A 72,089-nucleotide genomic window follows, 5' to 3' on the forward strand; every position below is an offset into this window, starting at 1 on the left:
ACTTTATATACAGAGATATGACAAAATTGTGCTCTATATGTGTAATAAGAATTGGAATGCATTCCGAAGTTGTATATTAAAAAAATAAAATCAATTAAATAAATAAATAAAGCCTTGAAAACAAGGCTAATGATATCTCCCTTCAACCTAGAGACAGCTGTGTGGCCATATTAAAAACTCAGGACAAACCAGGAAGCCAGTCTTCCAGGGGCATCAGGCCTGCTGGTGACTTGGTGTTACTTTACAGACTCTGAAACTGTGAGAAACTGTGTAAGGTGCTCTGTAAGGCACCTGACTTTGGTATTGTTGCAGCAGCCTGAGCTGAGACACTGTGTTCTCTTCACCTGCCTCTGAGGCTGCATTTCTCTCATTTAGTCCGATCCATGTACTCATAACTTAACAAACTCAAAATAAAAGATAACAAGGGCTTGGAATATAGCTCAGTAGGAGAGCATCCTGGGTTCAATCTCCAGTGCCAAAACAAAACAAAACAAAACAAATACTACACCTAGAAGACTACTTTTTCTAGATTCACCATGTGTCAGAAGGATTGAAGGATAAAAGGAAGACCCAGCCTCTGCCACACAGCAGCAATGCACTGGGTTAAGGCGTGAGCTCCACTACTGCTTTACTGTGACCTGTTCCAGTGTCTTTGGGCAATTGATTTTAAAACCCTGTGGCTTAGTATTATTGTTTGTTAAGTTATGAACATATAATCTATCATAAATAATCCATGTCCTAGTGTGTATCATTGCAAAATCATAATAAACATGTAGCTGATATACTAATAAAATTGTTAATAATTATTTGTAATAAATGTGATTGTAATAATGAATTTATTTATCTTTATAGGATTGATATCAAACAGAGTATGCTGTACAGTAGGTGATCAGTAAATATATATTTGTAGGTTATATTGGTTATTATTGAATGAGTAAACAACCTTCAAATTCTTGCCATACAATAGTTCAGCTCTTTTCCCATTTTCCTACCTAGTAAAAAGTTTTAAAAGAAAGCTAATCAATTTCAAGGAAAGAAAATTCTTGGAAAGATGAAATGTGGAACAAAGTGTTTTTATTCAGATAAGGATTTTTGGTGCTGAAGGAAGTGGAGTAGATAGCAGGAGTGCATTATGAAGAGATAAAGGTGTTTAGTTGGCAGCAATTGTCTGCCGAATCCAATTCACGTAGTTGCAGACCTTGGTGTAGACACCGGGTTTGCCTTTCAGAGCACAGCCATATCCCCAGGACACAACACCCTGGAGTTCACCATTGCAGACCACGGGGCCACCAGAGTCACCCTAGAGTAGAAGGAGAAGCAGAATTCTGGTTATATACACATGGGAGAATGGGCTCCCGGATAATCTTCCATAATATAGGGGCTATTTTCAGGGGCTGCTGATCTCCCAGGAAGCACCTTCTCTTCCCCTGAAGACTCCACCCTCACTCTTCTTTCTATATCCCTATTCTTCTTCCTCCTTCTTTACTGCCTGCTCCTTGTCTTTCTTTGTGGATCCATTGCACCAAGAACATGTGGGGACTGCAAGTATAAACAAGTTTGATGCACAGAGTGTTCCCTTTTCTAGCATCACAGAGTTTCAGATAGATTGAATCAAGCCAGAAGAAGCCATAGGGCACTGGGAACACTGGCATCCCAGCAGCCTGCTCCTCTCACAGGGTCCACGGCAGATACACCTCCTCAGAAGAGTGCCGGAAAAGCAGCGAACACCTACTTTTGTGTATCTTTTTACCCTGAACACCAACCTTCATTATCACAAACAGAAAATGTGTAACTTATCTCAAAGCTTTCTTCATATATCATGATCGATTTTGAGTGGACAATTTTACAATCCTCTGAGTTTCAGAGAAGGAGAAACATGGTGGAGAAGAAAGACTGATCTGGATGAAGCAGGAGTAGGAGAAACTCACCTGGCAGGAGTCCTTTCCCCCCTCCAAGAAGCCCAGGCAGAACATGTTGTTAGTGATCTTTCCTGGGTAGGAATTGCGGCAAGAAGTGTCAGAGAGCACAGGGGCATCTAGACACTGCAGGAGGGAGGGATACTTGGCTGTGGAATGCAAGAGTGAAAATGGAAGAAGATTACACACTGTAAATTTCTTTGCCACTGTCTCTTCTCATACTTTTTTTTTTCCAATATTCCAAAGACTTGTAATTTGAGTGACTTTTTTCTGGAAGGTTTGCCCAACAATGCTAATCAATAAGTCTTTCTCTGAAACTAGGATCAGAGGCCACAGACCTCAAGTGCAGAGCCTGTTTGCTCAAGCAGGTATATACTTCAGGCAGCACAGAACCTATAGCCTCTGTTCCCATTATCTCCTCTATCTCTGGCTCTCTGAACATCACTAATCACACTTCAGATAAATGTCTTGACATTTTATAATTGTTTTTTTTCTTGTCCATGTTCTCAGAAAAAGGAATCTTCCTTATTTTACCTAATACATTGTAAGGCTGCATGCATCCTATCCTCTTCAACCTTGCCTTGAGTCAAAATCCATACTATCTACTCCCAACATGTCTTTAACTCTTCTGTCCTCAATCCTGGTGTTTGTGTTCTGACACTTACTTCCACTGCTCAAAGTGTTGCCCCAGCCAGACACGAGGCACTGAGTCCCAGCAGATGGACAGGATCTCGGCAGGGAGACAGCAGACACTCGAGAGTTGATGGTGGCCGGGGAGCTCAGTTTGATCAGCATGATGTCGTTATCGTAGGTGTTCTTATTATAGCTGGGGTGCTGGATGATCTTGGCTGCCTGAATGAACTGCTCATCCCCCTCGACGACGTCAATGTTGTGTTCTCCCAGACGCACCTGTATCCGGCTGGATTCAAGGATTCAAAGTGTCCAGCTTGAGCTTCTTCCTCTTATTTCAACCCCCAAATGATGACCATGAACACAAACAGCATTCTCATCAAGCATTTGACCCCACGGGTAATTATGTACCGAAGGCAGCATTATATACCACCACACATGGTGCAGGTTAGAGAGGTCCCTAGGCCAGTGTCATCCCAACTAGCGCCTCACAGTCCCCCATCACTTTAGAACCGTGAGGGACAGGCATGGGACGAATGGGTCCAAAGAAAGATGGTACTGAAAAGGGAATCCTCCTCTGTCTAGTATTATCAAGTATCATAGGAAGATGAGGCAGGAGTCACGATAAGGCAGGATATAATGACAGCAGGATGTGCTTATTTTATGCTGTACTCAAAATGTGGTGCTTTCATCACCCCCAGGTGCCATAGCTTCCTTGGGCTGTGATGTGAGGACCATGTGCTCATTCATCATGCTTCACCAGCCACTGTGTCCCCTCCACATCTTTACCATCATTTAGAAACACACCAGGAAACCCTAAGATACCACTCCATGTAAAAGCCCTTTAACACATTGTATAATTCTGAGTGAATAATCAGGCTCTCTGGGTCTGAATGCTTTGTCCATCAGGTATAACTAGTCAATCTATTTGTGCTTCCCTGGGCTAGAGGATAAACTGATATTAGAATGTAATACAGGTCACTTACGCCTTGTAGCAGTGAGCCGCAGACACCACCCACTGGGAACTGATGAGGGAGCCACCACAGTTGTGGTAGCCAACATTCAGCGACACCTGGTAGGGCAGGGAGTTCTTCCTACAGGTGTAGCCCCCAACAATCTTGTCATCGTCATCGTTAGTGGGAAAAGCAACTGACAAGGAAAAGTTAAACTCTGTTAAAAATATCCATCTTGTAATTTCTACTCCACCGTAAAGATTTTGCAAACCAACCAGAAAAGAGATGACAATGTTCTCCTATCTGTCATGATTAGGAAAGTGTATTATATGGGATTCTTTAAAAATTTATTTTTCATACTCTAACATACCCTTCTTACATCACTATTAAAAAACATCTAATAGCTGAGCATGGTGGTGCATACCTGTAACCTCAGCGACTCAGGAGGCTGAGGCTTGAGGATTGTGAATTCAAAGCCAGACTCAAAAAAAGTGGGGTGCAAAGCAACTCAGTGAGACCCTGTCTCTAAGTAAAAATGCAAAATAAGGCTGAGGATGTGGCTCAGTTGTTGAGTGGCTCTGAGTTTAATGCCTCCCCAATTGCTAGGTTTCTATTTGTGATTTACTTGTGATAAATATGTTCTTACATGTTTGCCTTACACACACACACACACACACACAGAGAGAGAGAGAGAGAGAGAGAGAGTCACACCCTCCAAACACTCACAAAGGTAAGAGGTTTTTAACACAATAAATGCCTGACCACTACTATTGAGGATATGAGAATTGTTTTTACACAGAACCCTGTTTTGTACTCATGCAAATAAGAAGAAAACATTGCTATAATCTTGCTGGTGTGCATTCGTGGTATTTAATGGGGTGTTTGTGATGCATAGCTTTCTCTGTCAAGAAGCAGAAAGGAGGCTTTTAGGAGCCATTCTGAGATGAACCTGGCCTCAAAGGAAATGTCCGTTTGTTTGTATCTTTACTCACTTATTTTCTGTCTTTAGTCTATCCATAAATCACTTTCAGGACATAGTGATATTCCCCTCCACAACTTCTCCACTATCCCATTTATCTTTACAATGTCTATCAATGTATTCAGCCCTGATATGGCCCACTGATCTGTCAAGATTTTTCACAGCTTCAAAATTCTGTTGTTCCATCACAGGAGCCTTGTTTTCTCAGTATTTGAAAATAAGTTTATGATAGAATGTTCCAGGCATATATACAGGTGTTTTGGATTTATACCTGTTCTATTTGGGTAATTGAGTTTAATTAATATCAAAATAGTATTACTACTATCAAAATAGAAGTAGTCATCTCTATATTCTTTCAGTTTAATAACATAAGACTTTATACCTGAGATGACATTAGGAAAGCTATCATAAAATCAAATCAAAGGTTTTATTCTGAAATGATATACCTTTGCTGTTAGATGTTGGATATAAATAGCTCTTTAGTAAACAGGTGACCCAACCTCTGATGTTCACAGCCTTTTCAAGAAGCACGGATTAGTTTCAGATGTTAACTCCAAATTCTTAGAGGTCAAGACGAGCGCTCCTTTCATGTAGACTCTCCTTTCCCTTTCTCGCCTTCTTCACAGAATTTGCCTGAATTTCAGGACAAGTTTGGCCCGCCTATGCCTTCTGTTCTGAACCCCTCATAACTTCAATGACCCTCCTCAGACAAGTATCTCAGTATCCTAAACCCATGTGCCTGACCCTGCTGTTTAGACATTTCACCCTTCCAGAGTACAGAGCCTGCATCCGGCATTCATGGTTGCTTTCCTGAGCACAAGGCAATCACACAAAGAGGACCGACACCTGCTGATTGTTCCTTAAGAAGACTCACCAGCAGCTCCCAGGAGGGCAAGGAGAATGAAGGTCTTCATGGCTGCTCACTGAGTCTGGACTGGGAATGGGATGGAGGTTTTCCACCCACAGGTATTTATACCTACAGTTTGTCATTGACACCATGGCCACAGGAGCCAGGAAAGTGATTTCACTGGAAACTCACATATCTAAATTTAGAGTCACTTCTGTGGCACATGAAAGGTGATTTAGCACCAAACTTACACATCAAAAATTTTCCATTTTTCCCGAAGGTTATGGGAATGGAGGTCACAAACTCACCTGCTGGAGCCTGTTCCCCATAACAGGTAAACATGTTAGAATAAGGTCACAGGGGAGAGCTCCAGGTTTCTGCATTCCCACAGAAAAATCTTAGGTCCTTGGTTGTCTCAAGTGTGAACGTTTGTACTAAGGAATATCTGGAACCCTGCACCCATGGTGTTTCATTAACATTGGCTCTTGCACACTTAGATAGTTGTCTTTTTGTTTTTTCCTGCTGAAGATTGAATGAGGTACTTGGGAATATTAGGCAAGCATTTAACATGGGGCTATGTCCCCAGCCCTTACTTAGTCTTATATTAGTTCTGATCTTGTATATTCATGGTAATTATTCATTTTGAGGATTGAATGTTTGCGTGGACTCTCTCTCATCCAGTGAGGAGGTCCACGGAACAGGGTAGAGGAGAGTGTGGCTGTGGAGTCACTAATCAAGACCTCCAAGCTGGAAGCAGGTCTGATTTTACTGTGTAGTTACCATGTATATATACTCAGGCAGTAGCTAAGCAGATTATAGGCCCCCACCAATACAATTTCTGGCCAACTGTCCTTGTAGCGACCAATCGAGTTGGCTCATGCTCAGGGTGCTGTGTCTATGGGGTAAGTGGCCTATTGCTCACACACCTAGCACGAGTGGAGTGGTTTGCCATTCAGGCGCCCTTAATGTATGCCATGTATGCAATACTCCATGCACCTGGCCCCACAAATGTTATCCTGAGAATAGGAAAATTTTGATAGATTAAAAACGGTAGAAAAAAGGAAAAATCTGAAACTTGCTGTATGTCCAAGATACAGTGCTACCCCCAAATGTGAAGATTGGGTTCAATCAGGGACCAAAAAACATTAAAAGGAAAATTCTAGAAATGAGAGTTCATAAATTTTTTTAAAAAATTATTATATTATATTGCTGTATCTGTTTTATTTTATTAATAGATATTAGTGTTAAACGTATACTATGCCTCACTCATACATTAAGCTCTATTTTAGATATAGGTATAGAAAAAATTATATATAGGATTTGGTACTAAATTAAGCTTTATCTTAGATATATAGGTATAGAAAAATATTACCTATAGGATTTTGTACTATCTGCAGGTTAGGCATCCCCTGAAGACTCGAAATGTTTTCCTCATGGATTAGGGGGGAACTTTCTACAGGTATCTATTGTCAACCCCACTTATTCCCTCTGGTGGGGAAGGTGACAAAGGTATGTAGACTTAACCAACACCACACAGCAAGCACCTTACAGGATCAGCATTCCAACCCTACAATGTGCTTTCAGACGCCCTCTTACCAAGGTAATGGGGAGCTCTTGGTAGACAAGGATGGATGTGAAGTGCATGGAGAGTTTCCGATGTCTCAGGCATTGGGGACAAAGTGTCCATGCATCGACTCTTTCAGTCCTCATGATATCAAAAGCTCTGTCCCTGTCCCCAGGACAGGGCATTGAGAAAAAAAGAAAAAGAACTTTTATTGCTTTGCTGGCCAAAGAGAAAGCCAATAGGCTCATGGCACTGAGGCTGCATTCTAACTGCCAGGGGGATGGAGGGCTTTAACAAGGGGAATGCAGGGCTGGCTTCCCAATCCTACCTGTAGACGGGATTAATATTCAGCTTTTCCCATTTCCAGGTCTGGAGTTTCTTTGTTCAGGTGGGCAAAAACAAAGGAAGGACAGATAACTCCACTTAACACAGGACAAACGTTCATCTCTTTTCCCCTGAAGTGAAGGAGAAAAGGAAAGAAAAGGAAAGAAAAAAAAAAAAAACAGTTTTAAAATAAGCTGCCAGTGGTTGAGCAACAAGATTTAGATTCAAACATAAAGTGGGCCCCTGTTACATGAAAGGGACCCCTGTGACACTCACAGATAACGCTATAAAGAGGTAACCATCTGAGGTTGGGGGTAACTGTTGTGCTATAATTTTCACCATTTAGGAGACTGTGGGGAGAGGCTTAGAGAAATCAAATGTTTTTGCAGAGTCTGATAGTTATTATGTCAATCCAGGCTTCAAGTGCCAGGAAACTCATTTCAGTATTCATGTTCTCAACTATGATGCCATAGACCTAATAAGGGCTAAAGCAAATTCTGGAAAATCCATGGATAGGTTCTTGGAGCTGGAATTATAAGAAACTTAATGACATGGCACAAGTATCTAGAGTGAGTGAATTTTAAGAACGAACTTCTCACTAGACACAACTGTCAGATTCCACATCTCTACAATAAATCTGAAATCTCCAGCCAAGATATTATTTCTACTCAAGCAAATTATCACTCTGGATGCTGTTTTTTTTTTATTGTTTGGGTGAGATTTATTTTCATTCGAAATTGTGTAGCTTTGAAGACAACTTAGTCAAAGAAAGAGATTCTCAATTGGGATATTCTTGACACTTGGGGTCAGACTCTATACATATTCAATCTATAGTAACCTTCATATAAAGCTTTGATAACTAATTAAGATTTCACCTGTGAATTTTATTATAAATGTATATGTGTATATAAAATCACCATGGATGATTGGTATAATATTAGAGGTCATATAATAGCAGCAGGTTATTTTTTGTGAAGGAATTTGTGCCTCAATGTGAAAAGACTAAAACACAGTTGCCTTGTTCTATAAAAGTTTGAACTTGTGAAAAAAAAAATGGAGAAACAAAGAAATCTTTGAAACTCTAAATCCCTACTGGGATCTGGAAATACCATAGTCTATGTAGGATTGAAAAAGATGGTGTGTGACTGGGATATTTGGAACAAATGAGTATCTCTAATACTGAAGGCTTTGGAATTTGTATCCTTTTAAGAGTTTGACTTTCTAAATTGAGTTTTAAAAGTAAGACTAAAATAATACTAAAATAAATATTTTTATTTTAAAATCCATTTAAAATACTAGTTACTTTGTGTGCACATCTGAAAGTCCAGTGACTTGGGAGACTGATGCAGGAGGATTGAAAATTTAAGGTCTGCCTGAGCTACTTAGGGATACCCTGTCTCAAAATAAAAATTAAAAATGGCTGGAGATGTAGCTCAATGATGGAACAACTTGGGTTCAATTCCCAGATTGCAATGAAAATTTAAATAAAAAAAGAAAGAAATTTAAAAATGGGTTGGAAATGTAGAGCAGTGTTAGAAAACTTCTGGGTTCTATTCAAAGTACTACAAAGAAAAAAAGTACTAGTGATTTGCCATAAAGTGTGCTCATATTTTCCATTTAAATAATGAGTTATGTAAGATTTCCAGGGGAAGAAAGGCTTGAGCTTGTCTTATTAAAGCAAATTTTCTTAGATAAACTGTTCTTGAGCACATATTGAGGTTACTGCTTGATTATGGGAGAACTAACAACTAGATTATGGAGTGTACCCAGTTGAAATAAAGTAAGTTTTTCCCAGCTGATATACTCTAAAAGAAAAAATAATAAATGTATTTTCATAGGTAGCTAAGCTTCTAAGTAGAGATAGCACTTCATTTTAAAAAGTTATAAATGTTGTAACCATGAGGTTAACAGTTACGGTTTATCTTCCTCAAGTTTCCATCATCTGTACTATAATTAGACATAGCAAGTATAAAGCTTGACCCTATGCAGTTACCCCCTACCTCAGATGGCTACCTCTTTACATGTCCTTATATCTGCCATAGAGATGCCATGCTACCCTGGATCTCATTCAATCATGCATTAGAAATATATTTATAGCTACACGTATGAACGATCTCCTCTGACTCTTTAGAGTGACTATTTTAAACAGAAGTACATTTTGATAGGGCCTTGATAAATCTTTTTTGGTTTTACATTAGAGGGAGGTCCATGCTTTCCAAGCACCTGACCCTTTATCTAGTTTCTTTTTCTTTACAACTAACACATAGATCAGCATTATATTCTATTTGTTCTTTGTCTATTTACCAATCAGAATATATTTGATTGGGCAGGGTTTGCAATATTTGTTCCACTACTACATCCTTGGTGCATAAAACAGACTCAGGAATACCACAGACCTTCAATAAAGTACTTGACAAGTACTACTTATTGGATAAATTAGAAGAATGTTTACATTTTCTCCACTGAAGGTAATGTCATATATATTTAGTCAATCCTGTATCAATGGCTGTTTGGGTTGTTTCTGGGCTAGATGTAAAGCATTCATGAACATAGATGACTACTCTAATAGAAATTGTTTTTGCATCTTGACATCTGCTCCTTCTCTTGGCAACAGGTCTATCATCATTTAGTTAACTAAATTTAAAAAGCTGGTGCCTCAAGTCTGTGGGGGGACCTCATATTCAAGAAGCCACATATCAGAGATATGTTTAAAATATGGCATCTGTACTAAATAGGTACAGATTTATCTTTCTTATCATTATTCCTTATGCAATAAGGCATTGGAATTCAATCATGCATTAGAAATATATTTATAGCTACACGTATGGGCCATCATTAAGTTTAAATGAAAACAACTGTTCACATAGTGTTTCCATTACTTATTAGGTATGGAATTAGCGACCATAATTACTGTAGGTAGAATTTAAAGTTTATAGAAGAACATTCACAGGTTATATGCAAATACCTCCCCAGTTTATGCAAAGGACTTGAGTATATGCAGATTTTAGTGTCCATGGGGAGTCCTTGAAGTAACTCCTCATGGCTACCAAGGGAAGAGAGAATGTCATCCTTTTTGCACAATGAGAACTCTACCCCTTACTCTGGGGCTCTGTCATATAGCTTAATTATAAAGTTATCAGCATAATTTGATTTGATTACTGGTTCAGCAGTGTTTAGTGACTGTTTTCAGTTAAGGAGACACTATGAAGTGTCCTCTGTAGACTTCCAGGAAGGAAGACTTCAAATAAAAATTTCTGGGAACAACTTTGTCCCTTTTCCTAGTTGCATAGATGCTAAAGCTGACAGCAATGAAAGCAGAAGGCAGAGATGGAAATAAAGTGATGACATCTTTTAAGTTGCTGAATCCATCCCTCCTACTCCTAGGCTTCCCTTTGTGAATTTTTATAGATGTTTTCAGGTGAATAACATTGAACCGCCTGCCTCCTAAGTGTCATGTTCATGTTTATGCAGTTTTGGTATTTATGTGTACATTTGAATAAGGTGAATTTCTAAAGCCCTAGTTACTAAGAGAAAGTGCATAAATAATTTATGTTCTAACAGAAACTCACAAACTGTGAAGAGTTAGTCATTAAACAAAAGACTGAAAAGGACAAGGAGATGTATTGCAAGGTTCTACCGAATGCTGTCAAGAACAAATGATTTGTCTGGCCTTGCTGCACCTTTCTTGGCCTGCCCAGAGGTCTCAGCATTTATGCACCTCACTTCCCTTGTCTGGGCTCTGAACCTCCCCTTTACTATAAGGTGAGTAAGAGTGTCTTGGTGGTAGTGACGGCAGGGAACAGGGGCATCTTGATCTCATTTATTTCTAAGGAGAATCCCGAGATGTGTAGTAAAGGTAGATCTGAACCTATTTATGTAAGCAGACAAAAGTTACATATAAAAACAGGTCAGGTCATACACAGTCATAAAAGTAATTCAGCTAGAAAAAAGAAGAGAAAATGTTAGTTTGATAGTTTGACTAAATATTTGAGAGACTTGAATGCAAGGTTAAGGGACTTTGACCTCATCCTTAGGGCAGTAATGAGGCCATATTAAGAACTCAGAACTCTGTCCTTAAATGTCATTCAGAGTTTAAAAACAAAAAAAAAATTAAATTATATTCTCCCCTCCTGAGATATCTATTTTGAACTGCATGTTGTGTCTCTGTGAAATTCCTACACCGACCCCATCCTCTGAGGAGTTTGCTAACACAGGATAGAAACTTTGGGCCACCATTAAGTTTTAATGAAGTCCTTTGGATGGTGCCTAATGATGAGGCCAGTGTGTTTTTAGCCAGATGGGCTCTTTTGTCTTTCATCAGAAGAATCAGATAAAGGCAACTAGAGGAAAAGACACTTTATTAGGCCTTTTTCTCCAGTAGAGGGGGGACACAGGACTGGCTGACAGAGTGTTAACCTGGCTTTCTTTGTTAAGGATGAGTTGCTGTAGCTGTGAGGAGAACTCCTACATGGGAAATGGTGAGGAACACAAATCATGGCAAGAACAAATTGAAGGGGTCTTAGGAACTTGTTGCTTGGATGACTCCTCCGTAGCTGTATCCTTTGTGTTGTTTGTCCTTGGAGAGTCATGGTAAGAGCATCCTAGCCCTAATGACACACCTGGTTTCTGTAGCTAATAAGGCTATTTGAGGGTAGATGGGTGCTACGGTTTGGATGTGAGGTGTCCCCCAAAAGCTCATGTATGAGACAATGTAAGAAGGTTTAGAGGAATAATGATTGGGTTATGAGATCCAAAAAAATCCCCTGGTGGGATTAACTGAATGGTAACTGAAGATATGTAGTGTGTGGCTGGAGAAGGTAGGTCATCAGAGGTGTGACTTTGGGCTATATATTTTGTATCTGGGGGTGGTTATATATTTTGTTTTTCTTTCTGCCTGCTGATCATCAGGTGAGCTGCTTCCCTCTGCCACACTCTTCAGCCTTGATGTTCTGCCTCACCTAGAACCTGAGGAATGAAGCCAACCTGCTATGGATTGAGACCTCTGAAACCGTGAGCCCCCAAATAAACTTTTTCTCCTCTAAAATGGTTCTTGTCAGGTCTTTTGGTCACAGCAGTGAAAAAGTTGACTAAAATAATGGGTAAGACACATACCCGGCTTTTGGTGGCAAAGCTATCTATGAGTTAAGATCCCTTTGTACAATTTTGTTTTTCAGGGTGGTACTGATTGAGGCTACTGTTAAGAAGAGAAAGAGAACAGAGATGGCCCTCTAGGACACAATGATTGGAGACATAATGACAGGAGAAAGCCGGTCCTCCCCAACACCAGGCCTGCTGGTGCTTTGGTGGCCATTACTTAACCAGCCTCCAGAAATGAAAGAGAAATAAATATGTGTTGTTTAAGGCACTCAGCTCTGGTCTTGTCACAGCAACCTGAGTTGAGACACCGGGCTTCTTCACCTGTCTCTGAGGCTGCGTTTCCCCCATTTACTTCTGCTGCATGAATTCCAAAATGCCTGTGCTCAGAACCCAGTGTGTCTTACCAGTTGTCCCATACCAGATCTGCAAAGGAATACTGGGTAGGAGTTTCCACTGCAAACCTTCTCTGTATGATCCATGGGAAGATGAAGATTAGAGGACAGAGCTAGAGAGGAGCTAACGTAGAGTGTGAGGAGGGGTGCACTATCTGGGAGAGCAAGAGTTCAGATCACACCTCTAGGGCCAAGACCTTTAGGACCTCAGGGCAATGCATCAATTTTCTGTAAACTTCTTTGCATTGGAAAGTATTTTACTGTATCTCTTTTTGCAAAGTTTAGATGAATTGAGTAGTAAAGGGAGAGAGAACATCTGTCTATCTCAGAAATAGTGATATGCACTGGGCTTTAATATAGTTTTACTATAAATCATTTCAGTGGACTTAGGGAAAATCATTTTAACCCTCCACATTATAGAATGGCGACTGTTATATGTTATAAATACATGATCTAATGTAAATGATGCATGATCAAATGTGTATCAGAGCAAAATCTTATAAGAAAAAAAGAAACTTTGACATGTTAATAAGGTACATACTTATTATCTTGCAAAGAATGTGGTGGTAAGAGTAACATTCTCCACCTTAATATTCTCAAGGGAATACAGTCTGCCATGTAGTTGGTGATCAGAGAATTTATATTCACCAGGTTTTATGAATCCCTAACTAATCTTTTAAATTCTTTTCATATGACAGTCTAATGCTCTGTCCACCTTCAAAATAGTAACAAGGTTCAAGAGAAAGTTCTTGAACACCAAGAAAACACCATCCTTTGATGTATGTGGTGCAGAACAAAATGATTTGTTTAGATTCTTCATACAACAAATGCTTGACCGCCAATACTGAGGATATAAAATATCTTTTTTACTCATAAACTTGCTCTCAGGCATGCAAACTGGTTGGAAGTTTTTCAATAATCTTGCTGGTATGTGCTGTTGTGGTATGTAGTATTGGTGTCGCACAACTAGTGTCTTCATAAGGTAACACCAAGAAACTCTGGGAAGCCACAGGAAAGTATTTTGGCTTGGAATTATCTGTTTCATACTTTTGTTCTACCAATTTCTCTCATCGCTTCTAGCCTAAAATTCTGATTAAATCATTTCACGCCATAATAAGATTTTCCTGTTCAACTTTTAAATTTATACCAATTTTCTTTTCAACCTTTTGAGTGTATTCATCATTGTGAAATATTGTCCACTGAATTCTCAAGATTTCTTGCATCTCAAAAAGTAGGTGATTATACATTATGAGCCCTATTTTCCAATATATGTTTTTCCAATATATGATTTTAGGAAGAAAATTTCCAGGCATTTAGATAGATATAAAACCTTATGTATGTCCAATTTTAGAAAAAATTAATATTAAATTTACTATCATAAAATTATGAGAATTATAATAGAAATAGTTATTTCTCTTTGTTTCTGTGATTTAATAATGTGTGATTTTGTACCAAAGAGACTTCATTAGGAAAGTTGTTACAGAAGCAAGTCAATGGATTTTGTCCTTGAGGAAAAAAAAAAATTATCTTCGCCAGTTAAGGCCACTTGGTAAAAATGAGCTTTTATGACCTTGATATGTGGTTGTCTCCAAAAGCTCATATATGAGATATAGCAAGAACACACAGAAATAAAGTGATTGGAATATGAGAGCTGTAACCTACTCAGTGGATTAATGCACTGATATGGATTAACTGGGTGGACTGTAGACAGGTAGGATGTGACTAAAAGAGATGGGTCACTGTGGGCCTGCTTTGGGTTTTTATTTTATTCCTGGTGAGCAGAGCTCTCTTTCTTCTTTCTTATTGCCACATCCTGAACTACTCTGAGCTACGTTCCTCCACCATGCCCTTCTTTTTTTTTATTTTTTATTTTTTTTATTGGTTGTTCACAACATTACAAAGCTCTTGACATATCATATTTCATACATTAGAATCAAGTGGGTTATGAACTCCCATTTTTACCCCAAATACAGATTGCAGAATCACATCGGTTACACATCACATTTTTACGTACTGCCATATTAGTGACTGTTGTATTCTGCTACCTTTCCTATCCTCTACTATCCCCCCTCCCCTCCCCGGAATCAACCCAGATGCCCTTCAATAGATGAATGGATAAAAAAAAAATGTGGCATTTATACACCATGGAGTATTACGCAGCACTAAAAAATGACAAAATCACGGAATTTGCAGGGAAATGGATGGCACTAGAGCAGATTATGCTTAGTGAGGCTAGCCAATCCCTAAAAAACAAATACCAAATGTCTTCTTTGATATAATGAGAGCAACTAAGAACAGAACAGGGAGGAAGAGCAGGAAGAAAAGATTAACATTAAACAGAGACATGAGGTGGGAGGGAAAGGGAGAAAAAAAGGGAAATTGCATGGAAATGGAGGGAGACCCTCATTGTTATACAAAATTACATATAAGAGGTTATGAGGGGAATGGGATAACAAACACCATGCTCTTCTTACATGATATTCTGATACATTTGAGATGAGAGCAATAGAGTCCATCATCTATGGACTGAGTCCACCCAAATAAACCTTTCCTCTTCTACATTATTCTTATCAGTTCTTTTGTTCACAGTAATAGAAAAGTTGACTGAAACAGAATTCATTACTGGAGAAGTGGGGTTGTTGTGCTGAACCTGACCCTGTCAACAGTCAGAAGCTATTAGAACTTTTTGGAGTTTATGGGAGGAATTTTGGAAATTTTGATGCAAAGTTTAGAATGTTGTAATTGTTGCTTAATGAGTGATTGTAGTTGGAGCTCAGAAGACCAGAATACCAATATGACTCTGTACAGTAAAGATTGGGCTCACAAGGTTTCAGAGGGGAAGTAGGGCTCTATTGGAAATTGGACCAGAGGCCATTCGTGTTATGTTCTGGCAAGTACGTTGTCTACATTTTGCCCATGTCTTGAGACTTTCTGTGAAACTGAATTTAAAGGCAATGGGCTGACTAATTAAACTGGCAGAAGAAATTTCAAGGCAGCAGCATAGATATTACTGGCAGCTTTTAGACAAATTTACTGTGATAATTAGGAGCATAAATCAGAGCAGAAAAATTTGAAAAGCTAACAGTGTGTCCACAAAACTCTGAGTAAAACAGGGACAAAGGAAGATTTGCTTATTAAAGAGATTATTGCCAGTAAAGAACTACATTGAACTTTACCCAGAAACAATAGGAAAGATGGATGGAAGACATCTCAGAAATTGGCAAGACCACACACTTCTCAGTATTAGTGGTGTGAAAGTAAAAATTTATTTGAGAAAGGGCCATGGGTGTACCCTGCTTATACAGGGTAGAGGGACTAGGAAGTTCTTTCACCATGCTCAGACACCCAGGCACTCAGAGGCTGCTGCAGCCATGGTCCCAGGAGGCTTGGCTACTGCTCAAGATGGTGGCAGACCTTGGTAGCAACCATATAGTTCCTGTTCTGCAGGAATGAAAGATGCTGGAATTAGGGAGTCATGGAGGCTTCCACTGTGATGGCAAAGGAAGGTCTGGAGGCCAGGCAAAGTGTAGCAGGGTTGGAGTCCCATTGGGCTGTCCTGGAGAGGGTGATAAATAAAGAAGTGAGAAGGAAGCCAAAACTATAGTGACACCTGTCATTAATGGATGATAGTACTGTGGAATGTCTGCTGAGGAAAGCTGAAGCACTGAGCAGAGAAAAGCCAAGAGAGATTCCATGTGGGCTGCAACCAGTCAGACCAAAGGGGAGGAGCTATGCAAGACCTTTGGAGAAAACATCATGGTGTCATTTGTCCCTGATGCTGGATGTGGAGCTACAGGACTTCTTTGCCTAGCTTGATTTTGGTCTTGCTTTGGTCCCATCTCTTCTTTCTATACCCCTATTTAGCCCTTGTGGAGTGAAAATGTTTACTTTGTACTATTATATATTGGATATATGTAACTTGCTTTGGATTTTTTCAAAGGCTTATGCCAAGAATTTATCTTGAGTCTCAGGAGACTTTGGACTTGGACTTTAGGGTGATTCTGGAACTGCATAAGACTATAGGGCCTCTTGAAAATGGACTGAATTTATTTTGCATTGTGAGGTGAATATGAGTTGTGGGGGGCCAGGGGTGAAATATTAGGTTTTGGATATGTGGTGTCCCCCAAAAGTCCATGTGTGGGATAATGCAAGAACGTTTAGAGATGAAATGATTGAATTGTGAGAGTTTTAACCCAATTAGTGAATTAATCCACTGATATAGATTAACTGGATTATAACTATAGGCAGGTAGGGGGTGCCTTGAGGAGATAGGGCACTGAGGGTGGGGCTTTGGGGTTTGTATTTTGTTCTTAGTGAGTAGAACTCTCTCTCCACTTCCTTTTGCCTTGTCCTGAGCTGCTTTCCTCCACTATGCCCTTCTGCCGTGATATTCTGCCTCACTTTGGGCACAGCACAATGGAGTTGGACATCTACAGACTGAGACCTCTGAAACCATGAGCCTCAAACTTATCCTCCTCTGCATTATTTTTGTCATGTTTGTGGTCATAGCAACAGAAAAGCTGACTGAAACAACAGTCTTTTAGTCTTTTAGTATTCAGGACATTCAGGCGTTGATGTCTAAAGCCCCATCAAGTAGCACTGATTAATTTATTTATTAACTCAAATTCTTAGAGAGTTCAGGGTTAAAGTTAGTAAAAAAAATATTGGATTGTGAGAACTGTGACCATTTCAGTGGATTAATCCATTTTATAAATTAACAATTCAAAAGGGTGATGGTAATTGTTGGAAGCTGGAAATGGTTGGAGGAAGTAGGTCACTAGGATTGTGCCTTTGGGGACTTTGTTATTTTGTCTCTGGACTTTCCTTCTCTCTCTCTCTTTCTCTGCTTCTCGCAGCCATGAGCTGAGTGGCTTTCATTGGCCATGCTCTTGCACCATGGTATTTTGTCTCACCTTGCTCTGGGGCAATGGAGTCACAATACCATGAAATGAGACTTCTGAAACTGTGAACCAAATTAAACTTTCCCTTCTTTAAGTAATTCTTGTCAGGTATTTTCATCACAGAGACAAAAGCTGACTAACAAGGAAATTAGTACCCAGAAGTAGGTTCATTACTGTGAGTAATCTGACCAGGGGTTCCAAAGCGTTTGGAACTGGCATGAGGTAGGAGTTTGAAAATTTGGAAATGCAAGCTTGAGAAACCTTAAAAGTTCTAAGTAGAGGTTAATGGGCATCTGGTAGTATCTCAGGACAGAATGCTGATGGGAATGTGAATAGTAAAGATTGAGCTTACAAGACTTCAGATGGGATTTTAAAAACCCTCTATTTGGAATTAAAATGTAGGCCATTTCTATTACATCTTGGCAAAGAATTTGTCTGCATTTTGTCTGTGTACTGAGGCATATATTTCCATTGTATTGGGTACATAAGTAATTTAGAAAGTATTTCAGCTTTACCAGAGGACGTGCAGATACTGCCCTCTTTCATAAGAAGGACCCAAGTAACTACAGATTTGGTATCCATGCAGAGTCCTGGGACAGTTCCTCACAGTTCACAAGGGATGAAAGTATGGAGTGGGTTAGGCTCAGAATTGCAGAATTAAAAGTACACTTTCTTAAAAAAAATTATGCTATGTCATGTAACTTAGTAGTAAAAAGAATTAGCATACTTCCATTTACTTACTGGTTAATGGCAAGTAGTGACTGCTTTCAATGAAGAAGCAACTATAAAATGTTTACTGAGGGCTTCTTAGGAAAAATTAGTATTAACATAAATGTTCTAAGGAAAACTTTATCCATTTCCATTGATTTATAGACCAGAGAGAGTGTGGACCAGAGAGCCATTTGTGATCCCACCGTTTTAAACTTAGGCTAAAGGTGACAGCGATGAAAGCAGAGGACAGAGGCAGAAATAAGGTGATGACACTTTTTAATGGAAGCATCCTTGAATCACTCCCACTCCTAGGTTTCCATTTGTGCATTTTTAAAGACATTATGACCTGGGCACTCTCGCAACTCCATTCCTTCTCAGAGTCAGGTATGATTTTTACACACTTTTGCACATGTGTAGATTTGAGTAGGCTCTAAGGGATAAGTTGTCATGAAAAAGATCGTAAAAAAACTTATACTTTAATAGAAATTTATAAATTGTGAAGATAGATTTTTAAATGGGAGATTAAAAATGACAGGAAGATGCATTGAAAAGGGGCTACTGGATGGCATCGAGATCTGCCACATTTTCTGTGGACTTGCCCCATGTCTCCTCTTTAACGAACATCAATTCTCCTGTCACCTGAGGCATAAGGAGAGTAAATGTGAACAGGTGTAGAGATGGGAGATAAAGGGAGACATCAAACTCACTTGTTCCTGAGAGAATACTGAAATGTTTAGTTGCTATAGATCTGAAGAGACTTGTTTAGATAAAAGTTCTGTTAACGATCAGTTTAGAACACACACAAAGATAAACATAATTCAGGGAAAACTAAGAAGGTAAAAACATAAAAGTTTAGTTATGAACAAGTACTCAAAAGCCTTGAATGCAACTGAGGATATTTCCCTTTAGCCTAAAGACAGGTGTAGGACATATTAAGAACACAGGGATTTTATTTCCCCAATACATTATCCAGAGTTACAAAAGGCTAGAGTGTGGGTCCTGAGCACAGGTTTCTTCCTGTAGTCCCCTTTCCTGAAATGCCAAGTACAGACTGCGCGGTTGTCCCCCTGAAGTCCTTATGTTGAAGCCTTAATCTCTCATGAAATTTTATCAGAAGGGGAGCCTTGGAGAGGTTTAGATGAGATCCAGAGGATGGAGCCACCAGGAGGGGATTCATTATAAGAAGGGAAAGAGACCAGAGCTCGCCCTCTTGGCCACAGCGGGGACACAATGACAGGAGGCTGATGGTACATAGCAAACCAAGAGGCCAGCGCTCCCCAGACATCAGGCCTGCTGGTGGCTTGGCTGTTCCTCACCAGACTCTGTGTGTGCTGTGTGAGCACCTGACTGGTGTTGTTACCACAGCCTGAGCTGAGACCCGGGTCTCCACCTGTCTCTAAGGCTGCATTTCCCTCATTCAGTCCTGCTCCGCCTACTCCACTCTTCCTATGCTCAGAGCCTAGTGTGTCTTTCCAACAGCCTCATAACAGAGCTGCATGGGAATCCTGTGTAGGGGCTTTCACTGCAAACCTTCTCTGGATGATCTATGGGAGATGAAGTTTAGAGGGGACAGATGGAGGGGAAACTAAGGCAGAGTGTGTGGGGTGTCCTCTCAGGGAGGCTGAAGGGCACAGATCACATCTCGAGGGCCGAGGGCCTAGACCTTTGGAACGGCAGGGTTAATGACTCTATTTTCTGCAAATGTATCTACAGCCTTTGGCCTCTAGTTCTAATTAGTACCTAAACTGCACTGGGATTTGGGGGTCTCCAGGATATTGCTACATGCCTGCTATAGCAATAATTTTCCAGAAAGATATTGAAAAACTAGAACATATTTGTAGGTGAATATGCAACAGGGGTCCATTTCAGGCTGTGGATATAACCCATGCTGCACTGCCCCATCAGCTTATTTTAAAACTGACTTTTTTTAAAATTTCTTCTTTTCCCTCTACCCTTCTCTAACCAGGGGAAAATAAAACTACCCTTCTTCCTATAAAACAGAGTTATCTTTCCCTTGACTCATCAACCACAGGAACAAAGGCATCCATACTTTGAAACTAAGAAGCCACTATTTCTTAAGTCTACCGATGAATTATGACTCTCAAAAAGGCACAGCAGGAGTGTAGACTTTTTGTCCTCTCTTAAAAGCCCGACTCCCCACTGGGTGCGGTGCTGCAGGCCTGTAATTTCAGTGGTTCAGGAGGCTGAGGCAGGAGGATCCCATGTTCAAAGTCAGCCTCAGCAAAAGTAAGGCCCTAAGCAACTCAGTGAGATCCTGTCTCTAAATAAAATACAAAATAGGGCTGGGGATGTGGCTGGTCAAGTGCCACTAAATTCAATCCCTGGTACAAGAAAAAAAAAAAGAAAGAAAGAAAAGAAAAGCCCACCGTCTCCCTGGAGATTAGAATCACATCTTCTGAGATAGGAGTCCACTGTGTATTCTTTTTCCAAAGCAATAAGGCAAAGTTATTGAAAAATGTAGCTCATATATTTGTTTTTTTTTCCTTTGTCTCAAAACCTTGCCCTCAAAACTGCATCAGCATCTGGGACTCAGACCAAGCTTTTGATACCAAATTCTGGAAAATAGTGACGTAATATCATTTTTTTTCTGGTGGACAGGCCTGTAATCCCATTCATTAGTCAGACTCAAGAGAATTACAAGATTGAGGCCAGATCAGAAATTTAGGTATAACCTGACTAAAAATTAAAAGGACTTGGGATCAGTGTGAAGTGATCTGGATTCAAAGTTTATATTCAGTCAAAAAGAAAATCTAAATCTAGAACTTTCTGAATGAAAGGAAGAGAAAACACCTGTCACAGAAGTACAACTGTATTGGGAATAAGGACAGCAGGGGCTTCAATGTAGTTTTACATGGATTATTTCAATGATTTTGGCAGCCTAGTTCTTTATTTGTTGTTTTAGATATATATGTCAGTAGAGTGTATTTGGACATATTATACATACATGGGGTGCCACCCATTGCAATTTTGAACTCATTCTTGAGGCTGAATGTGATATGGAGTTACACTGGTCATGTATTCATATATGAGCATAGAAAAGTTACATCTGATTCATTCTACTGTCTCCTATTCCCATCTCCCCTACCTTTCCTTCATTCCCTTTATCTAATCCACTTCCATTCCCTACCTTCTCTTGTTATGGGTTAGCATCCACATATTAGAGAGAATGTTCAACCTATGGCTTTTTGGAACTTGCTTACCTGACTCAGCATGATAGTCTCCAGTTCCACCCATTTACCAGCAAAAGCCATAATTTTATTCTTCTTTATAGCTGAGTAATATTCCATTGTGCATACACACACACACACAAACACACAAACTCATGTATATATGCACACACACACTCATCACATTTTCTTTATCCATTCATCTGTTGAAGCACATCTAGGTTGGTTCCATATCTTGGCTATTGTGAATTAAGGTGCTATAAACATTGATGTGGCTGTGTCACTGTAGTATGCTGATTTTAAGTACTTTGAGTATAAACTGAGGAGTGGGATAACTGGGTTAAATGGTGATTCCATTTTCTAAGGAATCTCCATACTGCTTTACAGAGTTGCACCAATTTGCAGTCCCACCAGCAGTGTATGAGTGAACCTTTCCCCCCACATTCTTGTCAACATTTATTGTTACTTTTATTCTTGATAATTGTCATACTCACTGGAGTGAGATGGAATCTCAGTGCACTTTTAATTTGCATTTCTCTAACCATTAGAGATGTCGAACATTTTTATAGGTTTGTTTATGATTCATATTTCGTCTTCTGTGCAGTGCCTGTTCAGTTCCTTTACCTATTTCTTGATTGGGTTATTTGTTTTTTTGGATTTTTTTGTTTTTATTTTTGTTTTTATTTTTGGGTATTAAGTTTTTTATGTGTGTTCTTATTATATCCTGGAGATTAATGCTCTATCTGAGGTGGAAGTGGTAAAGATTTTCTCCCATTATATAGATTCTCTGTTCACATTCTTTATTTTTTCCTCTGCTGTGAAGAAACTTTATAGTGTGATGTCATCCCATTTATTGATTTTTTATTTTAATTCTTGTGCTTTAGGAATCTTATTGAGGAAGTCTGTTCCTGAGCCGATTCGGTGGAGAGTTGGACCTACTTTTTCTTCCAGTATTCACAGAGTCTCTGGTCTAACACCAAGGTTCTTGATCCACTTTGAGTTGTGTTTTGAGTTGTGGTGAGAGATAGGGGTTTAATTTTAATCTACTACATATGGATTTCCAGTTTTCCCAGCCCTATTTTTTGAAGATGCTATCTTTTCTCCAATGTATGTTTATGGTGCCTTTGTCTAGTATGAGATGACTGTATTTATGTGGGTATATCTCTGTGTCCTTTATTCTGTTCAATTGGTCTTCAATTCTATTTTGGTGCTAATACCATGTTATTTTTGTTACTATTACTCTGTAGAATAATTTTTAGTTATACCTCCTGCATTACTTTTCTCTTGGCAACTGATTTTTATTCTTTGTAATCTAGTGTCATTATCTATTATTAGGTTATGAACACATGATCTATCATAAACAATACATGACCAATGTGTCCTAAGGCAAAATCATATATTAATAAAGTTTCTGCTATATGTGATAAATGTGGTGGTAATAATGAATTTATTTGCCTTTATATACACCAATGTTGAACATAGAGCATGCTCTAGAGTAGGCAATCAATAAGTTTATATTTAGTTATATTGATTATTGTTGAATGACTAAACAACCTTCAAATTCTCTCCATACAATAGTTCAGCTCTCTTTCCTACCTAGCAACATGTTTTAAGAGAAAGTTAATTAGCTCCAAGCAAAGAGTACTCTTGGAAAGATTCGATGCAGAACAAAGTATTTTTATTTAGAGAAGGATTTGGGCTGTTAAAGGAAGGTAAAGTTGATAGCAAGACTGCAATTGTCTGCTGAATCCAATTCACATAGTTGCAGACCTTGGTGTAGACACCAGGTTTGCCCTTCAGAGCACAGCCAGAGCCCCAGGATACAACCCCCTGGAGTTTGCCACTGCAGACCACGGGGCCACCAGAGTCACCCTGGGGTGGAAGGAGAAACAGAGCATGGGTTATGTACACATGGGAGAATGGGTTCCTGGATAATCCTCCACATTATAGGGGCTATTCTCAGGGACCACTGATCCTCCACAAAGCACCTTCTCTCCCCCTGGAAACCCCACCCTCATTCTTCTTTCTATATCCCTATTGTTCTTCCTCCTTTCTTACTGCCCCTCCTATTTCCTAGTGGACCCCTTGGGACAAGAGCATGTGAGGACTAGAGACACCAAAAAATTCCAGAGTTTTCCCTTTTCTAGCCTCACACAACAGAGGGCATGTGTCACAGGAACTGCAGGACACTGGGAACGCTGCCATCACAGGTCACACTGCACAATACCCTTCTCAGGAGAGTGCATAAGTACATCAGATACCTACTGTGGTCTATCTGTTTACCCTGAACACTAACCTTCCTTATCACAAACAGAAAATGTGTAACCTATCTCAAAGCTTTCTTCATACCTCATGATCGATTGAATGGACAGTTTTACAGTTCTTTGTGTTGCACAGAAGGAGAAATATGGTGGAGAAGAGAAACCAATCTGGATGGAGGAGGAGTAAAAACCTCACCTGGCAAGAGACCTTTCCATCCTCCAGGAAGCCCAGGCAGAACACGTTGCTAGGGATCCTGCCTGGGTGGGCATCGTGGCAAGCAGTGTCAGAGAGCACAGGGGCATCCAGAAACTGCAGAAGGGAAGGTCATCGGCCTGCTGTGCAAAGAGGAAATGGAAGAAAATTATTACCCACAGCAATCATGTAAATTTCTTTGACACGTTCTGTCTCCTGATCTTTTATTCAATTTTGCAATGAGTGAAATTTGGGTGAGATTTTTTTATCCAGAAAATTTCCCAACTAAAAAATGAAAGAGCCCTTCTTTCTCTGATATCAGCATTAGTGACCATAGATTGAAAGTGCAGAGATGATTTCTCAAGCAGTTGTATACTTCAGGCATCACAGAACCGTTTAGCCTATGTTCCTTTACTTCCTGTTTCTGTATCTCTGTACGTCACCAAGCACCCTTCAGTTCTATGACCTGTCTCTTTATAATAAGCTCACTTTTTAATTTTTGTGAATACTTCATGGTCTCAGCAAAGGAATCTTCCTCATTTCAGCTAGTATTTTCTAACACTATAATACTGAAAGCTATCCTCTAGCAACCATTCCTTCAATGAAAATACTGATTAGCCATCAATGTGCTGTTCACTTCCACTGTTCTCAAACCTGTTACTTGTGTTCCTGGTAACACTTCCAAAGCTCAGGGTGTTTTCTCAGCTGGACACAAGACACTGAGTCCCAGCAGAGAGAGGATCTTGGCAAAGACAGTGGACACTCAGGAGCTGATGGTGGCCAGTGAGTTCATTTTAATCAGCATGATGTCTGATGTCGAATTCCAAGTTTACTTCATTGTAGTTGGAGTGTAGGATGAACTTGGCTGCATCAATGAATTGCTCAACTTCCTCAATGACATGAGTGTCATGTTCTCCCCAATGCACCTTTATTCATCAGAAGCTAAGGTGGAAAGTGTTCTAAGTTTCCAACTTGAGGCTTTCTCCCTTCCCCCAGGCCCCAATTATTAGCATAAGCAGAAATTCTATTCTCTTCCAGCATGCTGTCATGCAAGTAGTTATACGGTTAGGGAAGCATTTCTGCTCCCAAACATGGTGCAGATTAGAGGATTTCCAAAGAAGAATTGGTGCTATTAGAGACTCACAGCACACCACCTTGTGAGAACAGTAAATAGGAATGTGAAGCAAATGACCCTATAAAGCAACTGGAGATGAACAGAGAGATTGATTGGTACTTAAAAGACTGTGAATGAAGGACACTTATGGATTGTAGAAGTGAGCTGCAGACACCTCCCACTGGGTGTGGTAGACAATGTTCATCAACACCTGGTAGGGCAGGGAATTCTTCTCCCAAGTGTAGCCCCCAGTGATCTTGTCATCATTATCATCAGTGGGGAAAGCCACTGACAAGGAAAAGTTGGGAATTCTCTGTTAAATAGATCCACATTAGAATCCCTACTCATCCTTGACAATTTTGCAAATTCCAGAAAAAAAGAGATTACTAAATTCTCTTACCTCATATAAGGAGGAAACAGCAATTTTAAATATTTTTGAAAAAATATTATTCCATACCTTTAACACATACCTTCCTTCTATCACTATTAAGAAGCATCCAAATTTTTGAAAAACACTTTAAATTTGATCAATGTATTTATTATGTTCTTACATATGTACCATTCGTTCACATAAATACATGGGCATATATGTACAAACTCAAATAAAACCCCAAACGTACAAAGGTTGGAGACTCTCTATACCATAAATGCCTTATGACCAATGCTAAGGATATAAAAAGAAGGTCATTTTAGCACAACACCCTGCTCTGCAGACGTGAAATATGTTGAAAGCTTTTCAATAATCCTGCTGGTATGAGCATGTGGTGGTATGTGGTGTTGGTGGTGCAGGGCTGCTGTCTTCATATGGTAACCGAAAGGAAGCCTTTTGGAACCCCTGGAGAATATTCTGGACTAGCAGAAAATGTCTTGTTTTCTGCTTTTGTTTTTACCAGTTTCTTTCATTGGTTCTAGTAAAAAGTTTTGTTTAAATCATTTTCAGTTCAAAGATTTCCCTGCTCAACCTTTATAAACTTATACCAATTATCTTCCCTACATTGTTTTGAGTGCATTTGGCATTGTGAAGTATGGCCTACTGATTATATCAAGATTTCTTACAGCTTCAACAGTTGCTGATTGTATTATATGAGCACTGTTTTTCCCATATTTTAAAATAATTTAAGGGGGAAATCAGACATTTAAGCAGATGTATTAAATTTATACCTATCCAATTTGGTTAAATGTATTATTATATTCTAATACTGTAAAAAATACTAGTATGGAAATAGAAATTGTCATTTCTCTGTATTTCCAAGATTTAATGACCTGTGAGTTTGTAACAGAGAAATATCATTAGTGAAGACATCACAAAAACAAGCCAGTGATTTTTGTCCTTGAAAAACACTATCTTTGATATTTAAGACCCTTAGTAAATATCCCTTTAGTGTTCAGGACACACAGGTGTTCAAAGTGCCTTCAAAGAGCACAAAGTAATTTAAAGTATTAACTCAAATTCTTCGGTTGAAGAAAGAACTTCTTTCATGTAGATGATCTTTTCCTTTTCTCTTATCATACAACTAATCCAGGAACAAATATTTAGAACAAATATTTCTCTATGCCTTCTATTTGGAATGACTCCTGGTCACCATGATCTTCCTTACACAAGTGAGCTGTAGTTTTCTCAAACCTTTGTAGTAGACCCTCTTGTTTTGACATTTTAAGCTTCTTGGGTATAGAGCCCATATTCACTGTTTGTCACTGTTTCCCAGGTATACCATGAAAACTTACACTGAGGGTTGACATCTGCTGACTGATCATTAGAAATATCCCCCAGCCTCTCCCAGGAAAGTAAGGAAGATGAAGGTCTTCATGATTGCTCACTGGATCTGGATTGTAGAATCAAATGAAGACTTTTTGCTAAGAGCCATAGCCAAGTAGTATGATGCATGGCATTTTTGGTTGAAAGGTGAGGCCAGCAAGCCATTGAGATGATATGATTATGTTAAGATCTGCATTCTTATGGATATTAGACCCCTGCTGTCCACCTGGGCCTGCTAAGGGACTCCTGGAGAGTTCCCATTGGTTGGGGAAGTGCGGTAGGAGTGAATCTCAAGGAGAAGTGAGGTCTAACTGGATGCATCAGCCAGAATTCACACCTACACAATTAATCTCAAATAGTGTAACACAACATTATTTCAGCAAATTATCACCCCTGCTGTTGTTTCTGTTTTTTAATTTGTTTGATTTTCATTTGAAATTTTTCTGCTGTGAAGACAGGTTAGTTAAAGGCAGAGTTTCTCAATCTTGCCATTAATGACTTTTGGGGCCAGATGATTCTTTCTTTGGGGCAAATATCTTGTTTGTTGTAACATGTTTATCTGCAACTCTCACCACTAGATGCAAATGGCACTATCTTCTTCCTGCTGTTGTAACAACCAAAAATGTGTACATGTATTGCCGATGTCTCCTGAGAGGCAGAATCATCCTCATTTGAGAAACACAGTTTCTAAGGGGTGAAAATAGGCAGAAAGCTTTTTTTATTCATAGAGAACACCTTGAGCTTTGGACAACGTAAGTGGGCACATAGTACCTAGTGAGTAATGGCAGCTAAGGCAAGGAGCTGCCATTAATTGATCCCAAGGATAAAAAATACTAAGGAGTAAGCAAAGGAATACTGTCTATATAAAGAAGGAGGGATTTTCTCATCCTGTTCAGTTAACTTTCACTGGTGACCTCTCATCCTACAAGATATTGGAAGTTGTCTGATTCTATGCCATCCCCAAAACCTCCCTTGCGCCCCATCAGAGATCTTAGAAATGTGTAGGAAAATCACATCTCAGAGCAGAACTTTTGATAATGATTTGCTCTTACGCTGCTATGTCCTGGAGTGCTCCCTCTGTGCTCTAATCTGGATTTTTAGTACTGTGATTCCCTCCAGGAGGGAAAGGGTGAGGTTGCCTGATAGTGGGTATGGGTGGAGCAGTTATCTAGGATAATTGCAATTTCCCCCACGATAAAGGAAAGTGCTTCCCATCTGGTTGGTGTGATAGGTCTTTAGCATCTAAAGCAGCCTTAGGCACAGGGGGAAAACATGAGTGACAGTTTCCAAATATGAGTTATCCCCAAACCGTTCTCACAGTGTTTTACATGGAATCCACTTAGCACAATACCTATCATGTTGTTATATTTTGATGTTTAAATGGACTTTTATTTTTTCAATTACTGTCAAACATCACAGAATGATTCACAGTGTCTCAGAAGCACAGGGTATCTTATAGATCTAAGAACCTATACAGTTTGTAAGGAAAACTTTTTAGGTTTATTTATCCACTTTAAATAAATGAAAGATGTACATTCATATATACAGAGACACCTCATGCTGAGCCTGTACTCACCCATATTTTCGAATCTTTAGGATCAACAAATGGCCACCCCCTGCCTTAGCTGCCATTACTCAGCTTTATTGGTTTTTAGACTTTACTTTTTTTCTTCTTAATAACATTGACTTTTGTCTGTTGGCAACTTTTTATCTAATACACATTAAAATGAATACATAATTTTAAAATAAACATGGTCATCTCCAAATTATGTAAAGTCATGTTGAAGACTAACAGTGATGAGTATACTACATTTTGGGAAACATGGTGATAGCAGAGGGGCTCAGAGAAGCAAGGGTGGGAAAGACCCAAGATCATGGATGGTGGTCACTGGAGTGTTGTCAGAGTCAGTTCCTCAGTGGAAGGGAATGGATGGAGCAGAGTGGGTCAGGATATTCAGTGGGTATAATTAGAATATTCTACTGAAGAGGTCTGGTGAGTAGGGGCTCAGCATGAGGTGTCTCTGTATGTATGAATGTACATCTGTCATTTATTTAAAGTAGATAAATAAACCTGAAGGAGTTTTCCTTACGTACTGTGTAGGTGCTTAGACCTATAAGATACCCTGTACTTCTGAGACACTGTGAATCATTCTGTGATGCTTGTAGTGTAGAATTGAATTCAAAGTTCCCAGACTTGATAAATAATGTATTATTTTCTCATTTTATGTAACATTTCTGTTCTCTGTGGCACCAAGAATTCTCATTTGCAAATAGCACTGATCATGCCACCATTTGGACGGGTTGCCTCCAAATAAGAGCCATGAGCCACGGGGAATGTTCGTTTCCCTTCTGCCAACAGAGTGCCTTGGTGTCTGTACTTCATTTTCTCATTTCAAACACATGGTGGCCCAGAGGCCGGTGCCTATATTTAATTAGTCTGTATTGATCCCTTTCTTTCCCATACATGTGACTTAGTGACCTTGGAAGACTATTTAATCTTATGCCTAAATTGGGAGCTGGCTGAGCTCCAGCAAATATGGTGGCATTTGTTTTTATAGGAACATGAGACACCAACCTCTGAAGGCAATATCATTCTCTTTTCATCTAAAGATGCTGTTTCTTCATTTTCCTTAGCTTCTCCAGTCACTTTCCTGGCTAATACATCTCAAGCCACTGGGGTTATGCTGGCTTTTAATCACTCTAGTGAGTAGAGAAAATTTCAATAAAACTCCTTTCATTGAAAACAGATGTCCCAAGATGCTTAAAATATGATGTAAGCAGTCAAAGTAACCAATGTGTGAAAGAAGCAAGGTACAAACTAAATACTTCCTAAATACTCTTGATGCTGACCTGAGGGTTTACTTGCCATCAACAACAGAAAGTCAGTGCTGGTGAATAGAATGCTCTTTCTTGGGAAAGGAAACCCTAGAACAGGTCTCAGAACCTACTCAAGAATGCTGTAGGTTTGGGGTGCATTTCTACTCTAGGTACATGTGACTCTCTTCATAAAATTGTTTGCAGGGAAACTTTTCTGTAAGGATCAAGTAGCAAATGCTTTAGGCATGCCAGGTGATACAGTGTCTGTCCCAACTATTCTGCCATTGCACGTGAATGCAGTTATAAAGGCTATGGAAATGAATGCATGTGGCTGTGTTTAAAGAAACTTTATTTATTAAAATAGACTGAAGACCAGATTTTTTTTTTCACAAGGTTGTTTCACAAGTTTGTTGACTGTGCTATAGAGAGTAGGGGAAAAACCAATTAAATGTCTTATATCCAGACTTAAAATTGCATGGTGATTCAGTTTTAATGATCATAGATGACTTGAAATAAAATTAGTATAAACATTAGTATAAAATAAAGATAAACATCTTCTTTTTTACTTCAAATAGTTGTTTAGAAATAAAGAATGAGAACAAGATTGAGGACGTAAGACTGGGGAGATAAGAGTGATGGAGACCAGCATAAGAGAAAGTTTGACAGAAACAGAGTATGCACATTAAAGTACAAGAAACAATAAAATATTGAGAAAGGACATTTAAATTTGGTGCCTAGATTCTGAACTTTATTCCATCACCAGTATTTTTTTTTCTTCTCTGGAAAATATCCTCATGAATAAAATGGACACCACAGAGAATAATGGGCAAATAAGTCACATTAACGCAATATTTGATCCACATTTAACAGTTTTGTTAGGGTGCTCTCATGGTTTGGATCTGGAATGTTCCCTAAAAGCTCATGTGTTGAAAGTATGGTCCTCAGTGCAGCAAGAGTCAGAAGTGTAGCTTTTAGACAATGACTGTTTCACGAGGATTCTGACCTCATCCGTGGATTTATTCACCTGGTGGATTAACCCATAGATAGCTAAATGGGCTCCTGGGAGGTGGGACCTACTTGGAGGAAGTAGGTCACTGAAAGTGAATTTGTGCCAGGAAGTGTTTATCTTCTCCCCAGCACTTCTCTCTTTCTCTCTGTACTTTCTGGCTACCATGAACTGAGCAGCTTTCCTCTGCTACGCTCTTCCCTCCATAATGTTTCTACCTGGAGTCAGCCAACCATGTGCTGAATTCTCTGAAATCATGAGCCAAAATAAAGCTTTCCTTCTCAAAGTCGTTCTTGTCAGGGACTCTGGTCATAACATGCAAAGTTGACGAACACAGATGGCAACAAAACGATGTCTGTTAAAACTCTATGTGCTCACTTTAAATCACTCTGTCTCCTGTTTGTGGCCAGATCCAACTCAGTCCCACAAGATTAGACAGCAAAGAGGACCTAACAAAAAATGAATTAAATTTTATTGCAGAAGTAGATAGATGTGCATATCAGAAATCCACACTTGTCAAAACAAGAGGTACAAATGGCATCATAAAAGAACTTGAAAACATGCCACTTCTAAACATGTTGAGTTAGGGACTTATGGATAAAAAGAATCCCATTAAATTGGAAGGAAATCAGATTAAGAAGAGAAACAGATGGAGACTGAAGTGAGACTGAAGGTCAAAATAGAGCATCATAAGTGGATAAGATAAAAATAGGGAAAGAACATATAATATACACTTCATATTCATTTCATTTTGATGATTCTAGGGATTAAACCTAAGGTGTCTTGGTGTCTTATACATTAAGCATGTGCTTCACCACTAAGGTACACCCTCAATTCCATGTTAATTTTTTTTTAAATTTTTATTATTAGTTGTTCAAAACATTACATAATTCTTGACATATCATATTTCATACAGTTGATTCATGTGGGTTATGAACTCCCATTTTTACCCTGTATACAGATTGCAGAGTCACATCGGTTACACATCCACTGTTTCCATATTACTTTTTAATGACAATTTTCTATTGAAAATATTTATGTTTCCAAAATAATGTTGAACACATAGTAGAAATTTAGGAAACATATTTTTTTCATTAATGTCTTCTAGATCCATCATTCCAACTCCTTTCAATAGATTCACCTTAATTTTATGGGATGAATTTTCTTAAATCAAAATAAATTGATACCCAAAGAGAAATATCACTTAGTTAAGAAATATTCTTCTAGTCTGATTTGAAAACTCCTAATTGGGAAGTAGAAAAAGAAAACTTACAGGCATTTTGATTTCTACTCTAGAAAGAATGTGTACACCCTGTGAGACACAAAGTAGTGAGGAAACCATTCACAAATATGGTGGCCTTTGGAGCCCTAAAGTCACTGTTCACTCTGTTACTCGACTCCTCTTGAGTGATAGAAATCAGACTAGAAATATTTAGCAAATTTAGTGTAGAACACAGACTCACTGACAGCAAATCATATCAAACTAATTTCATTTTTTTTTTCTTTCTGGTGAGCTTATCAGGATCAGGAATTAGCAGAAAATCTGGAACCTTGAAGACCTTTTTTCAGTAAAGGGCTAGGTAATATTTCCATGGTATTTTTGCAATTAAGGGATTGAAAAATGCTCATTATGTAACACTTTAAAGAAGATGCACATTTGGTTAACACATATTCTCTTATGTGCAGCTCAGAGCCCCTGTAAGGTGCAGTGAGGAAACCTGACAACTCTAGGAATTAAGAGAATAAAGGCCAGAGATAACTGAATCGAGGTACACAAAAACCTCCTTCAAAATTAAAACATGGCTGGCTTATAATCCTAGCTCTTCAATCATGGGGTCCCTTTTATACAATATCAGACTCAGCACTCACCCGTGAAGTAGATTTAATGCCATTCCTAATAAGTGGACTCCAAGGACATTAAGGCCAATGATGTAGCACGCACTGGTCACCATCTTGACACAGAGTCATCCGTTTGTCAGGCTTCTCAGACTTTGCAACGGTCCATACAACAAAGTCCTCATTTAACACCATCTCCAGTTCTCATTTTTTTTATGTTAAAATCCATATGTTATCTCAATTCCTTAGAGACAGCATGGAGTCTCTTGTTCTTACTGGTCTGTGTAGCCAAATTGTCAACCTCTGGGCTCAACATAGTGCCTCCTCCATTTCCTTTGAGGTTGACAGTTATCTTCCTGGGCTTCCTCCATTTCTCTGATCTAGAATCCCCGCTTTGTGTCCGTCAGCTTGCTTCCAACTGCCTACTCCTGAGGCCTGTGGAGAGTATGTTTCAGCTGCCATGATACACAGAGAAAGCCAGAAATGGACTCTGTCTCTAGGAGTACAAGCTGCCTGGTGAGAGTAGTGAGGTACTTCTCATTGAGGGATAGTCAAGGAGACCTGGCGCTAGAGAAGAGATTCCCAAGGGGTGTGATAACTAGTGCCGACTATCTGGAGCACTGCTATGCTAGGAAACACAGAATTTCTCCTCAGGTTTCCAGATGACAGGACAGGAACCAAGAAAGAGCATACCACTGTAACAAAACTTTCTAGCAATGGATGGCAACCTGTCTGAGTACAAGTAAGGATTTCTTCTATCTTGTGGCTATTCTAAGGGAAGATTTTGATGTTCTCTGACAGATTTTATTTTATCTTGGCCTTTATCAACCAAAGCATTTACTTCTTTTCACACAAACAAGCATATTTTGATACTTGAGATACTACAAAGCAAACTATCTGTAGCTTTCAGCTGTAAAAATTGAAGTAATATCAGGGTGGCAGCTTGTACTAACACCTTACTTGTAGCAAGCTGAGTGAGACAAAGCTCTATGAGGAAGGGAGATCTTCCCTGGGCCAGAGGTCTCTAACATGAGGTGCATATGGTCTGAAAGAAAATGGTGGTTAGAAATGCAGAGGACTTTTGAATATTGGTAGAGCCCAATAGCATGAAGTTTTAAAAAGCTCCTTGGAATGATTTGGATTTAGGTGGTTTGGGGACTCCATTTGGTGAACCATTACTCTAACTCTTTTCCTTGAAAGCTGGACTAACCTTGAAGGATGAGCAAGAGTTTTAGTGAAACAATTTTATTTCCTCCTTTACCTGAGAAATATGATCCCATTCAAATGGGTGCCTGGGGGTCCCATGCCCTGGAACTGAACCCTGGGAGGGTGGAAATTCCCCAGTTGGCCATCTTGGTGTCCTGGACCCATCACTTAGTTGCAGTCTTTGGTTTAGACAAAGTCTGCAACTTTACCTTTGAGGGCACAGACTCTGCCCAGGAAAGAATGCCTCAAAGTGCTGCTTTGCAGACCACAGGGCCACTTGATTCATCCTGAGGGCAGAAAAGAGATTATCAGAAGTATGCCCACCTCCTCAGTAGATGCAGAGGCCAGGGAAAAGATGTTTCAAGTACATCTTCCAGGCCACCTTCCTACCCAGGCAGCTCATGCTATTGTTGATTGGACTGGGTAGGCTTTGGGGCAGGTGCTGTTGGAGAGTACAGGTACTTCAGACACTGCAGGGAACTTGGATCCAGGCTCCCCCCTCCACACACTCTCTGTACACCACATTCTTGAACAAAGTCATGACAATAATTGTTATCTATAGACACTAACACCCCCCTGAGCAGTGCCCTTTCTCCAATCTCCTCAAGGGTCAGGATCCCTGAAGGGCAGCAATAAGCCAATATAGACTGATTACCCTATATACAACATGCTTATAATGAGAAGTGTTTGAGATTTATTTTTATCAGATTTTGGAACACTCTCATATACATAATGATATATCTCAGGGATGAGACTCAAGTGGACACATGCAATTCATCTACATTATATACACAACTTATATACTTATCCTGAAAGTAATTTTATACAGTATTTTCCGTGTGTCTGCATTTTGGCTATGACCTCTTACATGAGGTCAGGTGTGTAATTTTCCACTGTGGCATGTTGGTGTTCAAAAAGTTTTGGAATTTGGAGCAATTCAGATTTTAGAGTTTTGACTTTGGGATGTTCAACCTGTAGAAATAATAGTAACAATATTGACATTTCTTGAGCACGTAATTCTCAAAGCTCCTTCCATATATTATCTCCTTTAATGCTTAAACTCAACTCATTACCTAGGAATTATGATTATGATATTCTGATTATCATCCCCCTGTTATAGAGGTGGAAACCAAATTAAGTAATTCCCAATAAATTCCTCCAAAATTGTTGAGTTGTCTAAACCCAGGCATTCTGTCAGAACAACCCTCAAACTCAGCTGTCCCTTAGTTTCACTGCTGCTGTCCTTCTGACCCCTCAGACTTTCATGTTCCCATGTTCCAGTACTCCATGCTGTTTCAGGTGGAGTGTAAACACCACACATTTTGTTCTTGGTCTCTCACCTACACAGGAGACCATGGAAACTGGCAATTAAGTCTCTATATCACTCTCTCTTACTTCAAAATTGGAGGGGAAAAAGGCTTACAAGTTTATGATAGAAATGGAAAGTTCATGGCGATTTTCTAAATGCACTCAGAGTGATGCAGAAGAAGAAGGAATGATCCCCAGGACCCCCAGTCTAGTCACCTTTCCTGTGGTCAAGGCCTCTGGGAAACAGATGCAGCATGAGGTTTGGATCTTCATCTGAGAGGCCTCTCATGGCCTTCTTGGTTTAGTTAGTATTTACTTCCAGATACTGAGAGCCCTGTTGAACAGAACTCTGCATCTCTTGAAGAATTAAATATTTCCAATACAAGTGATGAATACATTCTTTTTTCAATGTACACATTCTCTTACTTGGATTTCCTTAGCATTTAGAATCTATTCCCCCCGCTCACCACAATGCCATCTTCTCCCTGAGCTTTCCTTGGGTGTAGCTTCTACCTAAGCACATCTGCCCAAGCTCCTCCAGGTAACTTGATCCGTGAAAGCTTCCTCTTCCTGTTTCCTGCCAGTGCAAAGCAGTTTCACTCGTAGTTCAGTCACACTTGAATGTGGAAGTCACCTTTAACTTCTCCATTCACTTTACTCAAATACCAAGTCTTGGAGATTTTGTTGGTCTCAAAGATCCTGGGCTCATCTGTCAAGTCACCCACCTGTGCCTTAGTTCTGGACCACATTCTCTCCTGACAGTGGAACAGTGCTAGAATCCTCCTTCAATCCACCCTCTACACTCAAGCAAGCTTTCTAAAGTAGACACAGGCCATGCATTTGTCTTGCTTAAAATCCTTAGGTGGCTCCACATCCACATCAGCACAGCTATAAGTCCCAGGGCACACAGCACTGAGGCTTATGCTCCTGGACATTTCCTGTGGTTTTATACCATTGCCCACCCGCCCCCCCCATGCCATGCACCTCACCTGGTCCTCAGTCCTCAGGTCTCTAACCTGCGTCCTCCAGTTAGCCTTCCTGAGGTTTCCCATCATTCTTTTATTTTATTACATTTACTCCCATTCATATTGTGCCTGTAAATATCTACTTAATGCTGCTAGCTCCAAGGGCACAAAAATTTCCTATTTGCTAAATATTATGTCTCAAAACCAACAGGTACCAGGGACAATAATTCCTCAGTGAATACTTATTGAATGAATGGGCTTATTTTCTTCCCTTTTTGCTGATGAACTGCTAGTGAACTCTTACTCATCCATTAAAGCTCATTCTAAATTATCATTCTTAGAATGACATTTACCTGTGTCAACCCCTAACTCCACCCCCATGGCTCCCTGATTTGTGAGATGCCAAGCTCTTCTGTTCCTTGTTAAAATGCTGTGTATGTTGCTACTATAGTTTTTGACTTTTGTCAATAGTTTTGATTTATTTGTCTACTTCTTCAACTTGAGTATAAACTCCCAGAGCAAATGTTTTCATGTTTAACTCCCCATTCTGAAACACTGTCTTTGACAGATGTTCCTTGCATCACTGAACATTCGAGCCTCATCTACAACCTTCCCATCAAAGGTCATCCAGCCTTTATGCTGGAGACCACATGCCTTCTTAATCATCCAGATGGAAAAATGCTTCCTGATTATGAACGAGGAAATTGTCTCCTTGGGTCCCATAAACATTTTTTCTTAGTCCTACCCTTAAAGGACTCAGGGTCAGAGAAGCACTGGTAAAAAGAAGTGGTGAGCAGGGACCAGACCCAACAGAGGATTGTGGGTTCAAAATTAGTTGAGTGATTCAAGAGAAGTCAAAATTTCAACCACGCAGAGATGTTTTTGTCTCTTTCTGTAGCAATTACAAACCTCAAAATGCATCCCTAAAGTTGCTTCATGCTACTGAAAAATGGCATGCTAAATAGTATTAATCAATGCTAGATACTGACCTCTTCGTGGACAATCTGGCAGAAAAGTTCTTAGAAATCACAAATTTGTACTGGACTGGTTAGAATAACCAATCTAAACTATGACTTAAATTCATTTCCTCCAAAAAGACTTCACCAACTGTTGTAGTTCTCAAATGATTATTGTTTTTCTTCCCTCATGTTACTGAGTATTGATCATTGTTTTTCTACATGAACTTTCCATGCTGTTGAAAACAGTGTCTATCCATTATTTTACAATTAGTCAAAAATCATAGAGTAATTTTTTGTTTGTTTGTTTGCAGTACTGGGATTGAACTTAGGGACACTCTACCACTAGTGTCTCATTAAATGAGACTGGCCTTGAACTTGGGATCTTCCTGCATCAGTCTCCTCAGTAGCTGGGATTACAGTCCTGCATCACCAAGCCTGATTCCTAGTGATTTTTTAAAATTTGTTTCATCTCAGTATTGGCTCTATTCCCATATAAATCATTTACAAATGCTAAAAACAAAGCTACATACCCTATAACTTTTTAAAAAAAATTACTGTTTTGCTTCTTCCTTTTTCATAGTACCCATTATAATAAGGGCCCTTTATAGATTCACAATCAATGACATTTTGTGGCTAGAACATAGCTTGGGATGGGCCCTTGAGGAACCTAGACTTCAGGGCAGATCTTCCAACGCTGGGAAGAAACCATCTGGTTGTGATTCTGAGGCCTGAGGTCCTAGCAAGATGTGTGGGTGGTGATTAGTGTGTTTGCACACCTGGGAATACTGGAAGGCATCTCCCAGCTCCCACTTTCAAGGTAGGAAATGGTGAAGAACAGGTAGTAGGCACAAAAGCTTGTGACCAGGAACAGCTGCTATTTCCAGCATGGAGATGCACTCTTAAGGTGCTATGCAAATACTGGCAGGTGAAGAGTGGGATTGTGCTAGGGAGGAGGAAAAAAGAAATGAAGGTCCAATCTGCGACCTTTGAAGGTCAAATCCAGAGGAAAGACAAAGATGCAAAAATAATGTGTTAGGTTGGAAGGGAAACCAGAGAAAATCTAGGGCTTCTAGAACAAAGAACCTGACATTGTTTCCTGGAAAACAGGTTGAAAAAAGAATTGAGAGATACAAAGGGCTCAGAGAGCCCAAGTGAGTTAGATGTATGTCCAATGGTCACAGCTGCCACTCTAAACACTGGGAAGATGGGTCTCGTGCATGTGAGGGCAGACAGATCTTGAGTCCTTCCATTCCCATCACCATCCCGGGTGCCTCAAATTATGCAACAAGCATACTGTGAAGGGAAATACCTTTGTGGTCAGAGGACTAAACAAATGTATTTCTTTGTATCTGGGTAGAAAGGAGGCCCAGGCCCAGTGGAAGGTGATAGACACCAAGCCAAGTGAGGAGAAAATCCAGATGGAGTAGGGTGTTGGAATCCAAGTGGGGTATGAAAGCAGCCTTGTGCATACTGTAGAAGCCTCAGAAGATTGAGAAGGGCATCCATGTGGGAAAGGCATGCCCTGTGTGAAGTGTCAGAAGCTGTACTGAGGTGTTAGAAGTTCAGCAGGGTGAGGAGGGTGGAAATTACTACAGACAATTATTTACATGTGAGGAGAGTAATCAAATATGTAAGCCTATTAAGGACAGCAGAAGCCAAGCTTCTTGGCATTACATGAAGGAGTTGCAAATATGGAAAGGGAAAATGCTAGAATAAGCCTTATTATATTGGATTGGAACTGTCGTGTAAACTGGTTTCTCACTATGGATGGATATGGGATTAGAGACACACGCACATGTGTGTACATTTGTATGTGAATGTACAAGTGCATATTCCATAGCTCTGACCACAGTGATAACCTGGGAGTGGTGTTACCCCAGAATCACAGATCTAGTACCCATCTCCTGTTTTTCTGAATACCCTTTTCCACTAAAAGGAACCAGATGTTTTTGGAAGAAGATCAGATACCAGCACTGAAAGCCTAGAATATCTTAATGTGCCCTAAAGCAAGGGAAGAGGATCTAAGAAGGGAGGTGATTCCTTTTCTTCTATACCTCCTCTGCACAATGCCTGACACACTTTGAAAAGTTATCAAACTGTTGAAAGGTTATTTAAACTCCCATTTAAATGAAAATTAACACAACAAGTTGAACTCATGCCAGACACATTAACTTTCATTAGTTACATTCCAGCCTTAAATCCTGAGACCATGCTCCTGATTTTTGCAAAGCCACCAATACAAATAAGCCAATGCCAACAAAGCCTCTTTAGAAACACAATTTTTAATGGTCAAACTTATATTTTACAGGTGGTCTCTTACTATGTCCTATCCCACACAGCCGTTCCTTCATTCATTAAATAAGCACATATCAAGTGCCTATACCATATGGAGTATTGTGATGGGTTGGGGGAATCCTGGAGCCCCTGGCACAGCAGAGTAGTGGACATCTGGATAGAAGTTTACCCGGATTAACTCACAATGCTTTAGAATTGGTCAGAGGGTGACAGATAATTATTTCATCCTTTTCCCATATCTAGGTTTCATGAATGAGGAAATGAGAATGTGAGTAGATGAAATGATTCAGGCACTTAAAAGCCAATTATATTTAAGCCTTCCATAGCATGCATTTTATAACCTTACAGATTGGACATTATCTGAAAATATGTCTCACTGCTCCTCCAAGTCTATAAATATTTTGAGGATATTATTCACATTATTCGCAGATGCCTGTTGAACAAGTTAAAATAGCCTCTATACCTATGAGAGTCTGTTTTACTCATGTCTCTTCCTGGTCCTGGAGCAATGCATGACATAGCACATGCTCAACAAATACTTACTGAATAAGTTTTTAAAAAGAACATCCAATGTTCACATGGTGATGGTCCCTGCTGCTTTACCAGTAGGTGATACTTAGAGTTGCTAAATGCCTCCTTGGACTATGGATTCCCCTGCCTTAAATGTCCCTGCTCTACCCCTTTGTCCATGACCTCCGTGCTCCTCAGGGGCGCTATCAGGGGCCTAGAGTTACATGGAGATGAGGGCAATGTGCTCTGTGACCTCTAGGTGGCACTGTGCCCTGGCTGAAACTCCTGAGGTGGGTGGGAGAGAGCCTGGGGAGAAGGGAGGGAAGGGAGGAAGCAGGACTCTGGCATCAGGGTTTGCTCCTGGTTCTGGTTGGGAGAGAGCAGGAGCCCAACGTGAAGACATTCAAGTCCCTCCTGCACTGGACTTCACCAGCCTGCATGGCATTGTCTCCGCAGTCCCTTTGGCTCAGGGCCTTGGGCCTTTTGTTGTTCTTGGGCTGTAGGAATAAGCTCCAGGTCTAGTGTGGGGAGATGCTCCCTGGGGGCGGGGGCTGCAGCTTCTTCCTCTGGGATCCCCTCAGCATGCACTGAGGAGGGCTACCTAGTAATGAGCATTGAATTACTGTGTTAAAAGGAGGCACAGCTGGCTCTAGGGCAGGATCCATAAACCGGGCAAGGCAGTGTCTGAATTAATCAGTTCGAGGGAGCACAAGCTCCAGGGGGCTTTTCCTGGGTCTGTGGGAAGCAGTGAAGGGCACCTGTCCAATCTGTGCATGAAGCAGGAAGAAGACAGAGATGCCTAGTTCTGCCTTGTGGGGTGGCAGTGGGTACAGCGACTTCCTCAGCAACCTCTGGAAGCACCTGGGAGGGTCTCTTGGGCCCTTCCCAGGCATGCGCAGTCCTGCCAAGCATGAAGGGCAAAGCAGTATGAGCTGTAGCAACTCACAGGAGTAGGGACTTCCAAGCAAACCCTCCTGCAGGGGGCGGACCCTGAGGGGAGACCCAGGCCCCATCCTGTGATGTTACAGTGGACTCCAGGCTCCTCTGCTGTGTGGTCCTGGGAGCAGGTGAGTTCTGGACCCAGTGGGGCATTACTGTCTTAGCTCTTGTAGCTTATTCAGGCAACTTTTTCATATAATGGTCTCTGGCTTAGCCGAAATTTGGTTTCTTATCCTGTAAGTCCTGTGAACCCTGGAAGTACCCAGATACCAAAACACCTGATGACAATGATGGAGAATTAAAGGACCCTGAAATGTGAACAATGTCAGGGACACATTCCTCTGGTATAGACAGAATGCTAAGAAAGCTTCAGAACTCATGTTTTCCTACACCTATAAAGAACTCCTTCAAAATGAGCCTGTTCCAGGTCACTTCACATGTGACAATCTAGATAGTCCTCACTTATTCCTTCACCATGGATGACGTGGAGATAAAGGATTCAGTTGTGTACCTCTGTGCCAGCAGCTGAGACAGCCCTGCAGAGTGACTGCCTCCCCATGCACAAAACTCCTTGGCCTAGGCAGGAGGTTGTGGAGACACTGTGGCCACCTGAGCCCTGAGACTAGTTGGGTATCCACAGGTCTCAGATAGAAACCTCAGACCTCACGTGGATCACCTGCATGAGGGTTCTCTGTCCTGTAGAGGGCACTGCAGGGAAGATAGGTGCCAATTCACTGGATATGGCAATGCTAAATTCACATCCAGACCTCAGCAGTCTATGGTCTGGCTTCGACTTGAATAATACTGCCTGCCTTGCAGGACAAAGACTCAAGTTTAAGTTGCTTCAAGTATCTCCCAGTTGACTTGTGTCACACCCCAAAAACTGGAAAAATCTTGTCAGTCACTTAACACAGGCTGCACCAATCTTCCTTCTTTATATATAATTTTATTTTATTGATTGATTTGTATGTGGTGCTGAAGATTGAACCCAGTGCCTCACGTGTGCTAGTCAAGCGCTCTACCACTGAGCCACAGCCCAGCCCACCAATCTTCATTCTAATTTGCATCATTTTTTTTAAAACTACTATTTTGGTCCTCATCCTAACTCCAAATACACTTGGACCTTTTTCTCTCTCTCTCTTTCTTTCTTTCTTTCTGTCTTTCTTTCTTTCTTTCTTTCTTTCTTTCTTTCTTTCTTTCTTTCTTTCTTTCTTTTTTGATACTGAGAACTCAACCCAAGGCATTTTACCACTGTGCTAATTTCCAAGGCCTTTTTATTTTTATTTATTTATTTTTTGAGACAGAATCACTAAGTTGCTGAATCTGGCCTTGAACTCACAATCTTCCTTCTCAGTCTCCTGTGTTGCTGGGATTACAGGTGCACTGATTTTTTCCACAATACCCCATATCTTCCCCAAGTGGCTCTGTCAGTTCCTGTCACCAAAGACAATAATTTCCCAGTCTGTTTGCATCCTTCACAAGTCTTTAGTGCTCTCCCTTGCAGAATATTCAGGTTCAGTGTTGTGTTCCCTCTTTCACTGTGACTTTAGCACTTTCAGTCTTGATTCTTTTCCCTCTGTCTTTTAATCCTAGTACTAAATTACGGTGTTCTTTACTAGAGTCTGGTGCCCTGGATAATATTGCTCACAACAGATAATGACAAAGGGAAGTCTCCCCCCTCGTCTTGTGTGTGATGCTGGGAATTGAACCCAGGGCTTCTTTACAGCTAGACAGGTGCTCTACTACTGAGCTATATCCCCAGGCTTTTTTATTCTGAGGCAGTGTCTCATTAAGTCACCAGGTCAGCCTCGAACTTGCGATTCTCCTGCCTCAGTCTCTAAAATAGCTGGGATTATAGGTGTGCACCTTCACACCCTGCTCTATGACAGGAAAATTTCTTGACATTTCCACACTAGACTTTACAGTTGGGGTAATTTTAGCTGAGCTCCACATTCTTCACAGTAATGCCCTCTGCCCTGCACCCACCCTGAGAACAAAGTCCCTCTCCCTGGGATGGCTGTGGATCACCTGCAGGAGGGTTCTCTGTCCTGTAGAGGGCACTGCAGGGGTGATAGGTGTGAACCAGACCTCCTCTGTGGAACCTTGGGGCTTCAGCCTGCTCCTCTTCAGTTTCTGATGACCTGGGCTAAGAGAGGATCATTCCTGCTGTGACCCTACTATGGATACCTGGCTCTTTTGTTGGACAATTTTTAATCTCCTGAAAGCAGGTGGAGTCATAAGACTAGAAAATTGTCATCTCAGACTTACCCCAAGGCGATCCTAAACCATTCTCTTAATGTTTTTTCTCTTCCCACAGTACATATGGAATCTGGAGTCATACAGATCCCCAGCCATCAAGTCACAAAAATGGGACAGATGGTGATCCTGAGTTGTGACCCCATTTTTGGTCACTCATTCTTCTATTGGTACCAACAAATCTTGGAGCAGAGGCTGGAGTTTCTGGTTTCCTTCTATAATGGTAAAACCTTGGAGAAGTCTGAAATATTGAAAGATCGATTCTCAGTTGAAAAGCCTGATAAATCCTACTTCACCCTGAAGATCCATCTCACAAAGCTGGAGGACTCAGCCTTGTACCTCTGTGCGAGCAGTTTAACCACAGCCTTGCAAACACACCTCCAGCCCGTGCACAAACACTCATGTGTCTTCCTCTCTTCCAGCCACCAGCCCAAGAGGAGGAAGTCTGGTTGTGTCTGTTGTTGCAGCTGTCCCCAAATAGATGAATATCTGAAATTAAATTACCAAGATAGATATGTCTGGCAGGGATGTCTAAAAGCCATGGGGTGTACAGATTTTCTTCCAAAGATGCTCTAGAGTGTGACTCTGGGCTGCAAACATTAGTTGCTCTGGAAGTGTCCAAATGAAATATGTCTTCTCTTTATTCTGTTTTGTTGGATTTTTGTTTGCTTGTTTTAGTTTTTAGGGAAAATATTTTAACCCTCAAAATGAAGAAATGGTTACTGAGTAGGGACTCAGGAAATCTTCAGATGAACAAGAAGATCAGTACAGGACCTAAATACAGGTGAGTCTTGGCCAGATTGTAGTCAAGATCAGAAGTACTTGATGACCCCGTCAATCTGCATTTGGTGCGATGATTTTAGCTCACATGAGAATAAGTAACTATGAGGTTCAATATTAGGAAATCACTTCAAGGTTTACAGAGGTCTGCACCAGCAAGAGAATCACTAGTGTAAAGCTGGGCCTCCCAAGAACATACTCTGCAGCATGGTCAAGTGGAATCTATAGGCACAGGCAGAAGTGAATTTGTCACTTTCGTCTTGACATTGGGACAGCCAGATTAACTTCCTGCATTTCAAGTAATATCCAGCAATCTTGAAAAACTGGATCAGAGAAGGCAGAAGGAAGACTTCAAAAGGAAAAGAAAGGATTTACTCATGATAAACCAGAATGAGCTCAAGCAATGCATGAAACAAACAAGTGTGAACAGATCATATCAGTCATAAACACCTGAATTCATTGATTCACTTACACTCCTTTCACTTCCATCACCATTTGAAATGAAATAATGGATTCATGACCATGGAATTTATTTTTTTCTTCTCTAATGTACTCCATAACACAGAAACATCTGGCTTCAAAAAATGATAAGGTGATTTATCGAAGGTTTATCTATGGTGCCGGCTCAGAGACAGCATCATGGGACTGGGGTGCTATTCCCCTGAACAGCAAATACATTGACTCTATGGCTGGGATCTGGTGTTTTATGCCCAACGCATGAATCCAGAAGCCAAGAGTGGAAGTAAGATCATCATCCTGCACATATCACTCTGGTGACCAGTTGCAGTTGCACATTTGTATCTCCTTGTCACTGTGTTTTGTTTTGTTTTATTTTGGGGGTGTCTGACAGATAAGAGATCCTTATTTGTGAGGGAAGAGGGGAGAAAGGGATGGGTTCTTCTACTACAGGATATAATAAGGATTCCACTGAACCTAAACTATGACTATGATCATTTTGGTCTCCTCTTACTTGGAAACCAGCAGGTAAGAGTGGAAATATTTATTTTTTATTATCATGAGGTTATACATTTGCTACTCCATTATGGGAATGAGGAACTTTTCCCCTGGAATTCAGTAATTAACACATGTATCTCTTGGTGCTTCAATTCCTGGTGATGGTGATAATTTTCCAATTTGGGCAATCATAGCATGACAAAGTAAATGCACATAAGGGCTCAAAACTTTAAGGGGTGAAGGTCAGGGTCACCCCCACCAAATAAATAACATAGATCATTGAAGTGCTGAGAAAGATTGAGGGAAATCTGAAATTGGTGGTGAAAGGAGATGATGGATAGCTTCTATGGCTTGATAGACTAGTGGAAGTGGTGCAACAGGTCTATAGCTTATTTCCCTAAATCTGTATTTGTACAGATTGCAGCTGACAGCTACCTTGAAGATCTGATTGTTTGGACTTAGTAGAAGAATTGACTGTGCCAGATACCTCTATGTGCCACCTCATATCCTCTTGGTCTCACCTTTGATTCCAGCCACAGCCATGATGAACATTTTCAGATAGACATTGACCCAATCCACAATCATTGCCCCTCATTTTAAGAGTGTGCCAAATATTCTTACTCCATTGCTATGGCAACAGACATCGTAGGCCTTCATGGAAATTATGCATGTTCAACTCAGAAATGTGAGGAAGCTAATCCCCTACAGAGCAATCCTCAGCCATTGAGGAATGAGTATTGATAGATAAAAGGTTTTGAATTAGTCTCAGTCTCCCTAGAGGGTCCAAAATTGATCATTTTTTCTATGGTGAAGGCCTAATTAATGCTTTCCTTTGTCTTTTTATCCTTTTTCTTTTTTGTGATTTGCTCTAGGTGTTTTTATCTGACTTACTTACTAGGTTATCCATTCTTTTTAGAAGATTTCTACATATATACATTGAATTCTTAATTTTAGGTATTTTGTATATTTCAGTTCTAGAATTCTCATTTAAATCTTGACTATAGTTTCCAGTTGTCTGCTAAAACTCTCCCTTTTTTATATACTTTTTTGAATATATGAATATCAATTATTTTAAAACAAGTTTCTGATAACTCCAATATCTGAATTTGAATCTTTATTTTGTCTGTTTTTTATTCTTGGTTTTTGTTCATATTACCTTTTTTTTCTCACATGCTTTTTTTGTATATATAAAAAACTATGGAGACAACTTGAGGCTCTGAATGATTTCATATTATTCCAGAGAGGAGCAAGTTTTTTGCTTCCACTACAAAATTGTAACAGGAGTAAGTCACATTAATTTATTTGATAATCTAGTTGGACTGAAGTGGGGCTTCAGCCTTTGTGATGGTATAGACGTTGAATTTTCAAACTTAATATCTGGAGAATTTTTAATAGCTTTATTGAGTAAAATTGACAAAACATAACATTTACTTACTCCAAGTATACAATTCAGTGAGTTTCAGTAGATCTTGGAGTTGTATAACTCTCACCATGACCCAGTTCGAAAATATTTTCAGCCCCCTGAAAATTCTTCAGTGCTCATTTTCAGTAAATGCCTGCTCCTACCCCTACTCCTAAGGCCTGGGGTCTTTACCAAATGTCCTCTTGTTCAGCAATCAATGAACATAAGACCAGAAAGGTGATGGACACTCCTCTAAGCATCTCACTTTCTCAGTTTCCTCTTTCTTCAGCTACTTGGCTGATGATATTACATTGGAAAATTTTCATCTGATTTAAGGTTAAAGTGATTTGTTAGATTCATCTTTTCTCCTCCAAATGTTGGTCCTTTGAGTTCTTATTGCCTCTGTAGCTCTAAATGGCTTCTAATAACCTTTTATGTTTTGATAAACTTTTCTAGTTATTTCTGGTGTGAATACTGTTATGCAACAATCCAACCTTCTACCCCTGAGAGCTAGTTTTTGTATTTTTGAAAGTTGGGGTACACTTGAAAATGCTTATCCTTTAGGTGAAAATAGCCCGAGTAAAGGGGGGAGTAAGGGAACCTGTCACTTTTTCTATTAACCTCATGTCAAATCTCATATCTTATACTCTTTCCTTCAAAATTTTGGTTCCATTGACGTCAGAGATATCTTCCATGTCACTCTACATGAGGAAGGAGAACTTCTCCAAAATATAGAACTAATTAATTTCTGTCTTTTTGAATTGTTACTCTGACAGTATTTATCAACAGAGGCTCGTTTGATATATGAGATGGAACACTTCTGTCTTGAATGAGGGCTTCCTAAACATTGAATCAAATTTGGGAACTGTTCAATAATTTTGAACACCTCAATACATATACAAATTTCTCCCCCAAAAAGGTATGGTGTACACAATCCTTGGTTGAGAACAACTAAAAAATGTCATTCTTTGCCGAATCAGCGAGTCTAAAATTTTCTGCCAAAATCATTAATACTGAGAAACTATTCAAGAGTCCTATAACTTAGTCCCCATCCCTGGGTTTATTAATGCCAGGTGCTGAAGTCCCTTGGCAGTGCCTCTGGCACCTGAACCTTATCTCTTGGTATGGATCTCACTGCATGCTTGTCCACCTCACAGGCTAAGGGACACAGAAAGTCCTGATCAGAATTGTGTTTTCCTGGGGTGAAGGCTATTTCTCTTCTCCTCTGGAAGTTTCTTCTAAGGCTGAGAGTCCTCAAAGACAATGAAATCACGATTCCAACAGTCCTTCAGGAGCCTTTTCCTTCCTGATATTTGGAACCCTGACCTTGGGCAACTCATGCCTGCCTTACTCACACAAGGGGCACCAGGTTCTTCAGAAGGGGGCCTGTTGAGAAATCGGTCTGGTGTGAGAAGGGCAGGGACTAATCATCACCCTCTTCCCTCCCAGGAGGTCCCTGTTTCTAAGACATCTGCCACCATGCTGCCCTTGTTCAACCGAAGAAAGATGGAGTCCTAGTGCTTTTGAACCTGGGACCACAAGGAGGAGCTGTGGCTCTGTTGAGATCCAGGAAACTCTGAGCAAGGACTAAGAGAAGGCTCTGGATGAGAGAGAGTTAAGAGGAAGTTTGGGTTTCTACATCTGGAGAAATGTGGTCTGCAGGAGCTGAGGTCAGTGCTGTGGTGTGGGCTGTTATACACCAGGCTACGCCTTTTGCAGTGATGTGCAGGTGTTGCTGTCCCTGTCAAAATCCTGGAATGTCAGATTGTTGCATATGAGCTGCCTGAGAGGAGAGTTTGAGCTGAGGAGGTTGGGAGACTTAGGCAGGTGCAGGTGGGGGACCTGTTTCTAAGGGAGGTAAGAGAGGATCTGGGGGTCTATCTCAGCTCAGCTCAGTGATGGCCAAACAAACCTTGTGGTGATGTCAGCTCCTGGTACTAGCAATGATCTTGACAGTCTAAGGTTCTTAGGGAGCCTGCATAGATAATAATAACTGGAGGAAAGCTGTTCATCAGGCCCTAAGGATACATATAACCTCCCCCCTCCTTCCAGACTATCAGGGAATTAAACTAGAAAAGTCTTTATTCTACATCCAATGGATGGTCATATGTGATCTCAAAGAGAACTGTTCAAACAGGTGTTGTTTCTAGAATGGAAGATTTTGCATATAAACATAACAGCAACATGCTGTTCCCAAACTTTGGCAAATAACCAAAGAAGGGTTTTTAGATGTTGGAAAGACAGAATCATGACAATGTGCCTCTGTGTGACATTCAGTCCACTTCTCATTAGTTCTAGTTCTCTTGCTTTCTGCCTCATTCCCACTGGTCCTAAGCTCTCCACCTTTTGGAAGACTAAACTTTGTCCATGCTAAATTATTTCATGTTTCTTTCCTTGTTTGCTTTGTCAATTGAGGTATGGCTCTTGTCAGGGGTCCCTGCATCAGTCCTGACTCCTGTTCTGTACAGGAATCCCCTTCTCCAGTTCAGCCATCCCAATCAGAATAAAAGGTGCAAGGAATCATTTATTTGCTTTCTTGCATACTATGGGCTGTTCTTGAGAGATAATAAAAATTATGTTCTCTAATTTTTAGTTAGACATTAATTTCTAGTATTATATACTTTTAAATTATTTAAAACAATAATCAGAACTGGCATTGCAGTGCAAATGAGTTTCTTAATAACAGTTTTATTTTAGCTTCTTTTCTAGAGACTGTCCACCTGATTTGGTCATGAACATTTGCATAAAATAGCAATATAAGTAATTATTTGAAACTATACTTTAAGAATGGTTGCTTCTTTATATGGCTATAAGTTCCATCTTAATATTGACTCTTGTCAATAAAATGATCTCTTCTCTCATTCTTTTCCTTCCTTTCTTCCTCTCTCAGTCCTTCCTGCTTCCCTTCTCTCCTTTTTGGAAAGTCTTCACGTGTACTCTGTGTGGTGCATGATGGTAGGTGCTGGGGATGCTGGATAAATAAGCCTGTACCTACGTGTGCACCTGGTAATGTCCATAGTTTTGGAGCTGGACAGAGTGTTGAAAATTATTGATTTGGGACCATTGCTTTATAGGTGAGAAGAAGAAATACAGTATAAAATATTTAAATGTAAATACTGGGTTATATTTCTGACTTTCATGTAACATGTACTTTATATCCTAATCCCACAGGTGATATGTGCATTTCTTTTTGCTCCTGTTATAGTATAAAACATCCCAAGAGTGAAAACATTGTCCTCCCCATGACTTGTACAAATAAAATATGCTGAAATTTCCAAAAGGGGAAAATCCCTGATGCTGTGTCTGTGCCCAGCAAACACAACTGAACCACCTGAGGCTTTCACCTGTATTTGGTACTTTTACCAGAATGTAAGTTAGCGTGTGTGTGTGTGTGTGTGTGTGTGAGAGAGAGAGAGAGAGAGAGAGAGAGAGAGAGAGAGAGAGAGAGAATGAACGTATCAGATGTCTTTTTGTTGTTGGTTGCCGACCCTGTTCCACTGACAGAGGTTACCAAATGTTAACACTTGACTTATCCATCACTAGAAAGTGCTGTGGCCATACTAAGCCCTTGGGGCTGGGGGTAGAGCCACATAGGATGAGAAAGGTGGGAGCTATTGGAAGTGGTAGGAAAGGTGGCTCTTAATCGTGGAGATTTGACATTGTGGAAGACATTTTGGTTTTCATGAGTATGGTAGGGGATACTATTGGCATCAGGTGGCCATAGGCCAGTGAGGCTACTGAACACACTGCAGGGCACAGGACTGCCTCTCAACTAAGGATCATCCAATGCAATGTGTAAATAATGCTGAGGTTGACCAATGCTGGGCCAGGCTCTGAGTGGATACTATGTATCCAAAAGGAGGGGGATCTGTAGACAATTCAAGGATAGAGAAATTGTTCCTAGTAGATTTCCCTAATTTCCATGTTGTGTGTGTCCCCATAACTTTGTTCCCAACACATAGTGACTTCTTGATCTCTAGAAGCCTCCTCAGACCAGAGCATGGGAAAGCCCTGCCTCTCCTGAGAACATCACAGGGACCAGGCCTGCAGCTCAGTCCCATCAAGGTCACCTAAGAGCTTTCTCCAGACAGTCAGCACATTCCTGCGTCTTAAATGGCTGCAGCTGGTGTTTGGTGAGAACTGAAGTCAATCTCCTGCCCAAGCCTGAAGTGGTCAGGGGGGCACTGGGCATGAAAGACATTCAAGGGAGCCAAGGGGTAAGTGGGATCCCACAGCAATAGTGTGAGAAGGAAGAAAAGACCCAGGAAGGAAAACCAGACTTGCTCTGAGAGGAGGCCTAAAGAGGAGAGGAAAGGAAGACAGGGGCAACTTCTGGGCCAGGGAAGGGGTCGGGGCAGAGTCTACTGGAGGCTGCACACCCACCCCACTCACACCTACTCTAGAAATCCCAAACACACTGGCGAACGAAGGGAGCTGGATCAAGACATGAATAAGGAGGAAACTTGATAACAAACCCTGAGAAAAGGAAGAATAGCAGAGCTGTGATGTCACCGGCAGAGCTTGTGGCAGAGCCTTGGGGGTGCAGCTGCTCTGACTCTGCAGGCTCTAATCCTGAGCCGCAGCCTGGCCTGGCCTGCCTCCTACCATGGGCTCCAGGCTGCTCTGCTGGGTGGCCCTCTGCCTCCTGGGAGCAGGTGAGTCTCCCAGTCCAGGTGGCATGGCCCTGATAGAAACTCTGCTTGAGTCTTCTCCATGCCTGGAGCTGCAGCTTTCTCCTGGGATTCTCCTGAATTCTGCTTCTTTCTTTCACAGGCCCCTTGCACTCAGGTGTTTCCCAGACTCCAAAATATCTCCTCACACAGACAGGAAAAAAGCAGTTCCTTAAATGTGAGCAAAATCTGGGCCATGATGCAATGTACTGGTATAAGCAGGACTCCAAGCAATCACTGAAGATGATGTTTACCTACAATAATAAGGAAATGATTGCAAATGAAACGGTTCCAAGTCGCTTCTCACCTGAATCTCCAGACAAAGCTCGTTTAAACCTTCATGTCAAGTCCCTGGAGCCAGAGGATTCTGCCTTGTATCTCTGTGCCAGCAGCCAAGACACAGCCCTTCAGAGTCACCAGCTGCCTGTGCACAAACCTGCTAGGCAGCCAGGAAACTGTGGTGACAATGAGTTCCCTGTGCCTGAGGCTCTGCTCTCTATTCCTGTGGGCCCCGTGGAGTGTCAGTGTGCAGAAGTCTCCAGAGAGCCTGGTGGGCAGCTGAGTTCTCCACACAGAGAGCCCTGCAGAATCCCTCTGGTCAGCTGAGCAGGGACTCCACTAGCATCACCTGCCCATCCAAATCCACCAATGATGGGGGACTGAAGATCTTGACATGGAGCAGCTGTTCCTTATCCTCTTCTGCTGTGCATATAGCCACATCTTGTCCATTATGTTGTCAATGGAGACACAAACTTTAAAAATGTTTGATGAGCACTAGACTGAAGAGAGGCCAGGGTGAATCTTCCCATGATCAACAGAAATTCAATGAGTTCCTCATTTAGCAAAAAAAAAAAAAAAAAAACCCACCCCCCCAAAAAAAACCCATATATTTGTAAATATATATAAATATATAATATGTAATATGATACATAATAAATAAATAAATAGATGAATATATATGTTTTATATGTTTAAATATATATAAATATATATTTATATTTTGTGGGGTAGGGAGCAACATGTCCAACCTTAGCAATAGGTGAACTAGAAATTAAGGGTGGCAGAGAAGTGAATCCAAGCTGCTTGTGCTTTGGACACTGCAGCCCTTCTTGAAAATGTGTCATAGCATCCTATTCCCATTAAGCAGCCAGAGGATGGAGTATCCTGGGAACTTGGGAAGGACTGGGACACAAATCTCTTGGCAGCAGTTACCACTGGTCCCATCTGACAGGAGAAGGCATGATCAGATTTGCATTTGAGTGAAGAACAGGGGCAGCAGTGTGGAATAGATGGCTGATAGATTTTAGGGGGACTGAATATCTAGGAAACATCTCAAATATTCTATGTGAAAGATTATAACACATGTTATGTGAGGCACTGTGGAAGATGGATGATAGGGACTCTGGGTTATGTTATATTCTCCTAAACAGTTTTATTCTAGTAGATTGATTGTAGGGTTTTCAGATTTGCCCTCCCATTGGACAGCCCTAGCTTGGGGTCGTTATTTCTCAAGCATGGTCTTTTTGGAGTCCAGTGCAATTCAGTCCAGTGCCAAGGTTATGTCTCCTGAAATCTCTACTCAGCCCTCCAGCCTTCCAGAACTTGTTCTTTGCCTAGCCTTCTGGGATCTTGCTCTCTGAATACACAATATGTGAATGGCACCAGAAAAAAATGAGATTTCCTTATACATATTCTTGGGCTCCTTTTCAATTCTCTGTACCCTAAATTATGAGTTCTGAGTTCCAAGGGACTGTCCATGGACTCCAAGCTTATTCCTTAGGGATATAGTAAGAACCTTCCTCCTGGGCTTAGGCTGAATTTTGTATTTTCCCCTTTGGATACCAGCATTAGCCAGATACCAAGACACCTCAACATGGGAACAATGCATAGAAGTTCCTGGAATGTGAACACCTCTGGGATATAATGCCAAGAATTTTTACAAGCAGATGATAAGAAACCCCTGAGCTCAGATTTCCCCATGATTATAAGGAACTGGTTGAAACTAGACTGTGCCCAGGCACTTGTCATCTGAGTGCCTGACAGCTCTTGCTTATTCATTCCCCTGGCCTCCCTGGAGCCCAGGACTCAGCCATGAGTGCCAGTAGCTGAGACACAGCCCTGCAGAGTCACCCTGTCACTGTACCCAAACCCGTGGGGATAGACTAGAAGCTGTGGGGGCAACTAAAGGCTTTGAATATTTCCTGTAGGAACCCAGACAGAAACTGCAAACCATAAAAGCCTCTATCAATTCCACCAATTTGGCAGCTCTATATTCTACAGCATCTGTAGCGGGAGGTTTCTTGCACTCCTGAGGCTCTATCAACTTATGCAAAGATGAACACTTTTAGGTCTAGTGTCCAATGCATTTTCTAACATGAAATAAAAGAAGCCTGCCATAAAGTGGTCCATTTGACTTAAGAGTTCACAGGGGTCCTGTAAATAAACAAAATAATAAAATAAAAATTCAGACAAAATTCAGACTGGGCCACCTCAAACACACCCTACACAGAACCAGAGGGCAAGGTCCTGTCCTTCCAGATGTTCTGCTTTCTACACTCAGGGATTGCCACATCTGAGTCTCTTTTTTTTTTTTTTTCAAATTTATTTTATTTTTATTTTAGAGACAGGGTCTCACTGAGTTGCTTAACACATTAATTTTGCTCAGTCTGGCTTTGAACTCACAATCCTCCTGCCTCGGCTTCCAGATTACAGGCATGGGCCACCACGCTTGACTTCAGCCATACTATTTAACACCAGCCACACACTTCAGGATGCTCAGGCGCTGCCTTGGGGCATCTGTTTCCACAATGCTACTCAGGCCTCTGCTCTTCTGGGGTGTCCTTGAGACAGTGGGTGCAGCACAGGCTGAGATGTCACTGAATTTCCTCTTGGGACTGCTGAGCACCACAGCCCCAGCTGGTTGAGGCCTCAACCTGCCCAACCCTGCCATGGACAGCAGCCTTCTCTGCTGGGTGATCTTTGGTCTCCTGGGCACAGGTGAGTCCTGAGAGGGCTTGGGCAATTCCCATCTTACCTTTACCTGAGGGCAATCCTAAACTTGCCCTTCATTCTCTCCTTGCCCTGTGCCTGCTCCACAGCACATATGGAACCTGGAGTCAGACAAGCCCCCAGTCACGCTGTCACAGAGGCAGGACAGGATGTGGCTCTGAGTTGTGACCCTGTTGCTGGTCATGCTTCTCTCTATTGGTACCGACAGACTCCAGGAAAGGGACTGGAGTTCCTGGTTTCTTTCTATAACAAGCTGCCTTCAGAGAAGGCCGACTTTTTCAGGTATCGATTCTCAGCTGAGAGGCCTGAGGGATCCTTGTCCACCCTGAAGATCCAGCCCACACAGCTGGGGGACTCGGCCACCTATCTCTGCAGCAGCTCCTCAGAGACACTCCCTGTCCTTGAAGAAACTCCAGGGCTTCTGCGCCAGCTCTCAGCAGCCCTCCCTGCCTCAGGAGGGTGGGTAGTGTATGGGACTGCCCATGTCCAGCATAAGTCAAACTCAATTCTAAGAGAAGAGTAGATAGAAATGGGGGCATTAGGTCTAGGGTATATGGGAATGCTTCTGGACATCAGAGAAGTTGACTGTGGACCCAAGAGTGGAACAAATACAGCCACAGGAGTGACTCCATGAATCTCTCAAGGGAGCTCTGCATCCTCTTTGAGTCTTGGGTATTTTTTTTTCATAGTTAGCCAAATATACTTTCTATATTTGAGTAGAAACAAGCCTTCCAGAGAGGAGATGGATTTTTATGTCGAGCCTCACCTGGAAACTTTCTAGAAGATGGAGGATCTGAACAATAAAGTCTAAGTTCTGGTAAGGAGTAATGTTCTGGCCCCTCAGCACCCTGCACCCAGGTCAGGGAGGTTTCTTTGGGCACCAGGGCTGCCTGTGTGTGTGTGTGGGACATGGTGCTCTAGGCTAGTTGAGTGCATCATATTGGTTTTTATCTACTTGTTCATTCTGGCTAATGCTCTTAGTGAATGGCCTTCCACCTCTCTTAGCTGATTGGATGGCACCAGCTGCTAGAGATAGTCAGAGGCGGCTCCTTGCAGGGCTCTGTGTCCTTCCCTTATAGAACAGCCCAATTAGTTCTCCACTAATTGGAGACTGGCACGTTCGCCTATGCCAGCCTCAGCCACAGCACAGCACAGGGATCTCTCTGCAGAAACCACCAGGCTGTGATCCATCCCCAGCATCTCCTCCTCAACCCCCGGTTTCCCATCCAGCTTTCTTCAAGGTTCCCTTGATTCTGCCCTTTGGGGAGAACTGTTCTCCCTTTCCTCTATGCCAGAGGCAGGGTCTCACTGAGTACCGCTCTCATTGTACCTCAGTAGTTTTTCTCTGCTCCTTCCCTTGATCCATGCTCTTCTTTCTTCTGGGTTCTGATTGCAACCTCACCTCACACCACTGACCATGCCCATCCCCTGTTATACTGCTTTCTTGTGTTTGGCCTCAGGGATTGGATAACTGTTGCCTTGATTCTATTATTGGTCCTATACAGATGACAGGTCCTATCTTAGAGTATTGTTGTAAGAATTTGGATATATAGAAAAACCGATAGATATTCATAATGCCAAATCCATACTAAGATTGCATAAATGTTCTTAAGATGAACATCAACAAGTTATCAAGAAAGTGGAGGGGAAAGAACCTGAATTTGGGTAGACTCCAAACTGAGTTGAAGAAGATCCTTACCTGAGTTAAGGTGGGCTCCTTATGTTAGGAGCTGACCTTTCCATAGACACTGGATAGTGTGCCCCCCTTTCATGATTACATTTCAAAGAGTTGTTTTCCATGTCTTTGATAAAGACAATCCTGGGTATTAAACGTGGCAATTTAGTTTAGGGTTATTTAGCTTTTAAAAGGACTCACACATTTCAAAGTCACAAAGAATTTAGAAATACAGGACTTCTAAAGTAAATACTGTAAGAAAAAGGAAGATGGGATAGACTGGAGATACTGGGAAGACTTGAAGATGTAAGGGGTAGGGGTAAGAGGGAAATGGGGAAAAGCTATGCTCTGCATCATATGAGTCCCGGGCAGGATTCCCAAAGTCTTCACCAAAGTGCTAAATTCACCATATTTGGTGTGTTGGGTTTTCTGAGCTAATCAAGGACAGTCTTAGCTTTGTAGCCAGGTCATGACTGGGTTACAGGAGACCAGGGGAACATAAACATCCATGGGAATGACCAGAAATCTTGGGAAAAACTGTGGGTTTGTATTGTTTGTGGTCTAGGATATCTCCTGTAGATCTTAAAAAAAGAGAGAGAACTTCACAAGTATTTTCTGGATCAAAAACTAATTTTTGACACAGATAAAAAAAAGCTAAGAGAGAAACTGATGATAGGAGCCATTATTTTGTGAAATTAATAATACATATTTGTTCATTCTGGAACAAAACTCTCAGTGTTTACACCAAGCATTGCCTTCTCTTAGTGAATCCAATAACATTTTCCCCATAACAAAACCCCTAGATATTATAATGTCCTATATGTGAAGTGTGCTAAGTCTAATCTGCTATGAATTAACTTTACACAGTCTAGGTGTTGGGCATCTTTTTCATTCTCATTTACATTGAGTATCTTCACAAAGTGTATTTATCATGTTTTTGAAAATTTTTAGTTCTTCTAATTCAATAATTTGCATTTTGTAGCCACCTATATTGAGCAGTTGGCCATTGTCTTGTTCCATTTGGGCTACCATAACAAAATACCACAACCAGGCAGGTTATGAGCAACTCACATTTATTTCTCATAGTCTGGAGGCTGAAAGTCCATGGCCAAGGCACTGGCCGATTCAATATGTCATGAGAGCCTGTCCTCTGGTTCATAGATGACAGTTTCTCACTGTGTCCTCCCATGGTAGGAGGAATACCTGGCTCTCTCTTTACAAGGGAGACCATCCCAATCAGGAGAGTTCTGCTTTCATGAGCTCATCACCTCCCAAAGGCCAACCCAGGTACCATGGCAGTGCTGATCAGGCTCCAGCATTTGTCTGGGGGACACTGATATTCAGCCACAACAGTTACTTGTCTTCTGAAGTCCTTGCTTAGGGGTATCAACTCCTCTACTACTGATTTTTGGATTGAAAATGTCAGATTGTCTTCATGCAAGGAGGGCCTCAGGCAAGAGCAGAACTTAAATGACCTCTGCCATTTGGGTTTCTCGGTGCCATTCTAAGCTCACCCCTCATCCCCTCATGCTCCAGCCCAACTAGCTTCAGTTCCCAAGAGAGTCCCATGGTCTTGTTTGTATCTGGTTTTCATATGTTTTCTTCTTGCCTCCTCAGCTGCATCTGGGGAAATTGTCAGAGAATGATGCTAATTTGCAAGTTTATAATGAGTCAGAAAAAGGCTTTTATTTCACATATTTGGGATATTATTGGCTCCTTCTCTCATCTCAAATATTATGATTATTTACCTTTGGGTATGATGAATCTCTAAAGGAAATTTAAAGACTGCTATGTTTATAAGGACAGTGGAAACCTGATTCATATTCTAGCAATTCTACCTAATTGAATTCAAAATTTGCTAGATATTAAAACACACACACACAAAATGTTGATGTGATTTAAACTGGTAACTTATACTTCTTGATTTTGAGTAAGAATGTTCACTTGGCCACCATCATAAATTCTATCAGACATATAAGATTCTATTATGAGAGGTTTTAATGAGTTATTTGTGCACAAAACTTATAAAAAATCATTAAGGTAATCTGGGCTTGAGAGAATTGTATCTGGTTTGTAGTCATAGAGTCTCACTTGGGGCGGAGCTTAACTAATCCAGGTGGCATCTGGTAAGAGGGGTTGGTCCCTGACCACTGCTCTAGTGACCACACCTGGCTGAGGGAGCTCACTCAGGGAAATGTTTTCAGTTGTAACTCTTGGGATTTTTCAATTTTATATATAGAAAGTTGAAAATAGACTGTATCTGAACAGCTATATCCTTTCCTTATAAGTCATTGTTTAAATTTGAATAGGGAGCAAGTCAAGAGTATTTCCAGAAATTTGGGTTGGAATTGAGCTAATTAAAAAATAATATGTGTAAGATAATGAATTAAAAATTAAATCCTTCTAAACTTCTGTTTTCCCAGTTCCCCGTTTCACTCTTTAACCACATTGATCTGATCGGGGCTGTCCTGCCTATTATACTATGCGTAGATTATTAGAATTGTTCTTTTAGTTCTTGTGCATGAAATGAAACCATGAGGTAATTTAATAGTTGATCTGCACACATATTAGTCACACATGGGGAAATGGGAATTGGATAGTGTCAACTAATTGAAGCCAGAAGTGGATTTCTAAAAAACAGAGAGACGGGGGGCACATAAACTAATCACCCAGCAATGTGGGAAAGGTGATTAATCACTTTTTTATTATCAGGTGAGTTGATTAGGAGGTACTTGATACTCTGAGAGGTCTCTAGAAAGCTGGATAGGGTCATCAAAGGAAAAAAAAAAAGCTTATAAGTGAAGTTAGCCAATCCCCCAAAAAACAAATGCCGAATGTTTTCTTTGATTCATAGTGGGATAGGGAGCTGGAACATAGGAGGAAGATGAACTCTAGTCAGGGCAGAGGGGTTGGAGGGGAAGGGAGGTGGCATGGGGTTATTAATGATGGTGGAATAAAAAAACAAACAAACAACAACAACAACAACAAAAAAACTTGTGATTAACAGCAGATTTCCCCATATTGCCAAAAGCCTGTGAAAAAGTTTGTAATGTACCCTATGAAGTCATGAAAACAAATATAAGACTGAAATAATTTTAATAAAATTAACATCTGAGTTTAAAAAAGAAAAGATTTTATCTCTTAAATATAATGTGATCATGTTAAAAAAAAAAACTTAAGTTAGTTTTAATCATCCCAAAATCCTGAGAGGCTCTTCTAGTGAGGGAGACAGGCTGTCTTTGTGTAATTTCTGCCTATGTTCTTCCACTATCACCTCTACCTCAGCTCAATCAGATTTTCTCAAATCAAGAAAAATACTCTCCATTACCCTTTTAATTGTTACGAAGCAAAAATTCACCTTAACAAATATAAATCCCAAATTTGTTAGGATTGGAGTGTGGTGTGGTGTGTGTGTGTGTGTGTGTGTGTGTGTGTGTAGGAAAATTTTGTACTGGGTAAGTTGGTAAAATAGTTCCTTATTTAAATGCATTTACATCCAAGACCCATGTCTGGAAAGGCTGTATATGTCAACATGGAATGACAGCAAAATACCAACCGCAAAGTGCCTGAAGCAACACATTTAGTTCTCATAATTCTGGAGGGTGAAGTCTGAGGTCAGGTACCACCATGCTTGAGGTATGGAAAGGACACTCTTCCTGGGTTCCCAACAGCCACCTTCTTGCTGTGTCCTCACAGGACAGACAACAGGAGCTTCCTGTCTTTTCTTTCAAGGACATTATTCTCATTGTACTGGGGCTCCCTCCTGGTGAGCACATTTGACATTTTGACCTTCATAAAGGCCCTCGCTTCAAAAGTAGCCACCTTGGGGTTGAACTGCAACATATGAATTTTGGGGGAACTTGATACATTCCATCCCTAACAAAGGTAAAATCTTGGTTGCTGTGCAATGAACCACGTTTTTTTTCCCTGTGCATGGGGGACTACGGCACCCAGGGGGCTTCAGGACTTCAGGTCTATGGAAGTCCACAGAGCAGCCATTAGGGACATGGAGGCTTAGGGAGCAGTCTTGTTTGATGCTGTCATCTCTTAGAATGTTTGGTGCCATATCTATGAATTTGCAGGTGTGCTGCCCCAGCTGGGAGCCATGAATGTGGGCCCAGCATTAGTTAGAGAGTCTCTCTGAGGTTGAAAGAGAGGTTGGAGGGTTTGGTGCTGCACTGGGACAGCCTGAAAGCCCTACATAAGGACAGGCAGAAGAACAACAGCCTCCAAGGAGAAGCACAGGAGCTGTGGGATTGACACATGGCCTGTGCCTGGCCCACGCTAGAGCAGCCCAGTAGCCTTGAAGCTATGTGAGAGCCTTCCCAAGATGGAAGCCAGCCTCCTGGATCAGCTGAGCCCCGTTTATGTCAAGGGAGTCGAGGTGAATGGCAATCTGCAGAGACCATGACATGGGAGCAGTGACATCTAGAGAAGTGGTGTCTAGAACTCCAGCGTTCAAAGGACAAGAGCCCTGAGAAGAAGGGACACGTGCTCAGCTCTGTCCCACCCTGCCGTGGGCTCAGGCTCCTCTGCTGTGTGGCCATTTCCTTCCTCGGAACGGGAGAGTCCTACAGACAAGGAGAACATCCTCACTCTGAACTTGCCGACCTGGAGTCCTCCACTTTCCCCTGCGGATGCGGCCCAGGCTCTATCCTGGGCTCATTCTCCATCCACTTTTCCACAGACTCAGTGGAGTCTGGAGTCACCCAGATTCCAAAATACCTAAGCAAAACATGAGGACAGCAAATGACACTGATGTGTTCCCTATCTCTGGGCACACCAGTGTGTACTAGTACCAACAGATGCCGGGCCAGGGTCCCAAGTTCTTCTTTGAATATTTTAAGCATTTATAGACATCAAAAGAAAATGTCCCTGACCAGTTTTCTGCTCAGTAGTTCAGTGACTATGGCTCAGAGCTGAGCTTGGCTGCCTTGGATCTTGGAGACTCAGTGCTGTATCTCTGTGCCAGTAGCATGGTCCAGTCGTACAGTCACCAGCATTCTGTGCACAAACCTCCTGCCCAGAGAGGAGCACCTAAAGTATGCATCTGTGAGATCCCAGGGAGTGCACAGGGGAAAAATGTGGTTTTAGGCCTCTGGAAAGTGTAGCATGGGGCTTTCCTGCCATTTGGGGGAGCGGATCAAGGCCAAGAGATGCTTTCCAGAGGGCAAGTTCAGAAAGTTCATTGTAATGTCCCTTTCTTGACTGGATGCTGAATAGCTTAGGGCAGAGGAGGAATCTGTGATCGAATTGCTGGCTCTCACTTTCATAGGCAATATATTTCATCTTGCAGTCTGCTTTGTTTGGCAGTATTGTGGTGTACAGAGCAAAATCACAGAGGTCTGCTTCATGTAACTGAGGAAGAAACTGAGTGTGAGGAAAGTCCAGGAGAAGGAACGGGATAAAAATGGTTGACATACAAAGAGCTGCAAAGTGACTTAGAGTGGTGTCCTCTGCAGCACGAGCGCTCTTCTCACTCTCCGGAAGTCCTCCATACATGGGAAATATAAAGCAAGCCTTGGAGCAACTGGTGTCACCTGGCAGGCAGACCCAGTGGGGGCCTTGGCCAAGTAGCTGATTGTGAGGATTCTGCAGTTGATGACACTGTCTTCCTTCCTCACTTCTGCCCCCTTGCCCCCTCAGCACACAGTCATGTGCTTCCCAAACACAGCAGAGGTCATGTCCACTGGGGTCATCGAGGACAAGGAATGTCCCATTTCCCCTAAATCTATTCTGCTCCCCAGGGATGGTGCTCTGCCTCCGGACTGCCCAGGTACCTTCTGTGACCACAAGGCTCTTCTCCACACTGTGAACACTCAGCAGGCTTTAGCATCCTGTGTCTCTGCTCCATCTTTCCATGTCTGGGAGGACCCCTTCTCCCACCCATGGGTGCTGCTCACCTGCTTCTCTTCCTTCCCACTCTGATTTCCCCAGCACTAGGCGGTAGTATTGCTGTCTTGACTTTCCTTTCCAAGGAAAAGCCACATTTTATAGCTGGCCCTGTTTATGTTTATTAAATAAAAAAGTAATGCCACTCCATCAGTACCCTGAAGGTTTATTTATTATGATTTTCCCATCAATGAATGCAATGAACTGTCTTTTAGGGTTACCTTGGTTTTCTAAACAATATCTGTAATTTCCTGAGCAATGATGTTGTCACAGTCAACACTGAAGACCATCCTGTGAAGTCCCAAACTATGTCTAAAAGCGAAATTTGCAAGTGTTCTTCTGCAAAAGAGAAAATCATATGATATTTCTCCCAGTCTCATGACCCTGTAACAAAGGAATTCCCACTAAAATACCATTCTCTTCAGCCTTGGCCTTAGGGACTTAGTGCAGCTTGAAACATCAGACTTCTCAGAAGTTAACTCTAAAGTGACAGAGAAAGCTAGGTGTACTCAGGAAGGAAATCTATCACTCTTGACATTTAAGACACTGTGTGTGAGTGCATATGCACGAATGTGAGTTTGCCTTGTGTGTCTCTGTGAGTACACATGTGTGTTTTCTTGTGGGGATTCTTCTACCCTCAAACAGTTTATTTCTGGTGGCATTTACTAAGAGGTGCCATGTCACTGGCAAGAGCACATAGGCTCTTCAGGGTAGTGACAGAAAATTCATACCCAACCAAATAAGCCTTAAATATAAAGTTGATAAAGTTGTCTATTTCAAGATTTTATAATCCTGGAAATATATGTTTAATATATAGAAACCATCTTTATAAATTACACTATTTAATTAAGTTATGATTAAATAAAAAATCAAATATAAAAAGACACCTGTCTGGTTAATGAAGTGGAGTTATTGAATACAGGCTTCCCACATGGATCTTCTTGAGGTGGTGTTACTCTGCTTGCCTCTTTCATTTTAGCATACTGATTGAACTAGTGTAATATTAGTTCCTTTTTAACCATAATGTGGGTTCATACAATTTATTTGCCCCCACAGGCTTTGAAATCCTCCACTTGGACTTGAAGAGCAACCCTAAATTGTCCAGATGAGAAAGCAGCAGAATGGGTGCGGATGAGAGGGGACACCGGGTGGGGATCTGTTCTGCTGATTTAGTCAATCATGACATGAGCTCAGAAGGTGGAGTCCATGATACTGTGGGCCAAGGGCCACTTGGGGGCACTGTGGCTCCACAGTGCTACAGGGTCCCAGGGAGGCCTTGGAAGATGGCCCAGGAGAGCAGAGCTGAAGGGATGCTGGCTGCTGCTCATAACAGGGAGGTAGTTGGAATTCCTGGAGTGGGTCCTGGACACACAGCTAAACACAGTCTTATAACTGTCCAGGGGAGGAAGGGCTGCCTTGAGACTCTGCAGACACAAAGAAAGGGTTTTCTCTGCTCACGCTGGGCCAGTGGAAAGTGAAGAGCTAGAGAGGCCAGGGCAGGGAATCAGAGTCAGGCCAAGAGCTCACTGCAGAGATGGAACTAGAATGGAAGGAAGTAGGATGTGGACCTGGCCCAGGAGGAGGGTGCTGAAACTGACCCACCTTCAGATCAGGGGCTGTGCAAGGCAGGAAGGGTGCTTTGGGTACAGCCTGAGTCTTGTCATTGGGTGCAGTGGGCCAGGTGGCCTGCAGGGAGGGACATGTCAGAGCATGACACATGATGCTGATGGGAAGACTAGAACTTCAGAACCTTTGAATGCTCAGCCTGGAAGGTCCCACCACTCAACTAGGAGACCCTGGGTTCCTGATGTTGCCATGGGCTCCAGGCTCCTCTGCTGGGTGGCCCTTTCTTTGCTGGGAACAGGTGAGTCCTGGGTACGGCAGGTGAGTCCTAGGTACAACTTCTGCTCTATGTTCATTATTCCTGGAGCACATGTTAGTCCAGGATGGCTCAGCGGGACCCTTGCTCCTGGGCTCTGCTCTTAGCTCCATCTCCTCCCACAGGCCCAGTGGACTCTGGAGTCAAACAAACCCCAAAACATCTGATCAAAGCAAAAGGACAGCAAGTGACACTGAGATGCTCCCCTCTCCCTGAACACCTCTCTGTGTACTGGTACCAGCAGACCCTGGGCCAGGGGCCTCAGTTTCTCTTTCAGTATTACAATGGGGAAGAGAGAGAAAAAGGGAAGAACATCCCCAGTCGATTCTCAGCGCAGCAGTTCCCTGACTACAGCTCTGAACTCAACCTGAGCTCCTTGGCGCTGGGCGATTCAGCTCTGTTCCTCTGTGCCAGCAGCCTGGCACAGCCGCCCATGAGCATCAGCCTTCAGTACAAAATCATTCCTGCCTGAGTCAGGAAGTGGCCTAAAAGGGAGAGCCTCAGCCAGGCTGGTTCAGGCCTGGGAAGCTGCCAACCTGTCCCAGACACCTGTTGTGGAGTGCATTTAGCTGCTCTAGTGCCACAGCAGTGGTGCAGGGCAGTGTCATTCATTGTTCCCATCCCGAGGGGACTCAGCTTCCTGGTCTCACGCAGTCATTGTCCAATGTCAGCTCCTCAACCCAGGTGTTTCCCTACCCCTCACTCTGCAAATCTGCCCCCTCCACTGGCTTCCCTCTCCCAGGTCCCCACTAGCAAGTTGAGAAGGTCATGCAACATGCATCTTAACCTCCGGTGTGATTTGCCCAAGGAACACGTGACTTCAAGGTAAAGCATATTCCAATGGGTCCTCCTCTGTGAAGAAAAGGAAACTTAAAATTTTCTGCACTGTGGTCATAGCCTGGGCCAAGTCATCTTCCTCTCTCTCATGGGGGCCTGTGAGTAGTGAGCGCTCCCAGCTGGGGATCAAGAGGAGGAACATTTACAGGGGAAGCACCATTGTCCTGTGGGTGACACAGTCAGACCTCAGGGGAAGGGAGAGGATCCTTGTTGGTCACTCATTTCCTTTATTCTTTTATTCAACAAACATTTTGGGGAGTCCTACATTGTATAAGACATTGATCACAGAGGACAGAAATAGGAAAAAATAAAACGAAGATAATAAAAAATGATTTTCATTTTCTTGTCTATATACAGAGAGACAAACAACTATATCTATGTCTACACCTGTCTTTCTCCATATTTATACATACACACACAGGAAGAAAGAGCGAGAGCGAGAGCGAGAGTGCAAGCTTTGCTTATTTAAAGCAGTTTACTGTAATTGTGAATTGTACAAAGTTTCTTTTTTTCCTTTTCTCTCTAACGCTTCCCGTTTGTCAGATTTTTTTAAAAAAATGATGATATGACAATACATTTAAAGAAGATCTATCATCTTAACAGACTTTTGGGGTTAAATCATCAAAGGACTTTTAATTTTATTCTATGGGGTTCATTACTATGATTCCTTTTCCTCTGTATTGGTGTGTTATAATTATATGTTACAGTGTCACATAGCGTACATGCACCCAGACCTCCCCTTTCCCTCTCTTCCTCCCTTCCTGTGTTCTTACCAAATGGTTTTAAGGTGATGATATTGTTTTACAGAGGGAATCCACGTTACCCAGGAGATCTCTGGGGCCTGTGCACGTGCATAATGTACTCTTTGACAGTGACTCCCCAATTCCTCACCCGCTGGTCTGGCAAGTGCCATTCTGACCTTCACCGCCAGGGGTTTGACACTTTGGTTCCCTTATCGAAGTGGGATCATGTAGTACCTTTTTGTGACTGTCTTCTTCCAAGCTCATGGATGTTATACCATATAGCAGGATTTGCTTGTTTTTAAGACTTCATAATAATCCAGAGTGTGTGAATGCCATGTTTAAGAGGACACTTTAAAAAGTATGCTATGTGGCTTTCCTCTGACAGGCTGTCCACTAGTGACAGGGTCAATTGCAGAACTGCAAGCCCTGAATGCATTAACGCACATTCACAGTTGAATTCTGCTCCACGCAGAGAGAATAATGATGGCACATTTATCAGCAATTTAGCATATACCAAATCAAACTCTTCATTTGCACAATTTCACTTACTCAGACATTCAATTATCAGATAAAGAGCTAAGAGGCAAATGCTATTATTGCTCTCATTTTACAGATGAGGGAATAGGCCTATCAATAAAATAACTTGACCAAATCAATCGCTAGGATGATGCAGACCTGGAACTCAACCCCGGGTTGACATCCATGTGTGTCACTCCATGCTAAGATAAATTTTCATATAGATCCCTACCTTCACAACCACAGTGTGGCCCCCTTTTCCCCCTCAGACCTGCTGGCTCTAATTAAATCACTGCTAGAAATCCATTTCCCCATGAGATAGTGATGTAGGCAGATAATGGTAATCTACTGAGTGACACATACACCTGTTTTGATTGCAAATCCAACATGAGTTCCTCAAGGTGGTGACCAGTTGCTTGATGAATTTTCCTAAATGCAATTATCTATAAAATTAGGGCAATATTATCTATCTGTATCAGAGTTGTCCAGAGAAGCAAAACCAATACCCTCTATCCATCCATCCATCCATCCATCCATCCATCCATCCATCTTCATTGTAAAGAATTGGCTAATGCAATTATGGAGGATGGTAAATAAAAATCTTCAGGGTGAGCACGTGAGCTGGAGATCCAGGAAGGGCAACCACTGTAGTTCAAAGGCTGTCAGAGGGACAATACTCTGACCTGGGGGAGGGTTTGTTTATTGGTTCTAGTCACACCTTCAGCTGATTAGAGTCAGCCCCCTCTCTTCCAGGTCACCCACATACCTCCACTCCTCTGTGCCAACAGGTCACCTGCAGGGCTGCGTGGTCACCATCCTCCACAGGGATGGAGAATCGCCAGAGTGAGGTTCTCTGCAGTGAGGTCTCACCTGAGCACAGGGACCAAGTCTATGAGTGGATGAGAAAGGGCCTACCTACTTTGCCAGGTGACCCACCTGCCCGGGAATACACACACACACACACACACACACACACACACACCACCAACAACAGCAACACCAAAAACAGAGCAAGACTTCAGATGCTCAGGAGCCCCTCCTAGGATTTAGAAACTGGACACCTGAGAGAGTCACTGAGGCTGAGGGCTTTAGCAACGTTGTGACCAGTTGAGCACACGCAAAAATCATACTTGAAGGAGAATTTGGGACACACAGGTCAAAAGCCACCAGGCAGCCATGAGGACTTTCCCTAAGATTCTGAACTCCAGAAATGTTTAGATGACTGGACCAAAGTAGTAAGAAAGAGTGACAGTGTCACTGGAACATAATATCCACGGGGTTACAGACTGTTTCACAAAATGGCCAAGAGAAATGTGATGACTGTGTCATTTTGGACACATGGGTTCCATTATTTATTTTTAATTTTTATTTATTTTTAAATTTTAATTTGTTATATGTGACAGCAAAATGCATTACAATTCATAGTACACATATAGAACACAATTTTGCATATCTATGGTTGTAAAAACATGTATATGCATGCCATTTGTGTCTTCATACATGAATTTAGGGTAATGATTCCCTTTCATTCCATCATCATTTCTACCCCCATGCCCTTCCCTTCCCCTAAAACCCTTCCACCCTATCTAGAATTTGTCTACTCCTCTCATGCTACCTCTCCCTACCCCACTGTGAATCAGCCCACTTATATCAGAGAAAACATTTATCATTTGGTTTTTGGGGATTGGCCTACTTCACTTAGCATTGTATTCTTTGACTCCATCCATTTACCTGCAAATGCCATGATTTTATTCTCTTTTATTGATGAATAATATTCCATTGTGTAGATATGCCACAACAGGGTTCCAGTCTAAACCACTCACTTGAGCATTCATTTGGGGTCTGACCTTATGGGAAAGGGGTGTGGCCCCTCATGACAGGGAGGCTCTGGGCCCAGGCAGGGAGAGTGAGGACTCAGAGTGACACCCTGGAGGTTCCTGTTCTGCTCTCTGAAATACAGGAACCCAGCAGACCCCTCTGTGTGCCTGGCCCCTGCCATGAGTCTCAGCGTCCAGTGCTGGGTGGTGACCTTTTGTCTTCTGCAGGCAGGTGGGTGCTTGAAGGCCCAAGAGATGCTCAGGTCCCAGGGCCAACCTGGGCATGGGGCTGAAGTACTGGCTTCTTTCACCTTTTCTGCAGGTCCAGTGAATGCTGGGATTATTCAGACCCCCAAATACCAAATACTGAAGGTAGGACAACCTATGACCTTGAGATGTGCCCAGCATGGCAGCATGTACTGGTATCGACAGGACCCGGGGCTGGGGCTGAGACTGGTCCATTATTCACATAATATTGACAACATGGAGAAAGGAGAAGTCCCCGAAGGGTACAGTGTCTCTAGGTCAAGGAAAGAGGTCTTTCCCCTCACTCTGCCGTCGGCCACCTACTCCCAGACATCTGTGTACATCTGCGCCAGCAGTGACACCACAGTGCTGCACATCTGGCTCCTCTCTGCACAGAAAAGCAAAAGAGGACCTGCACCCTGAGCATCAGTGGCACCCTGGGTCGACTTCTCACCCCTGCGGACTTGGAGCTCTGAGGATCCTGGGCAGTGCAAACCTCAGTCTTTGCTGAGGTGCTTCTCCATACTGTCTCAGTCAGGCCTCTACCTGACCCTGGGCTCGGTAGTCTCCTGTGTTATCCCGCTGAAATGGGATGCTGCTTCCCTGATTCTGAGTTCTCCAGTCATGGGCTTCAGTGTACGGCTACCAGGAAGGGACATGGTTGGTGACTGGGTTCCACCTCGACTCCCTGTCTCTCACTGACACCGCATTGCCTTCACTTTCTAGGGTTCTCCACCAGTCCCAGCCCTCCTGTGGTCTCTGCTGCTGCCTACCTTCCCTGTATGCACACTGTCCCCCAGTGGTACTTCAGGGACTTCCTCATCCCAACTCCCTGCTTCCTCTGCTCTAGTCACAATGCCAGTCCTCATCTGTGCCTCCTTCTTCCCAGGGCCGAGACCTCCAAGTGCCTCCTCTATCCTGGGCAGAGGTGAAGTCCTACCTGGGCTTCACAGCTCAGCTATCCCCTCTGGAGGGATCCATTCCTTATCTCCCTCCCCAGGTCAATTTCCCTGGCACATCCACATGTTGTTAGTCAGGAGAATATAGCAAAGTTGCAGTTTTCCAGATCCTTGGCCGATTGTTTCTCTTCTAACTATGTTTTAACCTCCATGAAGACGGGGACAGATACCAGCTGCTCTCTTATTCCCTATGTTGCTTTGTGCACAGTGAATCCCATTTAATAAGAAGAGATAAGTGAATGAATGACAGAAAAGATGGATTAAGAAATTATAGAAACACCCTAGGCCCCCCTTTTCCCTGGCTGAGATCCAGTATTAACTGGGAAAAGTCACATCCCTTTGACACGGGGCAACTCAGTCCTGGGTCTCCTTGCCTGGCTCCAGGTTTCCTGCCGCAACAGATTCCCCCAGAGGTGTGCTCTGTACTTCAGTCTGTTTGTCCACAAGAAATCTCACCAGATCTGAAAGACGCTCTCAGAATTCCCTCCTGTAAGTCTTCTTTCCTTGAAACCACTTCTGGCACCAATAAGTTTCCATCAGTGCAACAGTTGCTAGAAGCACTGTGAGAAGAGGTTTATCGGAGAAATTAGGCCTAACCCAAATGTGGGCAGAGCTGAGGCAGAGCAGGTCTGCAAGGGAGAAGTCAAAGTCAAGAGATGGTCAGTAGTCAGGCTCTTGATACTCTGGTGTGGAAGCAGAGGCTGGAGTGGCAGGGAAGAGGGATTGGACCACACTCAGCCACCTGGTGGGACTCCCACAGGGCAGGAGAAGTGGGTGAAGCCTGCTTCTGGGGAAGCAGCTGCCTCTGTGTGGGGCATCACTGTGGCTCCACCGCCTGGCAGTGTTGGACTTTGGGAGGAAAGCTAGACACAGGGTACAGAAGTAAGAAGATCCTGTGGTCTGTGCACACTTGTGTAACTGTCGATCCCTAAGTTTCCCTGTCTGACCGCAGTGCCCTTCCACATGCGGAGGTGGCTGTTTTGTTATATTCAAACTCTACACAAATGCCTCCTTGACCAGCTCTAACCCAGAAACATTATGGAAAGATGTTTCCAAATGAGGAAAGATTGAGTTAATGCCTCTGACCCAGGAAGGATTCTCGGGGGCACACCTGTCTCGCCCCTGCTGTGGTCTCCATGCTCCTCCTCTGTTCCAGGTGGACCTTGGACTCCTCTGAAGTGTCTCTGATCTAGATTCCCCTTCATGACTGTAGCTGAGGTCTTTCTCCTACTCAGCCGTTGGCCTGTGTCTCTTGCTTCTTTTTCTTCATGAGCTTCCATGGTGCTGGAGTCCAGCCCAGCAGGATTAATTCCTGAAGAATGCCATGCTTCCTCTACTCAAAGGAGAGCTTCTGACTCCAAAGCAAAGAGTAGTCATTAACTGAGAATAAGTTCTACTCTTCACAATGGCCCTCCCTTGGTGATCCTCCATCCTTCCTGACCTGCTATAGGCACTAGCCTACTCTTTTGGGTGGGCTTCTGTCTCCTAGGAACAGGTGAGTCCTCAGAACACCAAGCAGTTTCATTGTGTGTGTGTGTGTGTGTGTGTACGCGCGCATGCATATGTGTGTATTCAAAATAGAACTCAAATTCAGTGTGTGTTGACTCATATTTTCCTGATTCTTTCCCCATCTTCTGTCTCTACAGACCACACTCATGCTGGAGTCTCCCAGTCCCCTAGGCACAAAGTCACAAAGAGAGGACAGAATGTAGTTCTCAGGTGTGACCCAATTTCTGGACACAGTGGCCTTTACTGGTACCGGCAGACCCCGGGGCAAGGCCCAGCATTCCTGATGTCTTTCCTGGATGAACGTGCAGCAGACAAGTCAGGGATGCCCAGTGAGCGGTTCTCTGCTGAGAGGCCACAGGGATCCTTCTCCACTCTGGAGATCCGGCTCACAGAGCCTGGGGACTCGGCTGTGTACCTCTGTGCCAGCAGCTCAGCCACAGTGTGGCAAGGCTCCTCCTGATCACAAACCCCCTGTGCTCAGCCCTCCTCAAGTTCTCAGAAGCCCTGCAGGAGGCAGTGGCCAGTCTCTTCCCTCATGGAAAAGAAGGAAGGCATCTGTACCTTCAGGGGTTCTTCCAACAGGAGGAGGTCAGGAAATGACCTTGAATTACTAAGACAGACAATGTTGGGTAGAGAAAATTTTGGCCTATTGCTTTCTGGTATTTCTCAGCTTCAGTCAAGATTCAACAATTGGCTTTGAACACCAAAGCTTAGTCTCAGGGACAGTGACAACTACGTAATTTCAGTACATTATTGATAAATTCCTGTACTGGGTGTCTAACTCAGACCTCTCTAAACCAAGGAGTGAGCCAACAGAACAAACCCATGTTAAGCCATTGGCAACACCAGCCTTAAAAAGACCAACTTGAATCCTCAGTAAGAATTGTCATCCTCAATTATCCAGAAGGCACTCTCCCCACAGGCATGCCCACCAACCCATGTCCATACAGTGCCATTCTATTTCTTTCAACAACCCTGCATTCAGTTTAATTCTCTTCTTCTTCAGTCTAACTTTCTTTCAAAATAGAACCAAAATTCAGCTTGATTTCATAAAACATAACCCCAATTGAGAAGGTGTCAAAGGGAAGTGATTCAAAGACACAATCAGCAGTAGCATCCACCAAGGGGGACGCCTGGAGGTTTTCAAAGTGGTTTTAACAATTTACACTCCCAGAGGGGCACAAGAGTTTCAGTTGTTGCTCTGGGGCTTTCTCCCTCCCTTTATGTAGATTATTTTTCCAGTCTTTTGACTCTGCGTTACTCACCTATTTTTCTTAGTAGTTTAGTTGTAAATATTAACAGGGTGCAGTTAAATAATTTGCTGCATGTATACATCGTGTAGTGATAACAAGAGTTGGCATTTATATCTCATTAAACATGTTATAATTGTTTTTAATTTTTTTAGTTGTCAGTGAACCTTTATTTTATTTATTTGTATGCAGTCTGAGAATTGAACCTGATGCCTCGCACATGCTAGGCAAGTGCTGTATCACTGAGTTACAACTCCAGCCCCACATTTTAAAGTTTTACCTATGTGTTAGTATGCTAACTGTATATGTTCATGGGATTGTGTTAATTCACTTTTCATTGCTGTGATCAAAATGCATGGCGCAAACAACGTAGAGGAGGAGAGCTTATTTTGGACTTGCGGTTTAGAGGTTCAGTCCATGGTCAACTGATTACGTTTCTCTGGACCTGAGTGAGTCAGAATATTATGGCAGAAGTGTGTGGTGGAGGAGAGCTGCTCAGCTCATGGAAGATGGGGAAGCAGAGAGTTATAGAAGAACCAGGGACAGAATATAATCCCCCAAAGCAAACTCCCACTGACCTACTTCCTCTAGGCATGCCCCACCTGCTTGTAGTTACCATCCAGTAATCCATTCAAGTTATTAATCCTTCAAATAGAGTGATCCAGTGACACAGTCTAATCATTTCACCTCTGAACATTCCTTCATTGCCTAACACAAGGGTATTTTGGAGCCATCTCATATCCAAAAGATAACTGGGCTGGTGTATATGTTTATTTATGGTGTATATTTTGATAAGTATAAGGTCTTAAGCCACAATCTTTCCATATTTACCTGTTTCTTATGATCGTTTTGTATTTTGGTCATCACTTTGTATTAAGATTAGGAAATTGTTGCCTACTTTCAAAGGATCATGTTTTCTTACTTTTCATCCTAAAGTCTTTAAATTTTCATTCCTTTAATTGAAATCTATAATCTAGCTGCAATTAATTCTTCATATGTGAAGAAGGGATCAGGTTATATTTTTCCAC

The 72,089-nt window shown here is 41.8% G+C and overlaps 2 protein-coding genes across 2 annotated transcripts; both read right to left on the reverse strand.

Annotated features, from left to right (window-relative positions):
* Positions 1 to 1,150: 1,150 nt before the first annotated feature.
* Positions 1,151 to 5,392, reverse strand: LOC308645851 (cationic trypsin-3; the record flags this gene model as incomplete). Its single annotated transcript, XM_081288271.1, has 5 exons — positions 1,151 to 1,300; positions 1,929 to 2,065; positions 2,582 to 2,835; positions 3,533 to 3,695; positions 5,353 to 5,392. 5 exons carry the CDS (start codon positions 5,390 to 5,392, stop codon positions 1,151 to 1,153), a joined length of 744 nt encoding a protein of 247 aa, XP_081144397.1.
* A 13,477-nt stretch (positions 5,393 to 18,869) lies between these two features.
* On the reverse strand, positions 18,870 to 45,242 carry LOC308643501 (cationic trypsin-3-like; the record flags this gene model as incomplete). The annotated part of the gene is made up of 5 exons (XM_081283330.1): positions 18,870 to 18,953; positions 23,234 to 23,374; positions 23,960 to 24,073; positions 25,246 to 25,358; positions 45,179 to 45,242. 5 exons carry the CDS (start codon positions 45,240 to 45,242, stop codon positions 18,870 to 18,872), a joined length of 516 nt encoding a protein of 171 aa, XP_081139456.1.
* Positions 45,243 to 72,089: the final 26,847 nt, after the last annotated feature.

The sequence above is a fragment of the Spermophilus citellus genome (genome assembly GCF_964194105.1).
Source record: "Spermophilus citellus genome assembly, chromosome: 3".
Taxonomy (NCBI): Eukaryota; Metazoa; Chordata; class Mammalia; order Rodentia; family Sciuridae; genus Spermophilus; species Spermophilus citellus.